The following is a 72,089-nucleotide window of genomic DNA, read 5'->3' as shown; positions in this document are numbered from 1 at the left end:
TATGGTGGCTAGCGGAAGTGAAAGCGCACGACGATAAGCTAGTTCTTTATTTTATGACGCCAACTTCGACGCTCGTTGAAATGGATGACCCTGACAACGACACATTAGCTCGCGATGCTGGGCTCGAGTTCAGCGATTTAAACACTGATGAACGTGACCTGCTGTTGAGGGCCCGCGGTGCCGGCGTCGCTGCGTACTACTACGACGACGGCCTGCTTTGAAAGGCACTTCACGCGACTTCAGTAAGTCGGCGTTGAACTCGTGATCCTCTAGACGAAAGTGCAGCGAGCACACTACGTGATTTTTCGGCTCTTTGCCAGCGCGCTGTGGAAGAGGTACGGCACTTAACCACTTTGAACGGAGAGGTTCACTCGTTGGCACACAGTGATAAGTAACGTTGGATTCGCCGCTGCAACTGCCCTTGGTCAAGTTCCGCGGACCGTTCGCGCATCCCGCGATATCACATGGACGTGGCATTCTCGCTGCTTGTTCCAAATGCAAGTTTCGCGAGCCAGCAGCACCACCGCAGCACGACGCGATAAAGAAACAACTGAAACTCCAAAGCGCGCGCGGCGCAAAGTCGAGCGCGCAGAGTCGAGCGAAAACTAAACCTTTCGATCACCCATACTACTCAAGGGTAACGTCAAAATGTTATTTTTTTCTTATAATCCAATAGAAGTAGACAAGTAGCATTTTCTTCCGTCTTATAATCTAATGAAATGATCTTTTTTAATACGAGTAGTTGAGTACTAGTGACATAAATTATGATGAGGAGTGCTTTCGTCATCGGGCTAGTACCGGAATGTCAGTGGGCGGTCTCAAATCGTGTCACGTATTTACCTCGATTTCTCGGTTACTAAAGCTCTGTTCGCGATTATACTGACGCCTTAGACGTTCTAGAGCATTGCTTTATCACTTTAACTTGACTTTCTGGTAACCTTTAGTGTCCCTTTAAGACATCAGCGCAAATTGGTTAAATTGCGAAACGTTACGGTGTTGCGTACGACAAACTAAACGGTCACTCGCTTGATTGTCAGCGCCTTCAATTCCGCCAACTGCTTCTTAGCGATGCACAATAGAGTGTTGAGCCCAGAGCAGCTGGCACCCGCAACGACAGAGCACTCCAGCCACTCAAGAAATAGTTAATCACAATGTCGACATTCAGCCCTGTAGCGCACCTTGCACACATAGAATACAGACAGCACAGCATGCAGCAGTGGCACTGAGAGCCACTAGTCGTTATTACGACAACGATTACTGCAGAAGCGCGAATTTTAACATAGCTTCCTGATCTGTCTCTAAAATATCGTGTCTAAGAATTATCGTCTAGTGCGCTTTTCGTCCTTTTCTCTTTCTTCATTTTAACACGACAGCAAAGGCATATAGATGTGTTGCCGAGTAAGACTGCCCCGTTCCTGGTCGATGAACCATGTCCATTTCTGTTCAATGGCGGATGCACCCCCTCCCCCCAGAAAAAAAAAAGATTTCTCCACAGCTCTCGCTTTATGAAGCTTTTGCTGCTCGGTGCAGAAATGAAAAACAGGCTCCTGGCTAGCGCGCTATGATTATGCATCCTTCTTGTCGCATATCTGCGCGTAAGTAAGACTTCCATCACTTTCTGACATGCTAAGCCTACACTACCCTCTCGAAAGAAATACAGGACATTTCCTAAATAACGGCAGGACCTTGGAACTCCCTTTCAAGTTATGGCGGACTAGATGGTACCGTGCAGTGGACGACAGCATGCAAGCGCTGTTTAGTTTCACGATTCTTTCCGCAGATATTTTAGAACGCTTCACGACAAGCGCCCATAGTTCAGACAGAAAACTATGAATAATTTCTTTTTTGCCTTCACAGCGATAAGGGCAGGTTATGGTTAAACGCTGCTTGGCAAGATGCCACAGCCCCCTCTATATAACGAAATCAGCAACACTAATTAGCGTAAAAGATAAAATACACCAGAATTGAAAGGAAATAATTTCAACATTCACGTTCTACCCAGAGGGAATCTTAATCGAGTAATTATGTTAAGCAAATACAGAGAATATCTCAAAAAGAAAGCCGACGAAAACCCAAAATTGTGGATATTATGTCGAATCAACGCAACTCAAAACATAAAATCTTCAATTATTGTAAGTGTACCGTTAAAGAGCAGAAAATTCGTGCTAATTTTCGCTTCATTGTTACCTTACGCCGGCTATATGCAGGACAATTCATCTTCCCAATAAATATCCTTTGTTTTCTGTGTGGTCTTTTTGTAACCCGTACCTTTAGCCATGCAGTGTTTTGCTGCAAACGAGAAGTATCATGCATTAAACGCCAACTTTTATTGCACACCGACTCCCACTTTGCTAATCAACTCGCTTTCGTGATTGCGGTTTTCCCAAAGACCAATTCCCTTGCGTATATTTTGCAACACCGCTCTCGCGTTTTTTTTTTTTTCTCTTCGTTTTTCATTTCTCCATTTTTCTCTTGCAGGCGTCGAGAACCTGGACAGCGGGGTGGGCGTGTACGCTCCGGACGCCGAGTCGTACACCGTGTTCGCCGACCTGTTCAACCCGGTGATCGACGACTACCACAAGGGCTTCCCTGCTGGCGCCAAGCACCCGCCCACGGACTTTGGGGACATAAACACGCTGGTGAACGTGGACCCCAAGAACGAGTTTGTCATCTCCACCAGGGTGCGCTGTGGACGCTCGCTGCAGGTCAGTGCTTCTGCCGCGCTCGGTTGCCAGACGAACAGGCTGGCAACCCCAAAACGCCAATGTCGCCAAGCATGCTGCCCAAGGACCACCAGCAGTCGGAGCAATTTCTATTTAATTCAAGACACCCTAAAGACCCATGCGAGCATTGCACGTCAAATACACCAATGACAAACAGAGTGCGCATTCAAAAAGATAATGCATGTTAGAATAAAACGAGAACACAAATCAAATAAATTCTGAGATCAGTACTTCGAACTCGGTGTCAACTGCTATGGGCACAAAAAAGAAGGGCACGGCACAAGAACTCCTCCAAAATCCTGAAAGCCCATACGGTCATAACAATAACCGGTGTTACAATAAATAAATTGTAGTTAGAACACATAATTCGGATAGATAATGCCGGCTACAATAATTACGCATTTAGACAAATACGGCACGGTGCAGTAAAGGGACGCAGCAATATAGAAACATATTAAAGCAGTGTGGAGCTCGGTCTTAATCTAAAACAAAGTCATCTGCGCAAGGAACATCAAAATATGGTGAAAAGAAAGATAAAACAAGGAGTAGAGCACGATAACACACTGACGCCTTAAAGAATGAGCAGAGGAAAGCTATGTATGTAAATTAAAAAGTGTTTTAGTTTCGCTAGGAATTCATTATGTAAGCCAATACGATTTCATTAATATATTCGAGCGACATATTGCGAGCAAGAGGGGCGACTCATTCAATAAGTTAATGCTTGTTAGAACAGGGTACACATTAAAGTTACGATCCAGGTGCCGGAAGATACGATGGGGGGTGGGGGCTTGCTGATGCGGCATGCGCTGGCAGACGTCCTGCAGTGATCAAGCTTGTTGAAATTGAAAACAAGTCCCCTTGCTCTTCGATTTTCTAGTGCGGGCAGATTTGCATATATTTTAATGTTACTGGTGGTGGATCTCCAAGAATAATTTTTCGTAACGAAGCGCGCAGTCCTTGTTTTAGACTCATTCGAGCTTGTTCATGAGGCACGAGAGATGCGAGTTGCGGGTGATGTGAGGATGCGAGGGATGCGGGTGAAAGACGCTTCCTCCATTTGTGAACGTAGCTGGATAGTAGAGGCTAATAATTTCGTAAACTTGTAAGACGAGCATAAGTTGCGCCTGATGTAACCAAGAGTTTTCCGAGTGCTGCTAGTAATCGCATGGATATTGTGATTTCAATGAAACGTTTGAACATTAATCAAAAATAGGGGTGCGTTTTAGCTGTTTGCGCAGATTCACATAGACAATGGAATATGTGCGGTACTGAATGGACGCATATAAGCGTAAATTTTAGCGCGTGGCCATCGGGAACTATGACCCGTAATGAAGAGACGAGTATTAATGCCACGGCAAGTCTTACCACTAGTCAAGTAACATAAATACCTAGTAGGACACATACACGAATAAAATACCTATCGATTATTCACAAAAATAATCTAAGGATGAAGGTGCTGAATACAGCCGTATAAAACGAATTACTTTGGGGCTACTACATATGAAAGGGTGCGACGAATTTGGGAAGAAGTAATTGTACCAGCGCTAACGCTCAGAAATACAATTACCTGCTGAAGAGATGTTGTCGAGGTTGGACGCTAACCAAAAGTAAGTGCGCCAATTGGCATTGGGGGCACATGGTAAAACTACCATTTAGGCAATGCAGAGGAACATCGGCTGTGCTTCTTTTGAAGGCAGAGAAGTGCAGAGGAAGATCAGTTTTATAGAAAGACTCAAGAACATGAAGGAAACCGAATGGGCGGCTAAAGCGCACAGACATCCGTACCTAAAAATCGGGACACAGAATGGAGGAAGAGGTCAAAAATGTTGGCAACTATGTACAGAGTAATTTAGCCTGAAAAGAGACAACGCGGAGTGATCCAACAGGAAGTAAAAGAAACAGAGACGGTAAACTAGATGCAATGGAGGGAAACAAAAGAAGTGTATTGAAATTAACAAATATGGCACGAAGGAAATCAGGAGAGACAATCTGTACGATAACACGAAGAGTAGTGCCTTGGTATTTGAGTCTCTAACCGGCTGCGTCAGGGGAAAACCAGTACTAAAGCAGCCGTATTCGCAACCGGATGAGGCATGTGACTCTAGCAGCAAAAGTCAGGAGATTAATCGGCACATTGTAAGGCAATGCCAGGATATTCACTCAGAAAGGATGGTAGGGACTAGAGAATGTCCACCCCGTTCCGAAGGGCACGCTATTTGAAACCATCAACTTCTGCCGTACTCATCTCCAATATCCCGATGCTCCGCACAAGGTAATACGTTCACGGGCAAGATCAAGCTCTCCCTTATTTTTCCTCCTCTTACACAGGGTTACCCGTTCAACCCGTGCTTGACCGAAGCCCATTACAAGGAAATGGAGAAGAAGGTCAGCTCTACACTCACCTCTCTTAGCGGCGAGCTCAAGGGCACCTACTACCCGCTAACGGGAATGAGCAAGAAGGTCCAGCAACAGCTCATCGACGACCACTTCCTCTTCAAGGAGGGAGACCGCTTCCTGCAGGCGGCCAATGCTTGCCGGTTCTGGCCAACAGGAAGAGGCATCTACCACAACGACAACAAGACCTTCCTCGTCTGGGTCAATGAGGAGGACCACCTCAGGATCATCTCCATGCAGAAGGGAGGGGACCTCAAGCAGGTAAGGGGCACTCTGTGCGTCGTGATGGCGCTGTGCATGAAGTCCATAGCAGTTGGTGTAGTTTTAAACTGCCTTTACGAGCAAAGTTGTCCTGCAGAACGAAGAAGTCTGTGTCGAACTCTCAATGGCACTTTCCACTGCCGCCAACACTTCCCTCTCACGAATCTTCTTGCATCCCTTTTCTGTGCAAGATGTTAAACGCCTTCAGCGACTTTTGACATTGCTAGACTGCCGTCGTCATATATTGATGATACCCCTCGGGAAAAACCACACACGATTCTGGTGTCTCGTACAGACCACACTCCATGCACGGCAGCGTAGTCTGCTCAACTTTAACTGGCGATTCGAACATGGCACTGGGATTTTTTGTAAACGTCCATAATCCGAGAAATCATCGATGGGGCAATGTTCTGTAGCCACAATACCCTCTTCGCATACTTGGGCATCAGGCCCGCCGCCAACGTATTTTTCCTCTGGGTTCCGTTCAGGTCTATGGTCGTCTGGTCAAAGCTGTCAAGGAGATAGAGAAGAAGCTGCCCTTTTCTCGAGATAACCGCTTCGGGTACCTGACCTTCTGCCCCACCAACCTGGGCACCACCATCCGTGCCAGTGTGCACATCAAGCTGCCTAAGCTGGCCGCCGATAAACAGAAGCTGGAGAAAATTGCGGCAAAGTACAACTTACAAGTGCGAGGTACGTATGCGTCTCTCTTCGGTACGACGCGATCAAGCGCATTTGGCCGAGCTTTGAAGCGCTCCTTTGATGTTTTACTGGTCTCCCGCAGCAGCAGCTTCTTAAGGAAAACCAGCAGAAGGTCGTACAAGCAGAGTAAACGCTATACTCAGTAGCAAGCTTAACAGCTAAGTCATAAATAGGAGATGAACACGCCTAACTTTTTACGCTCGGACGCACATGACCAGTGCATCTTCTAAAGCTTCGATATAGAAAATCAACAAACTAAACATAGAACTGCCACACAAAAGAACTTCGGCTCCCAATAGTTGTTCATGCCGTTAAACGGCACGTAAGGCCCCTTGCTTGTGAAATGCCTCCAATGGTTGGCATTAACGTGTGTGTTCGGCGTCACAATTGGGACAGTCTTGAAGAACACTGAAAGGGAACTTTCTATTGGTCCATTTTTTTTTTTACTTCTCGTGCGCAAACAAACAGAGACGAAGAAGAGGAGCAACACAGTCCCAGTCCCTGTTTGTTTGCGCACAAGAAGTTTTAAAAAAATGAATATGTTCCAACTAGGCCGACTCGCAGTTATGTTTCTATTGGTACAAACTTATGTACAAGTCACTATATGACCTTGTAACATACCGGCCTTTGTTGCCCGCACGTTTCTAACCATCGTTGCCTGAACAAAAAAAGGGAACCAAGGAGTAGTAGTACCCATTATTCATATTTTCTGTGGGTGCTACGTCAAGAGCTGATTATTGCGAAGGTTTCTTTGCCTCTTGAACTCATTTGACGATTACCGTCTGCTACTAGCGGCTGGCTTGCCAGCTGAACACAGACCGACTACTCCATGCAACACTGCACACTAGACTACTACCCACAAGACTTGCCTTTATGCTACACTGGGGCCTTACTAGCAGCGATTACATGAATGTGAAAAGTGGCGCGTCGAATTTCTAGCGCATCACATTCATATGAACGATGATAATGCGCTACGAACGTGTATCCCATTGATGCGATAGGAAGGGCAGTTCGAGATGGGGTAAGTCGTCTCGCATGGTCCAGGTTAACTCTGGCGTGTCGGATTGAAGGAGGGAGATCGCTGCCGTTGTGTGCTCTCCTCCGTTCACCGGTGAAACGCAAACCGCTGTAAACAAGTTCGAGTTTGTTTCAGATGAATGGAAATGCGCTAAATAAAACACCATCGCATAGTAATTGCCGCTGTGCGCTAAATAAATGTGACAAGCTACTGTCGCATTTGCGCAAACGCGACTAGTGAAGGCGCCACAGTGGTGATGGGACTTTAGCTTCTTGCGGTAGTGTGCACGTGCTGTGCGCTCGTGTCGGGGGCCGGCGAGAGAGAGAGTAGGCAGTGACCAAAAGTTGGATTTAAGCCCCTGTATTGGAGAGTCGCGACCGCTTTGACAGCTGTGAAATTTAGGTAGTTATGCTCAAATTGAGCTGCAGTTTGGCGAATATTGTAAGCACAATACTTGATCGCACCAGCAGCGACAGATGCCCGTATTTGCGCGATTCTAACGCGCATCTTTATTGTATAAAAAGTGCGTTAAAATTTGCCTGCACGCTACAATCGTAACTAAGTCTACTTAGAATCAAAAGCCAAACCGATTCTTATTTTTAGAACAATTTCAATGCAAAGTAGTTGCCGCACTGCCATTGAACAGACGTTTTTTTTTTTTTCTGCCTTGGTTTGCGGTCGCTCGGAGATATCGCAAGGTGGATTTGTGGTGCGTGGAATGCCCTCCCGCAGACTATGGTTGCGTGAGCCTTCAAGAAGTGTGGCCTGAACTGACGATGACGTTCTGTCGTCGGTATACAACGACGACGATCTGTCCTCGGACTCCGATAGGGACTAGCCGCAAAGATTTAGCTGTGTGCCTGTCTGTATGCCTTTGTATGTTCCATAAAATTGTTGCATCGCGGTCCGCGTCGACTCAGGTTTCGTTACTTTATGCACGCGGCAGAATCGTGCAAATAAGATTAGATAGATAGATAGATAGATAGATAGATAGATAGATAGATAGATAGATAGATAGATAGATAGATAGATAGATAGATAGATAGATAGATAGATAGATAGATAGATAGATAGATAGATAGATAGATGGATAGATAGATAGATAGATAGATAGATAGATAGATAGATAGATAGATAGATAGATAGATAGATAGATAGATAGGTAGATAGATAGATAGATAGATAGATAGATTACATACATACATACATACATACATACATACATACATACATACATACATACATACATACATACATACATACATACATACATACATGCATACACACACACACACATACATACACACATACATACATACATACATACATACATACATACATACATACATACATACATACATACATACATACATACATACATACATACATACATACATACATACATACATACATACATACATACTCCACCCCTTGCAGCTATCGCCTCACATGCAACAGAAAATTCGATGGATCAAAATTTTCTTTATGCCGTGACATCGTTCACACTTCTCAGTGATTCGTCCAATCAACGCCATTTTTTTTCTCGCGTAATTTCTTTTATCGTAAAACTGTTGTGCCCTACTCTTCTCACTGCAGGTACTCGAGGCGAGCACACGGAGAGCGAGGGCGGCGTCTACGACATCTCCAACAAGCGCCGTCTGGGCCTCACCGAGTACCAGGCTGTGAGAGAAATGCAGGACGGCATCCTCGAACTGATCAAACTAGAAAAAGAGGCCTAGGCCGGTCCCTGCAACCAAAGAGGAGCAGATAGTGTACCTCCTTTGTTGAAATTCGCGCAAGTCACAAATTCATTGTAAATAGAGACACAATATTAAAGCGACTTCGAAGTCTGTAGTCAGTGCTTTCTTTTGGTGTTCCAGGATAGGACAGTAGTTGCCTATGTGCAATAAGTGCGTTCACGTTGCGCCGGAATAATGCTACTTTGCCTGCCCTTAGCAAGTTCCAATAGTATGCTGCTAACGCTGTGGTGTTCGTAGACTTGACTGCCACTGATCTTTTATTAATTTTACATACGGAAAGATTACACAAAAAGGGCGACGGTGCTTTGCGAATTGGGTATGTCGCAAAATCTCCTCCACCACCTCGCCTTTTTGGAAATAAGTGGGACCATTCGCTTTAAGGAAGAGCGCCGCCATAAAGGAAAGGCGGTTGGAGCACCGCTGATTAGTTGGAGAAAAGGAATTTCAGGTCAGTGGAGTGACGCTATTTTGAACGCTGCGTTGCGCGCTAAATATTTATCTCCGAGGCACACGCTGCCGCAGGGTTGAAAGCGACGTGATGTATAGATGACTCGTCACACGTCACTCAACCTAAGAAGGCTGACCGACGCTCATGCCGTGGAAACGCGACGCCGTGCGACGGATGCTGCGAGGCCTCGTCCTGTGGCCGGGACTGCTGAGCTGTGGGCGGTGTGTCGGCCCTTAAATAGAAGAAATCCTAGGACACCGAAGCACTTCTTCGCATTCACTGTCCAATTCAATGTCACTGAGTGGTCCTTCGAAGCAGTCTGCGGCGGTGCCAACGCCGCATGCCACCGACGTCCTACGCGACGATAAACCGAGGACGCAGCAGCAATCACCAAGACCGGCAAGCGCTCGCAGCAGCTAAGTCCCGAATGGGTGAGGGGGAGAGAGAGAGAGAGAGACCGCGCGCCGGCTTCCAGCAGCCCGTTACCCCTACGCAGTACCTGGCGCGCTGTCGGGGCAGCAGGCGTTCCCTCGCCCACTCTGCAGTGTCGTGACGTGGCGTCGCAGCCAATAGGAATTTCCTGTCAGTTTCGCTCCTACAGACGACAGACGCCGGCTTTTTCGCCCAATGTGTCATTTCACGCTTTCTCGTCAGCCATATATACCTCCAAATACCACCCTTGTATTACCGATCCGAGCATCTCGGAATTGTGTCGTCGTTGGAGCGCGTCGTGCACAATGCGAGTGTTAAAATGACGAGCGGTACGCCTCACTCAGTGTAGCATGGAGGACCTCGGTTTCTTAAGCGTTTAGCCTTCTTAGGGAACTAAGCGCAATCATTTCTTTGTGTCTAACTGTTTTCGTGGGTTGATCCCGAAGATGGTATAGTCTACGACAGCGTCAAAAACCGCACCGTAGTAGCCGTGGTAAGGGGAGTAGACTCGAATTCTTTCCTTGTAACAGCTAGCGTGTTGAGTGTGACGCAGCTAAGAGCGCGGCTCTGAGCCCCGCATTCGCTTATGTTTTTTTTTTTGCCGCCCTCTCCTTTCCTCTCCATCTTTTTCTCCCGATACCCCTTTCCCCGTGCAGTGCTGTTAAGGTGTCCTCCTGTGAGAGACAGTTACGGCACTGCACTAATCTCTTCCATTCTCTTTAAAGTCACTTCACACACACACACACACACACACACACACACACACACACACACACAAACACACACACACACACACGCGCGCGCACGCACACGCACGCACGCACACACACACACACACACACACACACACAAACTATCATTTAAGGTCCCTAGACAAAAAAAGCAAATCTGGGGCCCTATAACGTACAACTATGCCACTATCTTTTTATTCCACTCTCCTGGCGTCAAATTTGGATAACCGCCGACGCAAGCATCGGACGCTGACCGGCAAGGTTGTCTGGAGACACCAATCGAACCCTCTTCTCATTTATAGGTCACTTTTATTTGCTTGAAAAAAAATAACATTGCCTGCACTGAGCGGCTTGTCTTATCTAATTGGCTCACAAGGGGCGAGGAGCATGCTCAAGTGGAGAGGGATTCGATGTGGCCAAGGCAGTGAGCTGAAAATCGATAACCGGATGAAGAGCGTGGTGCCGGCGTCTGCGATTGGTCCGCTTTCCCTTACTTAGCTTGCGGTGGCTGGTCGAAAATCGCGGCGGCATGCAACGGATTGTTAAGAATGCTGCTAAAACGGATCCTCAGCAAAGCAGAGTTGGCAGAGCGAGGTCGTAAACGTACCGAAAGAGCTAGAAAACGTTACAAGGCCACGCAAAAAGTTTTATTGTACGCAAATAAATCCATGCTCTTCGGCAGGTGTGAGTAGCCAGTGCCTGAACGATCGGCAGCAGCCATCTTTTATTGCTTTCTGAACGGGGCAGTCTGTGGCTGTTCAGAAGAAAATTCAGTTTTGTTCGGCATAATAATGCATCTTTAGCGCGTACACGTCACTTTGACGCGGTGAGTTTTTGCGGTTTTGTGACGTCGCGTGACATGCAGGTGAAGTGGGTGCAGCCCTAAAATTTTTGACCAATAGCTCAAAGCGAAAAGGCGTCGAATCAGGAATAACTATTTTTCTGTTGTTGAGGTCAAATCGTGCATAATCAGTGTGCGCACATCATATCAGATGAGGAGCTATCGCGTTTTTCATGACGTCGCGTGACAGACAGGCGAAGTGGAGGTGGTTCAAAAAAGTTTTTGACCAATCGCGGACGGCTTATTGCAGAATTGCAATAAAAAAGTTTGAAATAACTTTACGTTACAACGTCCCAGTTTTATCTAGGGACCTTACTGTCATTTACACTCTGCGCCCGCAGCCGAAGACGTAGGCGTGGCCGCTTGAGACAATTACGTCCATTGGTGATCTAGTTGGTACATGACTTCGAAAGCAGACAGCGCTAATAACGACACTGAGCAGAAAGACACGCGATGAGGCGCCATCTACCAAATGAAGGTTTATTATGCGCAAGCTGGATTTTTATACCTTAGAAAAGCACGAAAAGAGAGAGAAGAAACAAATTATAAACTAGGAACAAAACAAGTTGCCGTGGTGATTTAGCGGTAAATGCGAGAAAAATTGATCTCCATTCTGTCACACCTCTTTGAGGTGTCGAATCCATGATGGAAACCGTGATTTATATATATATATATATATATATATATATATATATATATATATATATATTATGCGGCGGCTTCCCACACATCAACCACATATACTTTTTTTCCACTTAGACGTGTAATGGCATCATTACTCTGGATCACATGCTTTGGCAGTGTCCTGCGACTTTCACAGACTGTGTCAAGGAGAGAGACTGGTGGTGGCGAGTCCTACACAGTGGAGTTCTTTCCGATCAAGTACAGGCCGTCCAGAAGGCCCATGATACAGCGGTAAGGTTAAACCTTACTGTCCCGACGTGGGAGCCGCCGGCGTCAACCTAAGGGTTGATCTTCAGGACACTAAATAAAGTTCATCATACCATACCATACCATACTTAGACGTGGATCAACTTTCGATTCGGATGCGAACGCACATCTGTTCGTGGCGCTACTACTCTGTTCGACTGTTTCGCGCGCTGTTCACGTTTTACTTTCTTTTGTCGATTAGCCTCTTCTTCGCATTCGCATCATCCGCGCGTCGAGACATGTCTCGAAAAGTCGCGTTGCTTATTAGGTGTCTTAGGGCCGCTTTTTCGTACCAGTGGGTGGCCTTGCTAAGCCTACTGCATGGCCCCGGCGACATCGACAGCCCAGCCCAGAGCACCAAAGCTACCGACACCTGTCGACCACATGAACAACATCCTGCGCGATCAACTGTGATGTCGCCAAACGATGACTGAATCTTTCTTGAACAGGAGCGAAGAAGCGGCTACGCAGCGTCCAGAGGGCGTTCCAGGAGCATCTACAACTGGACGCTCTGCTGAGACCCTTGAAGAACGCTTTGAGCAATCTGCCGGTGACCAACAACACAGACGCGAACGCCAAAGATGAAAGAACTAACGGTAGCCGAACGAACACAGCCGCAGCCGCCACCGTCGTGATGTAGACCGCTCTACATTGAGGAAGGAAAAAGATAGGAGGGAGCATATTGCAACGTGATTCAAGCCAAACCTGGTGGCCCAACACGTGATCACACGTCAAAGTACGCCGTTGGATTTAGTGTTCCCTCTCTGTAGGCACAGCCACGGGAGGTCAGCTGATTAAGCTCACACCGAATATTAACTACTGCCATAGCTACTTGAAACCAAACGCCTCAGCAAAGTTCAATGCTCCATCATCTCGACTCAGTAGGTCACGTGCTTCGCCACCACTGTGGCTTAACGGAGCATTCAATTGCTAAGGCTGGCTGCGTGATATAATCCGCCCTCCGCACTGCAAGCCTGTCAACGACGGCCGGCGCGGTATTGAGGCAAACGCGACACGGCTATTTCCCGTCATCGGTCTACGAAGACGTGTCCGCCCCTTGCAGCGACGCAGACGACACGCAAGCGCAAGCAGCACCGACATTCTCAAGCCAACAATCTGATGTGACCACGCCACGACAAATAGAGCAGTCTGTATTGGTCGTATTTGAGACTGCCCATGTCTGAACAACTGCTTTCCTATACATCCTCAGCTAAGAAGCTATACTCTATCTAACAAATCACTCGCAGCATGGCCGAAGGTATGAGTTGTACACAGGCAATATCTTTGTACAGAAGAATATAGTTCCGGGCTTCACTGTCATGATTATTGGCGGGATTAGAGGGCTTTGCTTTTGCGTGACACATGATACGCAACAGCGATACGTAATATGTTAGGCCCTTTGCTCATGCATGACGTATACACGCGAACTACCGTGGCGGTTACAACCCGCATGGCCGCTGGTTAAAACAAAGGTACAGCTTGCCGCGTGCATCGAAAATGGTGAGCTCCACCGCGGCGTCACCAGTCGGGGACTGTTTTCTGGGATCGGCATAGAAAATGCGTCACGAACGCGCTTGGCACACCGTAGCCTTTACTGCCCGGCGCTGCCTTTGTAGTCTGAGCAGCGTCAGAACGAACAGCTGATCTGAATAATAACGACAATAGATACCTAATGATTTGTCTTCAGCGAGAGATGAGAGTAAATGATGATGGATTTTACTATTTGTTTGTTGCTGTCAGGGCGGACAGTCAGCAATAAGAGCGAATTGGGATCGCAGGCCCAATTCTCCAGCGGCCGTGCCACCGGTAACATTAATAGCCACCCTAACCGTGATTCCACCGCAACACTGCAGCTCTCCATGCAGCCCAGACCGCCGGTTTCGATCCCAATAAGCACTTGTTATTGGCTGTCCACCCTGACAGCAACAAATAAACGGCAAAATCCATCATCGTTTACTCTCATCTCACGCTGAGAACAAAGCATTAAGCATGCATTTTCGTTATTATTGAATTCAGCTGTTCGTTTTCACACTGCTAGGACTACAGAGGCAGCACCGGGCAGTAAAGGTAGTTTGATTTCCATTGTGCAGGTGGCGCCACAGAATTAGCGCTGCTGATGCGTTGACGACGCGTAACCCTACGAAGGCCTAATTGTGCACTGCATCATTAATTTACTACTCCGCTCTAGTATGACACGTGATGACGGTGGCGCGCAAACGCCTAAGAGACGCCGAGCAGACGGTGCGGCGCGTATGAACATTTATCAGGGCGTTCTCTCTTACCAAAACTCACAATGGAGGCAGCATTGAAGTGATCAGAAAGCATACCGATGAAGCGAAGCCCCGCTGTAGGATTCATGGAAACGCAGCCTGTAGTTACAGCTCCAAGACGTTTGTTGCGTCACTCTACAAATAATGGAGGATGTATCGAAAGGATGGCAAGCAGACGCTGAGCAGACGACGCAGCGCTGATGAACACATCTTAAGGGACATTCAGCCTTTCTATTGGCTAAGCAGACCTGCAGCTTCTCCAGTGCTACAAGGAACTGCTGAGATGGAGTTTATGACATCTAGACGTCGGAGTCTTCTCATAGGACTCGTTCAACAATGACGGCGACGAAGGAGCATGGAAAGTTCAACAACGTAGGCGCAGCCAAACACGGCCTAAGAAGGAAGCACCGCCGGAAACTGTCGTGCTAATCGTGACACCCCCTGATAAATGTGGCGCTCACGACTGTACCAATCGAGGACCTCCACCGCAACTTCGTGACGGCTACATCCGCTGCCGTCAACACCATACCTTTGACGAACATGTCGCAACCAGCGCCTAACACCTTACAATTGCTCGTTTATGACAAGAGGCAGGCAAATGGGCTTCTTAAGCTCATCTAGACATGAGCAACGGACTGATACCAGTACAAGTCTATCAGGCACCGGGACGAGACATGCGCCGAGGCGTGATTTAGAAGATTGACTGCAGTGAAACGAAGGCTCAACTTCGGGCAGCCCAAGCCTGTGAGCACCAACGTACCCTTGACATGCGCCCAATGGGAAAGCGTGGGACCTGCCTGTTGATATTTGAAGGACGCTGACCCCTAACACTGTCGTTTATTACGGCCTCATCACCCGAGTTTTAATTTACGAACTTCAAAGCATCGTGTGTAATCGCTGTCATCGCTTTGGGGACAAATACACATGCATAAGATAGGAAAAGCAAGTAAGCAAAAGCAGAGTAACAGCCGAGACATAGAATGCTTACGCATTAGTAGACAATTCTCAGAATTTCTGTAGCACTTTCCCTTTCTTCATTTTATCTTTCTTTTTGGTTACGACCTTGACATGGTGACGGCGACGTCACCAGTCTTTTTAACGCCACCAATCATTTATTATTATTATTATTATTATTATTATTATTATTATTATTATTATTATTATTATTATTATTATTATTATTATTATTATTATTATTATTATTATTATTATTACATGTACCAATGACTTTTTATACCGAGCAGACCCACAGCAGGCTTCTCTGCAAATATATTCACAATGCGGGAAAGTAAGCTTTCAAAGCGGCTTCACGAGAATGGTTTTCTCAGTGATCAAGACGACGGACGATGCAGCGGTTGAAGACCCCCCTGCCACAGAAGAACACAATTACTAGAGCTCAATAAAGTTTTCACTAAATAACTCTCTTTGATAAATTTCGTTTTGGTTTGGTTTCAGTCGTTCCTTATTGCTTACAAAGCTACCAATAATCTACATTTGCAATATTATAACGATTAGTTGTCTTCGCAAATTACGCGTTTTTGTGCAGATACAAGGCATTACACTTTTCGCGTGAGGGAGATATTTCGCTGGGATACACGCCAAAGAATGCTCACCCGTTACAAGTATATATGTCCGAACGAAGCGCTGTGTCCTACATACAGCAAGGCACCAGTGCTAGTGATGAATGAAAACAGACAACGCCCATGTTCCACAACTGTGAAGAAGAAGTTCACACGGCGACCGACCCGAAGTGTCCAGCGAAACTGAAGCCTGACGCAAAAATCACTAAATAACTCCGTTCGCCGCCCAAAAGAAGCCATGAACGAGATGGTTTCAAATTGCACACAACTGACATTGGGAGGAAGCGGCTCCAACGTCATCTACGCTGGAGCGCCAAAGCAAATTCAACCAAGCGCTTACAAACCTGCGAACGCTTGGCCTCATGCCACATCGATGCCACTTTCACCATCGCAGCTAGTCGTTCCATTGAAAGACAATTTCGAAACTGAGGTCGCAGAACTCGCGCGACAGAACGCCGAACTGCGACATAAATTAGAAGATAACAAAAAATAGGCATGCAGCTCTGCTCGAACGGCTTTGTGCCAAGCAACAGCAGCAGCCATGTTCTCCGCGAGAGCTTCACTGAAAGGCAAGCAACAGCCTCTACTACCACACAGCAGACAGACTTGGCTGTGCGGACCTAACCTTGGTGTTCCGAATATTGTCCATGGTGGGGGAGCTCGCTGGACACTAGGCAGATGTCGAGGCTCGTACCACAGGCTTCTCAGGATAGCGCGACCGTGGGTAGGCGTTGCTAGTCGATAGTGTTGAAGTTTTTCGTGCGCATTATGTTTGTTTTTTTCTTCTTCTAGCATTTTGTGCGTCGCGGAGATTCTTCAGTCAGAGCTCTTGGCAGAGGGTGCAACTCTGCGCTCTACTCTGTGAAACCTGCGGATCATGGCTTCTAAATTATTTGGTTGCGATTTGGTGAGACGCAAGTTTCGGTACGCGTACATGATTCCTGAATGAGTAGTTACCTTTGTTATAGTAACTAGTTCATGTTCCTTAAGGCCGGGTTTGCGTTTAGTAATTCTGTTCGCCATGCGTAGGCATGTGTGCCCTGTCTGGTGACTGAGACACGACTCCTGAACATAAGAAAAATTATTCGCCCATTTGTGCCAATACTTGGAAGTCGCATATAGAGGACAAGAACGCTGTATAATATATACATAAAGGGTGTCGCAGCTAACTTTAGTCAGAGTTTTAAAATATGCGAATGCCACGTAGCTGGACAAAACCAAGGTAATGTTGCTTGCCTTTATTTTATTTACATTGAATAAAGTTTTACTCTCTCTCTCTCTCGCTCGGGGATACTCAGATTATTTTTTGCATTCCGCCTAATTAGATAATTAGGCTTAAATAATAATCACTTCTTAAGTATTATAAGTAGATTAAAAGTGTCATTGAGGAAATCGTAGAGCGACATGAAAAATCCCGATGCAGCTTTCTTTTGCCCAATACGTGCTACATGAAAGTGTTTTTTCCTAGCGTAGAAGAAACCCGTGAATACACGCAATGTGCCTCGAGCGGCCAGTCCCGCGGCAATTTCGCGTGTATTCGCGGGCTACTTTCATGCCTGGAAAAACACTTTCGTGTAGCACGTATTCAACAACAAAAACCTGAAGCGGGAGTTTTTCGTGTCGCTCTACACTTTACTCATTTACACTTTTCACTTAAGTAAAATATATGAGAAGTTCGTTGATTAATCAATTAGGACTAAGTATTTAATTAGGTGGAGTGAAAAAAAACTGTTTCAGTATCTCCAAGCGACGGCAAACAGCATTACTTTTGTTCTTTCCAGCTACGTGCATTTGCATATTTTTAAAATCTGGCTAAAGTTAGCTGGGACACCCTGTATATACAGGGCAGCTCTCACCCCCTGTGTAAGTGTGTTTTGGCGCTGCCTAAATCTATTTTCAGACGCTTCCCATATCCGAGCTCTGTACTTCTGAGTTATATATTCTCCTTTGTACCGAATGCATTCCCGAATCAAAGAGAAGCTCGCAACAACTGCAACAACGCCGTCCGCACCTACGCGGCCTCTCAGGGCAACCTTAGGGTGTGAGGCTCGCACCGGAACCATAGTCTGAATTATTAGAACAATACACGAAGCCAAAGCCATCTTGGAAACTCGAGCTCAGATATGCTATTGGGACACTTATTCGTTAGCTTTATAATTTAAAGAGGGACAAGGAGAGAAGGAGTGGCAGTACGGTGAACTACTATTGATGGCAAGGGTGCAATAAATGGAACGTCGATAATAGAACGATGCTATGAGACGTGCAGACGCTCCGACCTCTGGACATATCGGAGTGCACTCAGCAGGAAGTGTTCAGCCTCGCCATGGGAAGATACTTAGGAGACGCTGACATATTTCTTAATGCGAAGCATTTTTCTCCAAATGCAGCCACCTTTTTTTAGCACAAGCGGGCTGGCCGGCGACGCCATTTAAGAGGGCCAATTCTGTGGATTGCGCAATCTAAAATTATGTGCCACAGGGGCGACGGGGTAGGTGCCCGTGGGGCCACTGCAGCTATATGTCACTGTATGTGGGCCACTGGGTTTTAGTTTGCTTTCAATTTCATATCTTACCATTACGAACATTCTGTCTTATCGATTACAGATATGAATACTACAGCATATAACTGTTGCATAAACGTTGTCTACACAGCCATTTACATTATTCATAAAACCATTCTCTAGAAATAATGAATGATTGGCTCTGCGTTGACGCCGACTACAGTTGCGTAAGCCAATTTATTTTTCCTCCAGATGCGGCTATTCCATCAGATATGCTGAGGCCAGCGTCTCTTCAGGCGTTTCGCGCGATGCATAGTACGTTATGTTTATGTGCCAGCACTCGAGCACGATGTTCGACCGAGGAAGGCTCTGTTTGATGTGCGCGCAACGCAAGTTTCAGTTCTGCGTCCTCCTAAGTCGCCCACAGCGAGTTGCAGGGTGCCAAGTCTCCTACAAAAACTACGAGCGGGAACTCTAGGCTTCCGATAGAAATATAGTGTGCGCTTGCACCTACTTGTTAGCATGTAAACGGGCAATTTGATCGGCTCAGTTGGTTAGCTAGTGAGAAAATGAGTGACGACAAGAGAACAACGAAACACGAGACACGCTTTTGTCAATTTCACGCACACTGTCACCAAGCTAAAGAAAAATGTCGACATCGGGGAGCAATGGATGCGGTCGCCATGAATGGACACAATACCGTGGAAATCGCTAAAAGGTCATTTGCACTAATGGAAGCATTGGCAAAATAAACAAATTGCAGTGACTACGAAATGGGTGCACCCACAGGCATTAGCAGGTCCCCGAGAGCACGCGCATATATATATATATATATATATATATATATATATACATATATATATATATAGTTTCATGCTGGGAACACCAGCTCCACGATCGTTGAGCTGCATGGGGACTGATGGTCAGTTAACGGTTTCTCTAATATTCACGCTTGTGGCTTCCGACATTTTTTTACGTTATTAACAGGCTTTGTCTTTCTTAATTAGCAAGGAATCATATTTTGCTAAATAAAGCAAGGGGAATCGTTATCTATGCATTTGCGTAATCATTGCAAATTGTTTTAGCCGTAATGCGATATGTTGCTGACAACAATCAAGCTGGAATGCCATTTTAGCCCCGAGGAACTTCACGCAAAGTCATGTACTTCCCCTCACTCCCAGGCTGGTTGAAATGCCGTACTTCCACCCGTCGTAGACACTATTGCACCCCACTCTCATCTGGTAATAGTGGCACGAAAATCTATGGCTGGGATCGTGTACCGGAGGAAGAGGAAAAACTTTATTTGCTCTAATTGATTAGAAATTAGCGGTGGCAGATGTGCTCGGCCATCTTCACGGTCTTATTCCCCATCTGCGCAGGGTCGACGCCCCTATTCCAGGGCACCACTGAGGGTGGCTACTCGGTGAGCGTGCCTTACTAGTCCATGCTGGACTTTCGGGTCGCTGCTGGAGAGCATCCTCTCCCACTGCTCCGCACTCGGGTCTTTTATTTGATGGAATTGTTGGTTCTGAACGCATTCCCATGTAATGTGGTATAAGGTGGGCTTGGCGCCGCACCAGGGGCAAATGTCTCTATACTGGGTTGGAAACATCTTGCTTAGTGTGTTTAGATTTGGGTATGTTCCTGTTTGCAGACTCCTCCAAGAGGTTGCTTCATGCTGATTTAGGCTGTTGTGGGGTGGAGGGTATTTGATTCGGACCCCCTTATAGTAATTCAGAATGTCTGAGTAGCTTGGGTTGACTGGTATGGGTTCCTCAGGGTCGGTGCTTGTGGCCGCTCGGTTTGTGTGCTCTCGAGCGGCCTTGTCCGCCCTTAGGTTCCCTTCTACTCCAGCGTGTGCCGGTACTCAGAAAATTGTATGCCTGACTTTGTTGTTAGCCCTGCAGGAGCGGAGGATGCGAAGCGCTTTGCGTCCTATTCTGCCGTTCATGTAATTCCGACACGTAGCTTGCGAGTCGGTGAGTATCGTTAAAGACCTTTCGGATCGGTAGCCCTCCACTGCCGCTAGAGCTACGGCTATTTCCTCAGCTTCCGTTACCGAGCAGTCCTTCATTGACGCGCTGCTGATCTCTTTGTAGTCATGGCTTATTACTATCGCAGCTTTCTTTATTATGTTTGTGCCTCTTTGCTTGGCGTATGCTGCAGCATCTGTGTATACTGTTGTGTTTTTTGTGGCCAGGTACTTTTCGACGTATTTCGCCCTTGCGTCCCTTCGCGCCGTGTGGAGGTTTGGGTCCATGTTTTTGGGTAGGGGGCTAACAGTGTATGTTTTCCGATATTCATCAGGAATCCCCTCCGTTCTTTGGGTTTCTTTGATTGATTCCGCGAAGCCTAGCCTTAGTAGCAGTTCCCTTCCCGTTTTGGTCTGCTGGAGTCTCATGAGCTGTGCGATACTTTGGGCTTCTTTTAGTTCTTCGAAGGTGTTGCTTAAACCAAGTGCCATTAGTTTCTCTGTCGATGCATTGTTCGGCAGGTGAAGTGCTGTTTTGTACGCTTTGCGTAAAATTGTGTCCGCTTCTTGTATTTCCTGTTTGGTGCAGTTGAAGTGCGGGAGTGAGTATGCGACCCTGCTGACCACCAGGTTGCGAACCAGCTTAAGTGTGTCTCCTTCTTTCATCCCATATCTCTTGTGTGACACCCGCGTGATCATGCGTGCTATTTGGGTTGTTGACTGCTTGAGTGTTTTCAGCGTGTGGGTGCAGCGCTGGTTGGATTGCACCCACAATATAACGCGATGGCCGCGAGCGTGGCCGGAGCGTCCGCACGATTGATATTGCAATAAAAATAAAATGGGCGCCTGCTCTCATTTCAATTTTATTGATTACTTATTTTATTGATAAATTATTTTTGCTGATGACAATGATGATGACAAACCTTTGAAATATGTCGCGCACCAAGACTGGGGAATGAGCCGAAGAATCGGATGACCGGGCGCACTCAAAGTTGCAGGAACGAATGAAGAACCGGTAAAGGTAAAATTGGAAACAAATAACAATTGCGACATGATAATTCAGAGCAGATATCATATAAGCTGTCGCACACGTCCTTCACCTTTTGAGAAAGGAAGTGCTGAAGAAGAAGACGAAGACGCGCACCGCGGTGTGGCGGCAGCGGGCGTCAACGGCGAAGACCCGACGAAGACCCGACGAGGCCAGCTCGCTAGTCGGCGCCTGGCGAGACCAGGCTTGAGCGACCAGTGACACCTCGACAAGAACACTCCGCAGCATCAATCATGAGTAAATCGCGGTGAGTCCAAGTGCCCGAACTGCTTCCAATCTTGAAGCACGAATTTATACTGCGTGGCGGCCGCTTCAACGAGCGATCCGGTGCAAACAGCAGGGCTCGTTCGATTACGACGAACGTCGCCGCCTACGTTCTGCTCTGCAGAAGTAGTTCGCAGACATTCCTGGACTCGAGACTAGGCTTCGCGCAAAAGTGCGGACGAGAAAACGCACGCGGACAATAAGGACAGTGACGCAATAGTTGAAGATGTCTGAAAGCTGGAACTGTGTTATAGTTGAAACAGCAGTATACTCGCAACAGTTCTGGGCTTACGGCAAAGCGGGTTCTCGCAGGACTGCACTGAGCAAACACACGCTGATGGAACAAAACATAAACAGAGGAAACAAAGCACTAAATATCGCGCTTTGTTTCCTGTGTGTCTTGTGTCCCGTGTGGTAACTCGTGTGGTAATTGTGTCCCGTGTGGCAATGTCCCGTGTTTGCTGTGTGTCTTGCGTCCCGTGTGGTAACTGTTGCGCGTGTCGTGTGACATTTTTCAGCCATTCAACCAGCGTGCCTTGCCGTTACGTATCACTAGCTAGCCCCGTTTATACATTTGCGAACGTGTGTTTGGACTACGTTTTCCTGCCTTCGCGCAATTTTTTTCGCGCGGTGCTGTCCAGAGTCTAAGAATGGACCAGCTAGCCAGAACTGAAGTTTTCCTCTCGGCCTGTATTCTAATTTTGCCATCGCTATGGTACATGCGCTGGCAGCACTTGAAGCCCCACACGACACATGAACAGCTGTAAAACATTCACTGTTCTGTGCGGCGGCGTGGCCGTATTGAACAGTAATTGAAGACGGGTACCTTGATTGTAGTAGGCAATAATATGACGTTTATTTTGCTTCGACAAAACGTTCAACTATTACATTTATTCCTGCACTTTCAAGAAACTTTCAAGAAACCCAGCCCATATGGTGTTCGTAAGCATAAAAGTGCCGAATTCCTGGCATCCAAGTCATGTGCCTGAGCATTAATCATATTTATACTTGCCGAATTACCTTATTGAGAGGCCCTCCTATGTATAAGTGCTGAGTTTTCTTCAAGAGCAACATACCGAAAGATATTTCGCCCTTACTCGACGTAAGAGAAATTTTAGAACCTTTCGGTGACAATGGGCAAAAGCGGATGCTCAAAAACAGCTAAATACGCAATCGGTTAGCCAGCAAGTTTGTTTTAGAGTTAACACGAGGGCCAAGGGGAACGAGCGACCAGTAACTGAGCGCGCCCTTGTCTCGCGACCCTTAGTTTACGCTTCTCTCACCAACGCGAGAACATATACTATAAAGGAACCTCCTGTAGGCGCAGACGCTTCCTTTGATGAACTCGTTAAAACGGACGTTTGGGCGAGTTGGTAAGCCATATTTGAAGCAGAACAGCGCGTATTTTGACAGCACTCCTTCCTTGTCCCTGTCATAGTACGCGCTGCTCCGTTTCAACTTTGATGAACGTTACTGATGTGAAAATGCTTTTCTAAATTTGCACTCGTAGCGAATGTGTTGGATTTGCAGTGGAGAAATCTGGTAGATTTCAAACGAAGATCAAATTTTTTCTGATATGTTAGCTTATTATTTGACTAAGAAGTTGTGTATCTACCTTGCAAAATCAAGGTTTTGGTCATCGAAGGGTTTAACCCATAGTACACGCAGACGTATCAGGCACGGTTTGCAGGCAGGTGTTTATATAATCTGCCGGTTTAATAGTAACAGTACTGAGCAATAAATGCAGCCAGGGCCATCTGCATGCTTTGTCGTGGCACCTGTGTGTATGAAGTAAGAGCTGCGTAAGATGAGAAGTACTTTGTTTCTCAAGGCGGAAGCACTTAGCGGAGTCAGTCTGGTCATCACAGCGCCTTAATGTCACAACCGCATGGACTATGTGGATGTGAAAACGCATTGCATGGTTCTCAAGGGCACATAACAGTTATGCGAATAGCAAAATTGAAAAACTTTTTATGGGCTTACACCAATTACACCACTTATTCACAATATTAACACAGGAATGCCAATTCCAAGCGCCGCGCACGCACCATGCTTGGCCCGCAAGACAGCTGTCCACAAGGGAACGGGCGTGACATAAGATGAGAAATAAGAATGCCGGAACGCTCTGGACGTTCCTGTATTACTAGCAGCAACTGTACTCTCCTAGCCCGCACCACTCCAATGGTGCCTATGTCACTTCGATGCCGAGTGCTACAGACGAAAGTAGCGTATATATTCATTTGGACCATCCTCAGTTGTAGTCAGCCGCATCTCCCGAGAACTTCCAGCGATCTTGCAGGACCAAGGTTCGACAATGCTTATAGTGCAGAATAAACCTAAACACCAACTTTTTGTATTGGTATGATGAAAATATCACAATTCCTTCATACTGCGACTTTTTCTACATTCGCTTCGCAGGATCCACGTCGACATCAGCTCGCAGACGCGAGTGAATGTCACCAAAAGCAGGCAAGTGTCGAAGCCGGTTTTCTTTTTAGATGGTGTTAAATAGAGTGTTGAGTGGAACCCGCCGTTTAAGCGGAGCTCGTGCTGTGCGTCAAATTGGGCATAAGTTCTTGCATACGTACTTATCGCTTTGCAGAAAATCCCACGCATGTTAAGCAAGTCAACGCATACAATTATAGCACTCAACGTATACTACGCAGTCAACTTTCTAAAGCGGAAAAGGCGCTTTTTTTATATAGCCAAGCTCTAGATATCGCTTATGTGGAAGAAAACCTTCATGAAGTTAGCGGTTAATGACGCGCCCTGCAGAGTTTATAATGGCTACAATTTGTACGTTACAGTTGTGTCTGTGTTTTGTGTGATTGGGTCTAGAAATAAACGAGAAGAAAGGGGGTTAACCGAGGGGCGCGATCTTTCATTAGTCATATCATAAGAAGCCAACAAACACTGGCACCAAAGACTACAAAGGGGAAATTACTTGTACTTAATAAATGAAATAAGGAAACGATAAATTAATGGAAATGAATGTGCATGAGAAAACAACTTGCCGAAGGTGGGGAACGATGCCACAACCTTCGCATTTTGGGGGGATTTCACTCAAAAAGATCACGTTCTCGTGACGCCTGCGGCAAAAAGGATGTTCCCCATCCGCCCCCAAGGTCTATGAGTGGTGGCGCTGGCTAGCGCTCCCAGGTTTCTACTAGAAAACATAAATACCCAAGAAAGCGGCTGGGAAAACGGCGCCGCGGTAGCTCAATTGGTAGAGCATCGCACGCGAAATGTGAAGGTTGTGGGATCGTTCCCCACCTGCGGCAAGTTGTTTCTTCATCCACTTTCATTTCCATTACTTTATCATTACTTTGTTTTATCTATTAAAGGGGTGGATACATGAAAATTTTCGTTTATGCGTTCTTGAATTCAAGCGTTGAGTACTGCTGCAGGAAGCACGATACACACGGCGAGATTCATATATACCGGATAAATAATTTAATAATAGCCTTATTATACCGAGCGATTTCGGTTTCGCGGCTCCGGGTGATGATATGACGTCGTAGGAGAGGAAGTAACGTGGGTCACAAGAAATAGTGACGTAAAACTATGCCGCGTCGTCTGCTCACGCATACGCGTTCTCTGCCAGCAGATGTGAACAACTGGCGACTCGAAGTGCATGTCGCGTTTATTATAATTATTGCAACGAGCGACAACAACGGTAAGAAAATAATGCGGCTTGTGAGAGTCGGTGATTCATCCCGAAGCGACATCAGCTTTAGCATTGAAGTGAACCGGAAGAGGCCTAGCGACGATATTAGCGCCCCCGAACGATCAGCGGCGGGGAGGCTGCCGTCGGTGCCAGAGTAACCACTCCTCGGTCGCTGATTGGCCGCTTCGCCGTACGGCTGCCGCACAAATGTGTCCCGAACCCATCCTCCCTACGGCAAGCAAATCTGGCCGTTCGCGAGCAAAACCACTGTCGCACGGCGGTCCAAGAACGGCAAGCGGCGAGATGCCAGTTGCCATGCCGGTAACGTGGACGGGCCTTTACACGTTGAGAAACGCCAAGCGAACGAAAGACCGCTCCGAGCTGCCGAACTATACGACTCACAGATGCTGCGTCCATTGCTCTCCGCTACAGCGCTGTGCATGCCTCGGTTAGCCAGGGGCATGCACAGCGGTACGAAGTTCCAGAAGCCTGTAGCATACAGAAAGGATATTTAGAACGACAGAAAGCTGAGCTAGTTGGTAAGAATTCATAATGCAAGGAAGGGGTAAGGCGTTCAGATACGGACACAAGAAAAGTGGACAACACGAATGCCACATATCCTGGTCCCTTTCGGAGCCTCAACGTGTAAAGCCCCGTCCACGTTACCGGCACGGCAACTCGCCGCACGCCGTTTGCCGTTCGCGGGCCGCCGTGCGGCGTTGTCCAGTTCCCTCCTCCTGTGTCCGTGTCTGCACGCCTTACCCCTTCTTTGCATTAAGAAAGGATTTCTATATGTATGTAGCTCGGTCATAGTGGAGGCTATGCTCGGTCGCTGGGTTCAGCAGGCTTCGTAATCGGCATTTCATCGCTACTCATCATACGTCACGTTTTTGTGCTAGTGTGCTACGATCAACATTTTCGTTCCTCCGCTGTCACGTCATAACAGCCGCGCTAGCGATGGGTCTCTACCACGAGAAGGAGCTTTTAATGACTTTTTAGAGCTGAATTAAAATTATTTTGAAATGTTTGCAGCGCACAATACCTCGTTGTCGCTGTCCTCGCATACAGAAGCAGCCTACAACAGGCTTTTTATAGCCTCAACATTTGATGTCTCAACCCCTTTAAGCACAAGCAATTTCCCCTTTGTTGTCCTTGGTGTCAGTGTCCGTTGGCTTCTTATGATACAGATCTAGAAATGTGCTGCTCAGTACTGGTTCGCTTAAACACAGTGCTTTAGTTGCTGTAACCACTTTAAGGAAGTACCTAATTAAAACAAGCCTATATGGTGTCTAGTTTGGTTGCCCTTAATCTTAGCGTCATCTGCAAGTCAGCGAGAGCAAGCCAGCGAGTCAGTACAGTCCCCTTGATCCAGTCTGGCTCAGTCAGTATGTCAGTTTGCCCAGTCAGTTCAGTTATTCCAGTTCAATCAAATCCCTACATTCGGTTGGTCGGTCGATCGCTCGGTCGCTCCTTTGATCGACCAGCCTGGGGTGATGTGATCGATTGATTAATCGAATCACTCCAAGCCCCTAAGGCCAGTCCAGTCCAATCAGTCAATCGGTGCAATCCAATAAGCGAGTGTACAAGGGAGTGACGCTCACCTGTTTGAAGACGTTAGTTAAATACTGAAATGCAAGCACTTTGTCCACGGGAAAGATTTAATGTTAACGTGCGTAACTGGCACATATTGCTTTCCCGACCCCCTTCGAACGCTAAACGCTTATTCAAAGTTCAGTGCCAGTTACGTATTGTAACATTAAAATATTTCCCATGGACAAAGTACTCGTCTCGCTATTTACTCACTTTGACGCTGACAAATCTGTCCGGCGCTTTGCCCTCAGTGGAAGCCAGCACACTCCATCACCGCCACCGATGATGGTGCCCATGATGCCGCAGCAATTCATGCAGCAGCCACCACCCATGATGTACGGGCCAGCCGGGCCGATGTACGCCAGTACAAGGTGAACAGCCATCCGGCCCGCTCAAGAAAACGACAGCACATTTTCCTAGCTAGTAGTGCCTTGTTCCCTACCGCATATTTCTAGCTTTCTTTTCCCGTCTGCGAGACCTGTGCATGTAACGAAAGAGAGCACAAGAATAGAAAACACTCGGGGGAAGGGAGGGGGGAGTTGGCTTACGTTCTTGGTGCAGCAGCTCGAAAACCAGACACAAAACATTAAGCAATTTCGGACGCTATTGGAGCCGCACAATATCAGATCTCTCAGAATAGGTGGTTCCAGTCTTTATGGTACGCGGCAAGAAAGATAAAAAAATCACCGATGATTACGATACTCTATTACCTGAAAGTGATAGGCTGAACGGTGACATGTGACCTTGCTCCGCCCCTTTGCCGCCATGAAAGTTCCTGCGCGCCGGGCGAAGTGCGCGCGTTTCGCCTGTTGTGTTATGTACATCGCTGCGATAATTTCGTTCCGGGAGGGCCGAAATGCCCTGTTGCAGTGCGGTTGGGTACCGGAACCGGACGAAGGATGGCAAGAAGTTATTTTGCATCGCGCGCGGCAACCAGAACCCAACCAGACGAAAAGTACGGTTGCACAGAATTTAACGGAAGGACTTTAAACCGTCGCTAACTGCACGACCATGCGAGGCAAGTAACGTCGAGCGATACGAAGGTGCGATAGAAAGTATACACGTGCGTGTGTCGAGCTGTGATAGTATTTTACTCTCGTGCATGAATGTGGATGGCCGAAGTTTGTGGTGAACATTTATTTTAGTTCGTTATGAGCCCGCTGAATAGCTCAGTATGACCTAGGATGCGAAGGAGCGAAATGCCTTGTTGCTGTGCGGGTGGGTGCCGAGATCAAACGGAGGGACGGCAAGAAGTTATTTTGCATCCCGCGCGGCAAACAAAACCTAACCAGAAGATAAATGTGGTCGCATAGAATTGGACGGAAAGACTGAACCGTCGGTAACTGCACGACTATGCTAGGAAAGTAACGTAGAGCGATACGAAGGTGCGAGAGAAACTATACACATGTGTGTGCAAAGCTGCGATATTATTTCATTCGCGCGCATGAATGTTGACGGCCGAAGTTTGTGGAGGTTATTGATTTTAGTGCATTATGATCCCGCTGACTTAGCAAGTGCAGCATGACCTAGCATGCAAGTAAATAGTGTGGCAGAAGCCCATTAACTCGTTGACAAATATCCGCATTGCATTACTGCGAAATTTCAGCAAACTTGGGCAGCGAATTCTACTTTTTTATTTTCCTGTGTTTGCGCGCGCGTTATTGACTGCGCTTCACAATATGTCCAAAAAGTCATCCAACTCTGCATATCCTAATCGTATTTGGGGCATTGCATATGTAAATAAATATATTCCTAAGTGCCTGCATTACTCTGCTTTTGAAAACAAATTCTGCATAGCCACTGCTATCGGCCATCAAATAATACAGTGTAATACAACATATCAAAGTAGATTGCACACAGCTGCAAGCTCGTTCCTTCCAAGTTTCCCTTACACTCGAAGATGCTTCAATAATCGGCGAAGCCATTTTACTGATGAAAAACACACTACTGCAAATGAACATAAGAAAAACGCCAGAACTGATACACGGATTGCCAGCAAAGCACAGTGCAGTAATAGCTAAGCCAATCAACGTGCGTTTCCTATAAGGGCCCTCTAATTCTTACGGGGCTTTAGCGGTGCACGGAGGTGAAAAGGCATAAACACAACAATGCGCGTCATGATTCAAGTTTACGTGGCGACGTCGCACAGTTCACGAGAACAGTCAACCGCATTCACACACGCGCACACACTACGCTCAATGTTGGTGTGCCGCGAGATTATATCGCTCTGGCAGCCCGAACACGATCGAGGAGACTCGTTCACACGATACCACCGCTTCAGAATGTCACAGCAGTTGCACTGCCTCGTAGCATTGAACCGCAAGACACAACAGTCGTCGTGTAATCGCTACGCGACAGACACACTCAGCGTCAAGAAGTCTGTTGGCGCACTCGTTTCCACACCCACACACATACACAAGATGTTTAGTTACCGTGATGGTCGCACGTTTCAGCGACGCTATGTGGAAAGTATTTCGGTCCAAGCCACTGTCAGCCTTCTTTTTTTACCCGAATTCTTCGTTCAATGTAACCGCTATGTGTACGCAGCACACTTACAAGCAAAATAATTAACAGAGCAAACGGGATTAAGCGCAAGCAATCACCAAGGCTCGCGCGGTGATTGAGTGCAAACGAACGAAATGTAAACATGCGGAATCGAGGCGATCAAGCCCTCATTCCGCTCTTTTGAGCGCTTTTCTTTCAGCGCTCATTTGAAATTAAAGGACTAGATTTAGCAGTTCGGGCCCTTCTTTCGTTTTTCACCACAGTCAGGCACCAGTAGGTTTTATTTCCACAAGTGTGCAGACATTTTTTCGCCTCACGAATGCCGCGGCGCCGCAGTTTATCGTGGGCGCCGTCTGCTACAGGAACTTCCTAGGTGGCGCGCGCGGCAGATGTCGCTACCTTGAAAATTATAGAGGGACCTTAGGTGAAACGATATTGTAACGCCATCTGCATGCTGGCCACAACACTTCGGTCCCTCATTCAGGCATCAAATAATAAATCAGCGAAAGCGGGCTTCATAAGAACAAAATTTAAAATGCCTTTGTTATTAAATAATCCCGTTTCATGGAATGTCGTCCGTTACTGAAAGTGCACTCAGAGTTAAATGACAAATTATTTTCGAAGGTTATCTTTGAAAGGGTCTTCGTTTCTCCAACTTAAAAGTAATTGAATCGATTGAATTGTATTCTGAGAAGTGAGCTATTCGGTTATAATTTACTGATGGATCTGTTGTTATTTTAGCGATGACATTCGAACGTTCCACTTCACATTCTCCGTGACCGCGTAAAATATTCTCTGCGTTCGTCCTCATTTTTTTTCTCTCGTCTCATGCAAAGCCAAACGACGATGCCCGGGGATAGCGGCAGGCGCTACATTACCCTTATTCAAAAGTAAGTATTATTCTCCGGTGGTTTTCAATTTCCTAGTAGTCAAAATTTTACCTAGTGCCTCTCACGAAGTGCTTGCTTTTACAAACTGAAGTCACGATGAGAGTCAAACTTCAACACTCACTTTCTCTAAAGCGTTGCCTATGTTCGATCCTTTGTTGATCTAACTTGAATGTGCATCTGTTTCCTCATGATCGAGTATTTTCGTATTGTGCATATTCAGCACACGTAAATATTCAATACGTACTTTGTAGAAATTCCACTCCATGGACAAGCTTTAATTCGCTGTTTCTATTATACTTTATATCACAATATTTGGTCACCACTATCGCTATTCTTTCTCCTCTGTCGCCTGCCATTGGCTCCTTTGCCCCGTGAAACAGTTTGGTGTAGCTTTTTTTATGAAGGTGGCCTCGAAGATACGTTTATATAATGCCAAAATAAATTTTAGTTGATTTGACTGCAACAAACATTACAGCAACTGTTTCTGAAAACTGTTTCTGAAATTTCGGCTAGTAGGCTTCAGGCTGTTTCGTCCTCTATGGAATGCATAGTTATTTTGCTAGAAAAACGCTTTAACCTTTCCTGAATAAGTTTGTATTGTGTAAATAGCGAAATTCCCGATAAGGTATTGTCATTAGCGAGTATTATATTTGGAGGCGCAAGCAGTTTGCGTTCCCTAGTAGAACGTTATGTAATATTTGTCGTTCCCACTCGAGGAAGAACGTTTGCGGTCACTCACTCTTTCGTACTCAACTACCTTAAACTCCAGTCACAGGTCTGCATCTTAGATCCCGTAATCAACTCGGTATTGCAACTTTTACTTGGGCGACCACACGTGAACTTCAGTTGCTATGGTTTGGCACAGTCTTCAGCGATATTACTTCTACTTGCTTGCGCAGGTGCATTTGATGCAGGGATTGCGATTATACGTTCATGGTGGCGCTCACTGTTTCAAGGTGCTCCAGTAAGCTGATTAAGAAAGAATGTGAATTTTCAAGAGTTAGAATGAAAGTGTAGAATAATTGCACAGGTACCACAGCTGTTTAGAGCATGCATGATGCGACAATCTACGCTGAGTGCTTGAGCAAGTTCTATAAGCACTACAGCTTTCTTTTTTGAATAATGTGTAAGCATCAGGAATGTCAAAGTGAAAAAAAAAACTAGTGCGTGAAGTGTGGGAGGCCAGTCTCGTGAAAGAGGCGCATATATATATATATATATATATATATATATATATATATATATATATATATATATATATATATATATATATATATATATATATATATATACAGTGAACTCTCACTTGAGTGAACTTCAAGGGACCGCAGGAAATAGTTCACTTAACTGAAAGTTCACTAAACTGAATATTCACTAGACCAACCTAAGACATTGCATACAGAGTCAAAAGTTTCAAGTGAAATTCATGGAGCAAAAGAAATGGCATCCATAGTGTTAGAAATGTGTGAAATGGAATTTGTACATATCAACAAGTACAAGGTTCATAACAGCTATAATGCTGCCTTTCTCACTCAGAAATAAAAAACTGTAATCTTCTTCTGCACTTGTACTTTTAAAGCACAGGAAGTAACAAACTGTCCAAAGAGTCAATGTTCTTGTACACTTCTGGCACAGCTTGCTGTTGAGACACAAAGTATTTCAACTTTCGAATGTACCCTACAACCTCAGCTAGAGTTATAGGGCTTGAAACTGGCTCGGCAGTTGCCTCTTCTTCGTCGCACTCTTCTTCTTCTTCAGGACGAACACTGGAAAATATCTCCAGATCGGTCTGTCCAGCACAGGTAATCAGTGCACTGTCACACTGTGCATAGTCTTGAAACGAAGTATCTGATAGTAACTGATAAGTTACGATCAGATAACTGAGTAACTAACTGATCGTAAAAATAAGCCTTGGTCCTCTGAACGAGTTCGTTAAACTGAAATATTGACTTCCGAAATTCGTTCAAGTGAAACAATTTTGCATAGAATCTATAAGAAAACTGCCGGGTATTTTTCAAAAGTTTGTTATTCTGAAATATTCGATAAACCGACGTTCGTACAACTGAGAGTTTAGTGTATATATATATATATATATATATATATATATATATATATATATATATATATATATATATATATGACTGCGCAAAGAGCGATGGAACGCTAAATGATAGGCCTAACGTTAAGGTACAGAAAGGGAGCGGTGTGGCTTAGAGAGCAAACGAGGATATCCGATTTTCTAGTTGACGTAAAGAGAAACAAACTGAACCAGGACAGGCCACGCAATTCTTAGGAACAATAACCGGTGGACCATTATAGTTACAGAATGGGTGCCAAGAGAAGGGAAGTGCTGTCGATGACGGCAGAAAAGTAGGTGAAGTGATAAAACTAGAAATTTGCAGGCGCAGGTTGGAATCAACTAGCGCAACACAGGGGCAACTAGAGATCACTGGTAGATGCCTTTGTCCTTCAGTGTAATAAAATTTAGGCTAATGATGGTCTGCTACGGAGTACTGTCAGTTTCAGCTCCACGAAGATGCAGGACGTTTTTCGACTGAGCTCCTGAACAACCTCTTGTACGTGGTGAACGCAGTTTGAATCGTGGATCTGCGAACTCAAAGAGGTGCGACGGAATCGCAGCGCATTCCTCTCGCATTTATCGCTAAATCGCAAGTGATTTTTCCTATGCACAAGCTTACACGTCCCGTCTGTGAAACCGGCGAGATTATGTGTGTCGCCGCGAGGGAAAAAGCGCGCAGGAGGAAGGCGCCATGAGACGAAAAAGCTCGCGCCGCGGGGAAAATACGCAAAAATGCACTCAGCGCACGGCAAAGCAACGCCACCTAAAGGAAAGTCTAGGCGGCGTTGAGCGAATCGGGAAAGAAGAAAGGAGGCGTAGCGGAGGAGGGTAGGTGGAGGCGCGCTGGGTAGACCTCCTCTGGCAGTTGCTACGCGTTCCGTGTGCGCTATGGACGAACCGGGTCCGTCTCCTGATCAAGAGGCCAAGCGCCGACCGAGAAGGAAGGAGCAACGACGTAAGCGGCGGCGGGCCAAGCGCGAGTTGACCGACCCCGAAATCGTCGCGAAGCGCCGGGCACGACCTAAACAAGTCCGGCAAAAGGCGCGGACTTGGTGTGCCCAGAAGACCCCAGAAGAGGAATGAGGAGAAGAAGGGGAAAACGAGCAGGGTGTATAGTATTGCTAAATTGCTTGAAGTAATAAAGACTGTGCATTTTTTTGCAGTGCTTACCTTCTTTCCTAATGTTCCGTACATCTTACAAAAATCGAAAACTGGATGTAAGACAAACAAAATAAAAATGAGCCTTGAAAAAAAACGCCACACTTACACACAATCGAAGCATTTTTATTCTACGCGCAGTGAACAAAAGGGTATAGCGCCAATACGCTTGCGCACGTTCACGAAGTGAAACATCACTGTAACATTTCTACCTTATACCAACGCAGGGATCGTACTCATGTTTTGGCACCGTTAGTGACGTTACCTCGGGAACTATTGTGTTAACATTATTGATCACTTTGCCCCCTTTTATTGTCCAAGTTTCACTCTGTAACCTATTTCTCGCGAAAGCACTAATCTTTGCCCTTATCACATCCGGTGTCTTAGCTAGAGTACCTATGTCCGGTGATCTTTTCAACACGAGAAGAATGTAGACAGGGAAAACGCGGCAAACTTTCACATGAACAATCTTTCAGAATCCAAAAGTGTCTTCGTTGTGTTAAATTTAAGAAAACCTGGGTAAAAGTAAACCAATGAGCTTGTTAATAGTGCCCAAATTTTGACATTTCGTACTGGTTTAAATAGCTAGTTCTAGTTTCCCGAGTTGGTGCTTCATTGTACTGCTTTTCAGAGTGTCGTGTAATCACTCCTTAATTGCACCACATGCAAATACGCAACCGCAAGGAACAGGTTTCCAACGGATATTCTGTGTCGGCACTCGCCAGCGTCGTGAAGAAGAGAGCGACGCTGGGAGCGACGCTCGCTCGAGGCAGAAGTCGGCCAATTCAACACCTCCGGGATACATCTATCTAGGACGTGTTCGAACACGCCAAACAACTCCTAGATGATGTGACAAATCACAGCGCCGATGCTAGAAGTAGCTATCAAAGCTTGACGCCGCGTGAGGCCGACAGACACCGATGCTGTAATCCCGTCGAAACCTTGTTCCTTGTGGTTGGGCCTCAAAGCACCAAAAACAGTTGTGGAGCTTGGCGTTCCTAAACTACACAGGAGGTTATGAGGAACACCTTACTGGAGGACTTTGGATTTATTCTGACATCATTCGTCTCTTTGACTGGAACCTAAATATTAGGACACGAGCGTTCTCGCATTTCTTCCCCACCCAGACACGGCCGCTATCACCTTTAGCCTATGCCCTTATCGCCACCAGACCGCCTCAGCCACTGAGACTGAGCCCCTGTGGAGGGCCGAGCCAACTCATTAACGATGAGTTTGCGCGGCTGGCAATCTTCGCGTCCGCACTGGCGCATCCTGGTCAGGTCGTTGGCATCCCCGGAAGGGCAGTTTGTAAATGTGATTATTAATATTTATCCATCGCGGTAACATTCCTGTAGCGACAGCAATTGCGGCTGTCCGGCGATTGCAAGAAGGATGATGCTGAAGCATGAGAATGCATTCTACTCAGCCGGGCGCTTAGGGCTGTTGGTGTGAGAGGCATTTTAAGCGCATGTAAAGACACTCCCGCAGACGTAAAACTATAACGCAAGCACACTTCAACACCAGAGCTCATTTACAGGCTACAGTGAGCGCAACTGCTCGTGAACCACTCGTCCCTGCGTGCCTGTCACATCTACCGTGTATCTCCCGGAAGCGTCGCAGGTCGCAGGCGGAAACCAATACGCATAACTGCAGACACCACGGTGACCAACCTTGAATGCGCGGTTCCCGGAACACGCGAAACTCGCCTTGTCATATCCACCTCTAAGGCACAGCGGCACAAAGGCGCGTAACAGTCCGCAAAGAGATGCGTGTTTAAGGTTAGTTCGTGAAAATCAACTTAAGCTATTCCCACACCAGTTCACAAAACGTTGTGTACGTGTTGTTAACACGCAAAATACCTTAGTTACCTTGGGGTCTGCGCACACATCGACGAACGGAGATCGACACTTGACTATTACATGAGCCGTTCACGCATACATCGTCACTTGCCTACAGTTGTGAGGTTTTGTCGTTTCTCTGACTTTCATCTTTGCTTTGAGGTTTAAAAAGTTGTCTAGGTGGCAGCAAGAGCAGCAGGTGGCAGCATCGCAGCATGAGCAAGTAGCGCTAAGCCCTTGTTCGTTTTCATCATTCTAGCTGACCAATGACGGGACAACTTAGGGCTTATACAGGAGCCGGTGATTTATGGGAATTGGAACGGTTCACTGCTAAGTCGGAACAAAGATTAGAAGAAAAAGACGTTAACTTTGATGAAACCAGCGACCTTTACAAACTCCTTCGGTCCTAATTGCGTTACTAGTGCCTTTGTAAACTTTTTATCTGTATCTCTTGTCTGACAAGGGTGGCTATTTCCGGCGCCAATGCTGCGTGAAAAACTTGAGGGCCACCGAATCCGTTGTCTGGAGCTAGCACATAATCGACAGTTTTAGCAGAGCGTTGCTTACGCTCTGCTCCGCACACATTTCACGCGCACCGCTTGCTGCTTAGAGTGCATCGATTTCGCTTAACTAACAAGCGCGTCTCCCAGAGAACGCATCGACGTGCTCTCAGCTTGGCTGTAAAACGATTACGAAAGCAACTAGACGCAGTCTGACGCGCCACTAAATCGGGTTTCTAGCGTAACGTGGTTCCACGTTCCGCTGCCGCTATGTGCGCTGTGAGGACGCGCGTCAGTGTTCCCGGTAGCGTTCAGCTGAGCGGCTGCGTTCAAATTGTTATGATTCGCCGGTCTCAGCGGAGCGGACAACTCTGCTAAAGCTCTCTAATTTTAGTCGGCGTGGGAAAACTTATCAGGACGTTGCACAAAACGATAAGCTGCCTCTTTTGTCAGTGTAGTCGCCATCTTTCCTTCTTAAAGCACAACTGAATCACGTAGGTGACAAAGTAAACAACAAATCAAGTCTCCGCTAAGAAATAATTATGCCGGGCCGAGATAACTCTCTCAGGATATCAGAGCGAAAGAAAAGCATTCCTTATCACGAGGATGTGCAATACTTCTTGGGCGCCCTCAGTCCAATGTAAATGTAATGTTTAAAATCATGCTCAGTCAAATATTTGCCATAAATACTTCGTCAAGGTAGTTTCTTGCGATAGGTCACTCAGAAGCTGGGGTTAGGATTAGTTCGCAGTTGCGAGTACGTGGTAGGGGGTTAACGCGGAGCGTGTTGCTATATCAGTCGCAGTGAATCCAAAAACGGTAGTCTGTCTATCTTGATGTGCGACAGGACGCCACGAAGCAGAGAGAGTAAACACTTCTTGATGCCAGCAATCACGGGCGCGGACGCAGCCTCCCTCCGCCTAGCATACGACCGAGATCCCCTGGGTCTCAGCGGCTGCTCCGGCTAGCTGGGCAGCCGAGGCCTGGTCTCGCTGGTCTGAGCTAAGCAGCAGGGTCTCCCACTGCTGCCGGTTTTGAATTTTGCGGCCCTCGAAAGAAGCTGCCTTCGAGCATGCCCATATATAGTATGTAACACATCTGCCGTACCCGTACATAATTTAGATTGATCATTGTATTGCCCTGAATATAACCTGCTGCAGGCCACCCGGTTGGGATGCATGCTTGTTTGCAGGAGGCGCCAGGTTACCGCCCGTTTCATTGTTAGCTCGGGATGACCTTCCTAGCCGATAAGAATTGGTGGTTTCGTTGTAGCTGACCATGCCGTCTCCTGTCGTGCCCGGCTGGGCTGGCTCATTTGCTCGGCGAGTAGCTACTTTGTGAGCCGCCTCGCTGCCGGTGAGTGAGGAGCAGTGAAATTAGTAAATTATGGCACGACGTGCGATGAACATTTCTGCTACTCAATTTTAGTACTTCTCTGCTAACGAAGAAGAAGTTGCTTGCGATCCCTTGAGCCGAAGAAGAAGAAGTCTCATGTTTCCTTCGGTGTCCATCGACGGCTTCGGCGACTCTCACATGCAAACATCGCTGCCTCATGGCCCCCAAACCGAAGACATCGTCGGCAGTCCCACTTCCAGCGAGCTGACATCACTGATTTTCTTTGCGTGGCTTGCCCGAGAACATTACCATGGATTTCGTCCAGCGATGGGGGCTTTGCTGCAGTCCCTGCTTCGGGCATTGCTTCCGCTCGTCGGAGCCGGAAGCGATCACAAGGCACGTTTGTTCTTCATCTTAGACCTTTACGCGATGCATTGCTCGCGCTCTTATTTACGGTTTGCGACCCACACCGTCTGTTCTACCGACGTGACACGGTCGGCGACAGGGCTGCGCCATAACAGGTCTTGCTGAAGCTTCAAGTTATGTATTTCCAAATCTTATGGATCAAACATCTCTGTTTTATCTACTAGCTGTATGCTGAAGAAAAAAAAGCGAGATTATTGTTACATATATAATATTTGCCCCCGTCAGAGTTGCGCCTTCACTTTTTCCATGGTATGCGTTTATGTAAAGCGGGTTTATGGAAAGAAAAGGGTGGCGCGCTACGACTTCAGCAGTGTGCTGCAGGGCCAGACACCAAGGGTGCCGCTCCAATGCTTGGCGTTGGTGACCGGCTCCAGCACATGAAAGGCTTAGGTACCGCTAGTAAAGTCTACGATGAGTTGTAAATATTAGAATTTATGATAGTCTTGAACAGAAATTTTGTTTTAAGCTGTCTCAACGAGCTATTGCGGATTTTCAAGCCTTCTAAAGATGTGTTCGTACTCCGCACTGCGATTTTCGTAATCTAACGGTGACGTTGCACCTAGGTGAGCATTGATTACAACTTCACGTTTTGCACATTTGCAGCAGTTATTTCAAATAGTGTATTTCTACCCAAATTGGTCAGCAGTTTTCTCCCGGTCTAACTTTAGAGCGTGCTTATAAAGTCGAAGGCATTGACTGCGGTCTTAGTCAAACGCCAGCCCACATGCAAAGATTATCATAGGCGGTCATATTTCCTTGACTTTGACTGCTGTGGCATGTCACTGTTTATTTGGCTCAAATCGTAAAACGCTAACACAGAAACCGCAACTCGCACCCCGCTCGCATAGCCTACTAAACAGCGCCGTCATTACGCTTGTGTGTATTCTGTGGACAGGAAAGCCAGGTGGGGGCGTGATTTCACCGAGTGTTTAAAAGAATGTTGTGACGCACAGTATGTGGCTTTGTGCCCCGCTGCAACATCACTATAGCCGACCTATACAAACTGACAGGGGCCTATACCTAAGCTTCCCACCATTTCTACTAATATAAGCATGACTGACAGAGTTCACCGTTTCTGGAACTCACTGATTGGTTGGAACGCAGAGCATTATACTCGCCGCCTTTTAGGCGTTTCTACTAAAACGCCTCTACCTTATGGCCGTTTGTCTGAAATATTCGCCGTCGCTATAGTGAGAAGTCCTAGAAACCGACAGCGTTCATGCGCGCTTTTGACGACCCCTACACCACACTGAGGAAGCATTAGTGGTTAGGTGCGTATTAAAATGTATTGTTGATACGATAACTGCAAGATGTATTGCCTTTTACTTACAGTTACAGGGTGAAGAAGAATGGCCGCTGAAGTTACCCGTGTTACATTTTTCATAATTAATCGTTTCATTCATGCTATGCATGAGGTTACGGGTTCGTCATGTGACAAAGAGTACAAAGAATTCCCAACAACCTTCGTAAAACTGTCTTATAAAACATAGCAAAAGGCTTGAACGTATCCAGACTCAATAAAAGTTACAAACTTCCAGGGTAAACTTCCTGTCTCGTCTAAGGATAGCGCTTTCTTTCGTTGCGAAATAATTATCCCTCGCTGCAGTAACGGTTCTTGTAGCTTCATAGGATGACATTCACTGGAATCCTACAAAAGGATGTCAAACCTCCCCACAGGAATTTGTAAGCCTATCACATACAATATTCTGCGAGGACGCCAGCGTGTCCCGAAATAAGGCAGCCCCATTCAGTCCTTATAATAAAACTTTTTATTGGCTTCTTGTGGATGTTTCTGCATAAAGAAGTATCCTTATGCCAAGTCTTTGAATGTAGCTGAGGCACCTTATGAGACCAATGCAGGCCCGTAGTCCGCTACGGCAGCTCGCTTAGGCCAAAGCTGAGTATTGGGAAGTTAACAACGCTCAATCTAGCAGTCGATGGGTATAGTATGGCCGTTCTATTCAACCTAATCTTCGCTTCTTGGCACCTCATTTTCGCAGAGTGGTGTCTTCGGAAAATGCCAGAGGACGTGGAGGCGTAGACAAGGCTACGTTGTCCAAGCTGGAGGCAGGCTTCAAGAAGCTCCAAAATGCCAAGGACTGCAAGTCGCTTCTCAAGAAGTACCTCACCAAGGAGGTCTTCGACAAGCTCAAGCACCGTAAAACGGCCATGGGCGCGACACTACTTGACGTAATACAGTCCGGTGAGTGCCCCTAGACGAAAAAGGCTCACACTTTTCTTGTAAAGGGTAGCTACGTCGATCTTATTGACTACAGCAAACTGTACTCCCTCTTAAGAATTCTGTTCCGTGCCGAGTAGTCTAAGCGTGGCGCCACCGAACTGGAAGTAGAACTGGCTGCTATTGGCTACATATTTTTATTCCCTTACCTACTCCACCCGCCTATTAAGGGGCGTTATAAGGGTGTTAACAGCGGATGTAATTACAATACCATAAATAAACGCTTTTTTCGAGGCCATCATACGAGGGAGAGTACCACTTCCTTACTGAACGGAGAGTGTGTTGTAGGAAATGTCACATAGTACCCGCGGCTGATCTACTACTACGAATCCCATGCCTGAATTTTGCACCAACTCTCCTGGATGCCAGCTGCCGGATCTTCCATTTGATTGCTGATGGTGACACGCAGCTATCGTCGCGAAACACTGATTGAGGCTGTGGATTGATCCTGCGTAGAATGCGACGTAGAGAGGGCGAAACACGATAAGCGATCCGCAGCCATCAGATATTTGAACGCGTTGATGCTGCTGTCGGACAACAACAGTACGGCGCATCCAGTGTGCACTGTTCCTTTCTATGCAACTCATAACGTCTCATTTACGATGAAAAAAAGCTCGAAATCCGAATAATTAAGCAGACATGAAATCAGTGATTGCCCGCGTCCTTACCGTCTTTTCGCATTTCTTCTATGATGACCACTCACCAACTACATCACCTTCATATCCTACTGGAATGTAATCTACACTACGTTACACTAGGCCCACTAGCTCTCTTTGTCTTGTTGACGTCTTCCCGTAATTTGGTTTGTGGTTGCCGCAATTTGCCTCAGTTATGGTGGTCTTATGTGGCATGAACTTCAAAAGCAGAGCTTTTTCAGCTTCCCAGAAGAGACTAGCCATAACTTTTCTAGCAGATTTTCCGGTCTCGAATTTTTTGCTTGTGGGTGAGGGCTTGTGCTTCCACTGCATTGAGTTCATTCTGGACTACGATCTTTGTGATAGACCCATGTCCCGTCGCTATTCACAAAACCATGAAATAGAATTACCGGGTCACTGTGAAGCTGTTCTACCTTCTTGTGGCGCCATTGAAGCCGCCTAGCCTTCTGAAGTAATGTCAACATTCTCAGACCCCACTTTACACCAGCCTTACACATGCCAAAGTTTTCATGAGCAATTCTAGAAAGGGAACCTACGCAGACACACACTTTCTCGGCTATCTTATAAATGTTAATCCAACTTATCTAGCGAAAACTACTTGTCTTTCGTGCACATTTCTGCTGAAGCTCACCGAACAGGCCGTCCAGTATGACGGTCATCTTCAATGCAGGCTCTTCCCTACTTAATATGATTGTTCCCGAACATTCCTTTATTTAAAGGCGGGGAAGACTTATCATAAACTGTTGTCAGGTGTCTTTGGATCTCCTCTAGACTTATCTGTTCTTTAGTGCGAAATTTTATGACAGAGTCGTGGTCAAGATCGAGCATATGCTTACTTGCTTCGCCCGAGCTTTCTCCCAGCATCCTATTTATTCGAACAACAAGAACGTTCTCAAACTCTGCTGTGCATAAGTAACTTCGAGATGCGTCTTAACATTCCGAGACTTGTTTCGACGTGCTGACTTGTCTTCTTGACACATAGGTAGATTAGTTATTGAGCGCCTCTTGTACCTTTCCTCATTATCGCCAACCAACTGGGGCTAGAAACTCGATCCTCCGTTGACGCCTACTTGCACTAAAGTGTTAGACGGGCTCCTCAAGCTACTCATTTAGCGTTCTACCCGGTCCTTGTCGAGCGAGAATTGGAAATTCAACTCCACCGAGTCTACAATAGCACTGCGCTTCCGCGACTGAACGCAAGCTGCGCATCAATAATGCCCCTCGGCGAATCTCGCGCGTGCCCTTCAAGAAATATCACTACGATGCAGTGCGTTGCATTAGACGGTGAGAATGCCTGGCTACGAAAATTCAGCAATGGAATCGCCGAGGCTCACTTGTTCATCAATGTGATACTTCAGTTGAAGGCCTGTGCTGCCCTTTATACCTTTTGGAGGCGAAGTAGCGCTTGAAAACTCCCTAAAAATATGAGCATATTTTTTTTATTACCGCACACAAGCCTTTTACTAATAAATACTTATATCCATTTTTTTATTTTTTTTTGTGTATCTTAGCATTTTACTACAAGTTCAGACTCAATTTGTACCTAATGAATTAACAATTTGTGCATTGCTTTGGCTAACCATTTCACGGTTTTTCATTACCATGAGCTGCCGTTCAGGATCTTCTGAGAAGTATGCGCGCCGCTTTCAGGCTATGAGAGTTTTCGTGAGAAAAGTTTTATGACTGACAAGTTGTTGCTGTTCTTGTTGTTTCTTGTTTTTCGGGGGCAGCGGGGGTAGGCATTGCAGAATTTTAGGCTTTACATAATTCAAATGCAATGATTTCCTACGCGTTCTAAGTCATGTTTCTTCTTTTCAACAACCAGTTGCGAAGATAAGAATAGCAATCAGCCGGATATGCCGCAAGCAGTGTTTTTTCTTTAACAGTCCTAAACAGCTGAAAGGACAGGATGAGACGCAAACACAAGATAGGACAGTCTTGTGTCGTGTGTCGCCCCTTCATGATACTGTTTGCACTATAGCGCAAAAATTGCACCTCTCAGAAGGTTGTATTGGCAGCCTAGGAGACGCAGCGAATGCCTCTCGAGAACTAATTTTCAGAGGTTTCCCGCGCCGTGAAACAAGGTTCATTGAAACTGATAGTTTCTTCTGAAGGGCAAGCACGACGTGGAATAGTCAACTGCGTCGTCTCCAAGGAATACAACGTGGATGCGTGAATATTTATTACGATGCGTTCTCTCTTACTCTGTCTTGATTAATCTCTGAAACAGCACCAATGACGTTGGGAATATTGCGCGAATATTGACGTTGTTCTCTCACTGCTGCAGCAGAAGTGCGCTGGCGAAAAGCGAAAAAAAACGAAGTAATAAAACTTATAAACGTAAATATTCACCATTTGCTCGCCTCAAACGCTCAAGCGTGACCTTAAAGTTCCCACCTGCATTAAATGGGACCACACCAAGCATATTGGACATAGACGCCTCAATCAATGTATCCATTGTTCCCATCACGTGGGAACAGTTTATATAAAATCAGTTGGTGATGTTTCAATTTAGTTGAAGGACAGTTATCGAATCATACAGAGAGAGCAGGCCAAATTTATTCGTAATTTGTTTGTTTATTTTCAATTTTACACCCCAAGCACAGTGTCAGTACGTCAGTGTGAATTCGCAAATTTACCAGTATTGTCCTGTAGCTGTACCTTCAAGGGGGGGGGGGGGGGGGGGGGAGACAAAGATGTTCCCAGAGGCGTCTAAGTTGCGTTTTCTACTCCTTTAAAATGAAATCTGGTCCTTCTTTATCAATAAATGAATAACTATCATGTAATATATTTAACATTTCTCACGCGAGAAAAAGACATGGTAGAGCGGACAATATACAGGCTTTCTTCGCTCACTCGTCTCTGTGTACGCTAGAACAATGTTTGCCTTTAGCTCAGCTTTTTACTCTGGCGCTCGTTCAAGGCATGTCAGACGTTGTCAAACTTCCGGGTCAAAGTTCAAGTTCACCTGGTCTCCGATATTACTTCACGCGCCCGGTCTCGGAGGCGATGGTCACAGTGCACACGTGCGGAAACAACAACGCGGCGTCGCCCACCACCTGTATTTTGTTCTTTCTGACTTATCAATACGTGTAACCAAGAACCACAGTTAATAACACGGAGATTTTATTTGTACGTCCCTTCAGTTGGTCTACTCCATCGTTTCTAACTCTTCTTCCTCATTTCCTAAACCGTACCCCACTACTCGTTGATGTCTAAAACCAGAAACGCGCCAGAAGAAAAAGAAAAGTTTGTCCCAGATGGGCCCCCATGTGGACAAGTGGCCGCGGTCACTTGAAGACAGGGGTCGGACAGAGGGGCTGATAACGGGAGCCGGTTTGATTCTTGCGATAGCAACTGTGGCTTCACTCTGATCGCGCAGAACCTTTGATGACGGGGAAAGGGCCGTTGTAGCGGGGCTGAAGAGAACGACGAGGCGTGCCACCACGGAAAAACGTATGAGGATGTTTGCAAGTTTGAGGGCAGGAAAATGGCGTGCTTCTTCGTGTGAGCAGAGGTTGGCAATGGATGAAAGTTCTGCATGAAAATGCGTACACGCTGGACGAAAGAAGATGGATTCGAAACAATCGGCGTAGATACGGGGTGGACGAGGTCACCGGGCAAACGGAGGGTGCAGCCGTAAACCATCTCAGCTACAGAACAGGAAAGTTCTGGTCGGAGTGTTGAGCGAAGGCCGAGCAGCACGATTGGAGGGCGCGACGCCCAATCCTCCACGGGAGGATGAGAGGCGAGTCTAGCTTTCAAGTGTCGATATAGCCTCTCGACAATACCGTTGTATGCAGGATGGTAAGCAGTTGCGCGAATGCGCGCACAACCCAGAAGGAATGTTAGAAACATGAAAAATGCCGACTCAAACTGTCTGCCTCGATCAGTGGTCGCCGTTGATGGCACACCAAAACGGCTAATCCAGTTAAACAGAGAAGTAGGAGCAACGGTCTCCGCCGTTAAGTCTGGCATTGGAGTTGCTTCAGGCGATCGTGTGTTCCTATCAATACATAAAATCAAATATGTATTAACCACGGCATGGTGGCAAAGGGCTAGCGATGTCCAAGTGAATGATGTCGAAGCGTGCACCTTGAGACGTTGACAGGCTGTACAAGTGCCGACCCAGAGATATACACGTAACTTGCGTATATCAGCGCGTATGCGCGGCCAAATGTAACAATCGGTGATAAGATGTTGTGCGGCACGTATGCTTGGATGGGATTGAGTGCGGTGTATCAAAAAGAACACGACGAAGAAGAGCAGGAACATAAATGCGGGTACAGTCAGGTGAAGGTGAAACGTCGCACCAGTGTGTGACGTCTTGGTCGGGGAAGTTGACTTGCTCCAAGCGAAGGCAAGTAGGAGATCAGAGTGGTGGAAGTTCATTGTCGGATGCTTGAGCCACCGCGAGTGAAAATAAGGAAAGGTGGACAGAACTTGTGACGATGATGGTAATAAGGTTAAGAGAGTTCGCTACCCTGTAGAGCCTGCCACTGACTTAGCGTATGTCTGCCGTGAATTCGGCAATAAAAGCAAGATGCCGGAGCTCTCTAGGAGGATGAATGGTGATGCAGGAACGTGAAGCCGAAACAAGTGGTTTGTCGCCGGTAAGAATTATAAGTTGTCGCCCTTGCAGGAAGTACCTCAAATGCTTCACTGCGAAGTAGGCCGCGAGGAGCTCCCCTCCGGAAGTACTGTATTGGAGTTAAGTGTCGCATAACTTGCAGGAGAAGGAGATAGGGGTCCATGCACCATTAATCCACTGTTGAATAGCGGCTGCCGCAGCTTCAGAAGAAGCGACCACCATAAGGCCAGTGGGAGCGTTCTGTGAAGGGTGATGCAGGAGGGCGGCTTGTGATGTGCGGTCTTAACGGCGGTGAAAGCTTGATCAATGATCGTGTCCCAAGGAAGTGCGATAGACTCAGCTTTCGAAAAGGAAAGGAGTGCTTCAAGAGGCTCTATCAACCTAGAGCATGCAGGGATGAAACGCCGATAAAAACTGATGAGTCCGAGAAAACCTCGCAAGCTACGTGTGGACTTTGGTGGTGGGTAGTCGATGAGGGCCGGAATTTTTTCAGGCAGCGGAGTGATGTCATGATTGGTAATGTGGTGTCCGAGAAAATCGACCTCTGGAACCCCAAACTGACATTTGTCAACATTGATGACGAGATCGTAATCACGAAGTCGAGTGAAAAGTTGACGTAGATTTGCTTTGTGGGCTTCAGCATAACTGCTGGTGAGGAGATGATCAATGTAGGCAAAACAAAATGGTAAGCCTCTGGTGACTTCGTCTATAAACGCTGAAAGGTATGACCTACGTTGCGAAAACCGAAAGGCATGCGTAAATACTCAAAAAGGCCAAATTGGGAAGTTATAGCAGTCTTTGGGATGTCGACTGGCTGAACGGGGATCTAGTGATAGGCTTTCACAAGATCGATTATTGAATAGATTGTTGTGCCGGTTAAAAAGGTAGTGCAACCCGGAATATTGGGTAGCGGTTATCGGTCGGGAATAGTACCTGTCCTCAGGGCGCGATAAGCACCATAGGACCACCCGTCATTGTTCTTCTGAGGCACCATGTTGCTGACAACCACGAGCTAGACGATGGATGAATAATTTTTACTTAGAACACGTGCTCGAATTCATTGCGGGTAACTCGAAATTTATCAGGACCGTGTCGGCGGGGGTGGCAGTGAACGGGTGGGCCTGTAAAACAATTACAATGGATTATAGAGCATCATACCTTGCTGGTGAAGCAGCGCACTGACACGGACACAGTGAGGACACACAAGAAAAGACGACACTCGCTGCTTGTGTCCGTGTCAGTGCGCTGCTTCACCAGCAAGGTATTATGATCAATCACCAACTAGCCCAACTTTCCACTTTACCGGGTTACAGAGTGTACGATAGGTAGCGACGCACAGGAAGTGGTAAGGGAATACATCCACTTAGGGCTAGTAGTGACCGCGGATCCGGATCATGAGACTGAAATAATCAGTAGAATAAGAATGGGCTGCGGTGCGCTTGGCAGGCATTCTCAGATCATGAACAGCAGGTTGCCATTATCCCTCAAAAGAAAAGTGTAAAACAGATGCGTCTTGCCAGTACTCACCTACAGGGCCGAAAACTGGAGGCTTACGAAAAGGGTTCTATTTAAATTGAGGACAACGCAACGAGCTATGGAAAGGATAATGGGTGTGACGTTAAGGGATAAGAAAAGAGCAGATTGGGTGAGGGAACAAACGCGAGTTAATGACATCTTAGTTGAAATCAAGAACAAGAAATGGTCATGGGCAGGACACGTAATGAGGAGGGGAGAGAACCGATGGTCATTAAGGGTCGTGGACTGGATTCCAAGAGAAGGAAAGCGTCTCAGGTGGCGGCAGAAAGTTAGGTGGGCGTATGAGATTGTTTGCACGGACAACATGGCCACAATCAGCACAAGGCCAGAGTAGTTGGAGAAGTATGGGAGAGGCCTTTACCCTGCAGTGGGCGTAGCCAGACTGATGATGATGATGATTATGATGATGACAGAGTATTTAGGGGTTTTCTCCATCGGACACTGTGTAGTAATCTCCGGAAACTCTTGAGTAGAGCTGCATACGGTGAGACAGGCAGGTTGATGAAAGTAGGGTTCAGAGCAGTAGCGTGCAACAGAAAGCCGTTGACTGAAAGACCCGCCATGGTATCCACCAGGCGACAGCGGCTCATGTCCACGAGCAGATGAAAATAGCTCAAGAAATCATCCCTTAAGATGGCATAGCGGATGTCTGCTATCCGAAATAGCCATCGCAACCTTCTCTTAATGCCGAGACCGAGGGTAAGATACTTCTGCCCGTAAGATGCGATGACGCAAGAGTTGATAGCTTGTACGGAGCTTGATTGCGCAGAGATACCAGTCAGCTTTAAACGCAGGGATTATGCTGATCTTGGCACCACTGTCTACCAACAAACGCAGTACTGTGGTTCGGTTGGTTATATGGAAAAGGCTGCTTGACGTATGGCCGTGATCGCCCGCTACTGTTATTGACGGCCGGCCTGATCGTTTCCAGTGTGCCGCGAACAGGGTGACAAACATCGATGGGCCGCTGCATGAAAACGTCGGTGGTAGTAGCACAGGCCCTGTGATGAAAAACTGCGCTTAGGTTGTTGACACGACCGTTGCATAGAAGGCGGCGGGAGAGGCTGACGAGTTGCATAGGGCCGGTCATTGAAGTTTCATGTGTTGCGCAATTCCTTACGCAAGTCGACGACTTGAGATACAATCTCGTTTACTGTTTCCCGAAGGGAGTACACTTCAGGTAGTGGAGAGCTACAAACAGCATTTATGACTGTAGCAGTGACATCCATAATATTGTCAGCCCGTTCGGCGAGTTCCGACAAGAGCTTATAGTTAGCTGTGACGAGAGCTGGCTGTGACGAGAGACGTTGGCTGGAACACGTTGTAGAAACAACTCACGTAATACGGCCGTATCCAGGGAGTCTAGTTGGCCACCAGTGAGGTGTTGCAGGTGACGTAGAAACTGAGTTGGACGTCTGTCACCGAGCTCTTTGTTGTTCGGGAGCTGCTGAATACGCCGATGAGCAGGCGGGACGAGACGGCGAAGAGCCTCTTTGATTGTCGTATATGTCATTTCCGGATGTGGCTGGACGAGGATGCCGCGTATCTCGGCCATGGCTTGTAGCGTCAAAGCTTCAAGCTGGAGTCATATTTCCGAAACTTCGACATGACGCGATGACTGCGGAACTTGTTCTCAGCTTGTACGAACCATAACATGGGATCGGCGAGCCATAGCTGTGGTAGCGTAATTGTAGCTGCAGTTTCTATAACACCTGTACAAGGTACCTGACCGGTTGCAGAGGTAGTAGGAGCGCAGTTGAGGTCGGTTGGAGTTTGGATTTGATCCATTGAGAGTCACGTTCGTAGTCCGGGTTACCAGTAACTGTGGAACCAGCAAGCACAGTAAAAAGCACAGCAATTTTATTTGTACGTCCTTTCACTTGATTTACTCCATTGTTTCCTACTACTCTTTCTCATATCATAAGCCCTACCCCCCCCCCCACACACTACTGGCTAATTTCTAAAACCTGCGACGCTCCAGAACAACGAAAGTTTGCCACAGATCCATCGCTCGCAGCACAACCGACCTGTTTGGTTCTTAGTTTGCTCAGTCAGCCAGTCCGTAAGCCACAAGAAATTTATTTACCTATAATGTAGAATGGGGGGGGGGGGGGGGGGGTACAATGTACCACATAAGTACATTGGTGTATACGTGGCACTATAGAAGCCTCTTGACATTTCTTTGTAGTGTTCCATGAAATTGATGCAGTTTGTTCGACTCGTCGCAGGTGTGGAGAACCTCGACAGCGGCGTGGGCGTGTACGCACCAGACGCCGAGTCCTACCGCGTGTTCGCCGACCTGTTCGATCCGGTCATTGAGGACTACCACAAGTTCAGGCCCACCGACCGGCATCCGCCCACAAATTTCGGCGACCTGAGCACGCTCAGGAACGTCGACCCGACCAATGACTTCGTAGTGTCCACTCGCATTCGATGCGCCCGTTCTCTCGAAGTGGGTGACACCCATCTCTTCGTGTTTCGGCTCTGACATACGCAGATTTCACGCACAAAGTTTGTAATTTAAATGATTATAAGCTTGCTTAAGTTTGCAAGGTATATCAGCTGGTGGGTGACATGAGTGCAGCCTTGTGGCCTGTAGATGCCTGCGTCACGAGGACAGAGGCGATGTAACGCGCTTGTACGGCGAAGACTGCTGAGAGTTGAATGCAGAGAGAAGCAAAACCGATCTAAATGCATTGAAGGTATCTGTACCCGTTGTGCATCAAAGAGACAGGTAACAATGCTAGTTCATTGGGAAATGATGGGCACACAGTCACTCGCATACACGCAATGCACATACAAGGTGGCTCAAGTAGTTATCTATTCGGGCACGTAGAGAGCGGCGCATACCCAGTGGCCAAAGTTGTGATCTGTTCGGGTACATCCTCCGAAGCCCAGGTTGTCTGTTCCATGGGACAGTACCCGTAACGTGGGGGAACAGGGAAAGCTTCGCTATGGAATCACGCAGGTCTATTCAGATCGCGTTTTGCCATTCAAGTGAAAGTTTATTTGCACTCTGCTCTCGAGCGGGATCAGGTGGGGTTTGAATACAGGGGAATCAGAGTTATGTGTTAGGGCGAAAGCCTTCGACGGCACATGGGACGCAACTTTGACCGTCCGGCGTTGCGCCATCCGGTTTTGTGGCACCAAAATTCAATGGCTCAAAAATTTCGGGTCGAACCCTAGACCTTTGGTGGGAGTCGAACTCACGACCTTTGGTGTTAGTTATGGCGAAGCGAATTAAGGTCAACTTCATTAAGATGTAGCTGAGGCACTCGTAACCCACGACCTTTAGTGCAAATTAAAGCAATGTTATTTAAGGGACAGTTAAGATACAGCTAATTAAGGACTTCTAGCCCCCGACCTTTGGTTTGAGTCCAACACACGATCTGGGGTGTTAAGGCAAAGGTAATTAAGTTAAAGTTAAGATATAACTCCTTAAAGCACTCGTACCCACGACTTTTGGTGGTAGTTGAACCCACTTGGACAGATGGGCGAACAGCCCATATTTCCATGTTGCATTGCAAGTGACATCATGAAGGTCGACAGTCGAAACCACCTTCGGTGTTATAAAGGCGAAGTGAATTAGAGACAAATAATTAAGATCGAGTTAAGGCACTCGAAACTACGACCTTTGGTGGGAGTCGAAACCGCGAACTTTGGTGTTAATGAGAGCGAAGTGAATTTCCGTCCAGTTAATTAAGGTATACGTAATTAAGGCACTCGAGCCCGCGACCTTTGGTGGGAGAAAATAAGAATAAGAATAAATAATAAAAGAAAACATAGAACAATGCATTAGAATAAAAATATGAAGTAACATAATGAATGCCTCGTTAGCAGGCAGGCTTTTGGCGTCATCCTCTTTAGCAGATGCTAAAGTGAGTGTCACATTTTGACTTAACCAGCGGTGGACTCCCTGCAGCGGCGCCTACTGGTCACGGCGATTTCGAGGGCGAAATATTTCCGAAAAACTTGCGGCACCGCCTCCCGTATTTAGCTGTTAAAACCGTGCGTACTGCGTCGTAAAGGGCTATCAAATTATTGGCGCTCTAGCAGCAAGGGCGAGCTGAAGCTATGACAATGCGCTTCATAGGAATGCAGATAGTAGGTGCCAGCTCTAACAACCACGTGCCATCTGCTAACAAGAACGGATGATTGCACGCTCCCCAAAGGCAAAAGCCGGCAACCACTCTAGACTCACATATCCCCTTTGAAACTTGCGCGTTTGCGGCAGTCTGATCGCAACTCTGTGCATGTAGTTCGCGAAAAATTTTGTCAGAACGAACCTTCTCTTTTCTCAGAAACGCGATTACAAATCGCCGTAACGCAGCCCCGAGCGCACAGATCACTGTCATTATAGCTGGGACTGCTGCGACAGTGTCTAAGGCGCTTTGTTCCAATATGAATAGCGATAATGTTATACATTGCGTAAACACTACGGCGCTGATTTTGCTTGTGTACTATTACAGGCGGAAAGAACAGTGACCACGAAAGGTCCCTTGCACCAGCATTAAAGTTCGAAGGAAACGTTATTCCCCTGTATAGTATCATCCGACATTGCGGAAACGCGATCACCTGCCCTTGTTTGGCAGATGGGCGTGTTAATGCACTTTTCTTTCATGTGGACCTTTCGCAGGGCTATCCGTTCAACCCTTGCCTGACCGAGTCTCAGTACAGAGAAATGGAGAAGAGGGTAGTGTCGACACTCAGGTCCCTGGAGGGCGAGCTGAGCGGCACGTACTACCCTCTCACAGGCATGGACAAGAAGGTTCAGCAGCAGCTCATCGACGACCACTTTCTCTTCAAGGAGGGCGACCGCTTCCTGCAGGCGGCCAACTCGTGCCGCTTCTGGCCCACCGGTCGAGGCATCTTCCACAACGACGCCAAGACCTTCCTGGTGTGGTGCAACGAGGAGGACCACCTGCGCATCATCTCCATGCAGAAGGGCGGCAACATCAGGGATGTATGTTGTGCCTTGTGTTCTTTTTTGCCTTGCTGCACTTCTCGCTCGAGTGCAGTCAGCATGAAGCAAGCTCAGCCAAATCTTCCACTGATTTGCGCGCACCGATGCGACACAGATAACGAAGCAATCCCGCGTGTGCTGATTTCCGTCCGTTTATGAAATCTGGATGAAACAGACCGGCCGTGTAATTTGATCGAATTCGCACTACAATTTCACATTCAAGCATCGCCTAACGTCTAAAGCCTAAAGATGCACAAACCTACAATCGCTTGCTTTGAAGACGCAAGCTGAGAACTGGATGCCTCCAACCAGCGACTGTGAATAGGCAGCACAAACACGCATCTTCCGCGTTGAAGACGAGAGCGAGCCACGCCTGACCGAATCCTGTGTTTGCTATTTGTCCAATTTTGTCACGCCATCTAATCCTCTACCACTCTGATTGTGTCTTCCCTCCCGCATAGCTTTCTTTTCGAACATATAGGCAATTGAAAATGAATCCCGAGGTAGAAGCCTGCTTCCAAGCTACCTGTAAAGCTTTAGAGGACGTGCTCAATATATCGATAAATATGATTAATACTCCTAATAAGGAGAGGATATTTACTCATTTCTACGTTTAGTGCCTTCGCTATCAAAACTCAGCAAGATATTTCCAATTTAACTGGAATTCAGATGCCAGATGGAGGACAAAATAGGGCTACATGGCTAAAATTCACGGAGCTTTGAAAATGAATGAAATAGAGAACCTCGGGCTCACTCGAAAACAACTCATCTCAGTAAAGGACGTGTGTATTCATTTTTAAAATAAATCCACAACATTTTTTAGCTATTTACAGTCGTATCAGGACAAACGTTCCTAAACTTTTCTCAATCCGTGTCTTGAACCTGTACAAACTAATAAGTTTTGTTAAACGTGCTGTTGACAACTTTTCCGTGATATTGAAATACAATGGCTAGTGATACTGCATTTTGGCCACTCCTTGGTGACAAGCGCCGAAAAAATGCGTTGTCTTTCGCCAACCTGCACAGTGACAGAACTTCTTGGTTACAGCACTGATTTCTTCAAAGCGTTTATATTAAACTCCGTTGGGCTCTCCGCGACAGTTCAGTAGCTATTGCGTTGCACTGCTGAGCTATCCCGCCCGTGGCAGCCGCATTCCAATGGCGGCGGAACGCAAAAATAGCCGCGTACCCAGCATCGGGTGCACCTTCAAACATAATTGGCAGCCCCCCTACGTCATGCCTCATAATCAGATCGTTGTTTTCGCGCGTAAAAAAATCAAAATTCGTAAAAACCTTGTGCAAATCATTTTACGAGGTCTTAGCCCCTTTTAAAAAGTGCTACACCTAGAGGAGTCCTGTCTTCACACCGTTCAATAGCGTTGGAGCGATAGAATATGCTTTATTTGCTCCATAGCGCCTGCGGATACAGGACTCACACGGACTTAGCTGCCCGTCTGGCGCGTTCCACCAGCCAAATCTAGTCTTCCGGTTCCCAGCTAGACAAGGCAGCCTCCCATTGCTCCGGCGTGGCGTTATGCATGATGGGCAGCACCTTCATATCCTTGCATCCCCCACGTTGTGTGTTATAAAGTTGGTTTCTGACAGCACCAGGGACAAGTGTGTTTGTGTATGGTTGGATGTATCTTATTGTAAGTAAGTAGACATGGACATCGACATATTTGTAGCTTTACTTCCACCACCGTCTTTACTACTTCTTTACTTTCGCCACCGTCCTCTAAGACACAGGCTGCCTTCCTGCCTACCTTACGGTTGGGGAATCACCAGCAGGCGTCGGAGATTCTGCGATAATTACTGGCGAACTCCCAGACCTGTTGCCTTGGGGAACCGCTAGAGCAACGGTGGCCTCCTCGGCGTCAGACACGGCGCCATTCTCCAGCGATGCGCTCACCTTCTCCATGCTCCGTTCACATCGGAAAATTTGCGGTCGGCGACAACATCGGTGACCGGAAAATCGACGTCACGCGACGTCGTGCGACAGAAAAAAGAGGCATCGTCGCGCCCATTGGTCCGAGATCAATTTTCATCGCCAGAAAAAAAACATAGCTTGTCGCAAGCCAATCAGAATGCGGGACTACGCGAGAACAGAGGGGACAGGGGCGGATACGGTCATCTTGTAAGAAGGAGAGGTGCTCGAATGAGCGCGGGCGGCGTGTCTAACAAATGTTCGATTACGTCGAACCCCGCCGCAAGTGCCAACACATGTGTTGGTGGCCTGTCGCTCCGCCATTTTGCTGGGGACCCCAGTGGAACCAACGAAGCGTCAGGCCACCAAGACAGGTGCCGGTCCTTAGCGGCGCCGAACATTTGTTTGACGTAATCTTACGGTTGCGGCGGCACGCAGACGGAGAACCTTTTGTCGTACAGCATGTATCTGGTTAGCTATATTGCAAAGACGCAGCCATGGCCTGTCACGTCGTTGTTTGCTAGTGGTTTGTACAATTGTGCCGTGCTTCTTGTGAAGAGAAGCCTCCAGGATAAGTGTACTGAGTAATACGTGGACGTTATGTGCATTAAAAAGGACTGCAGAAACTCTGCTGGAGTTGTCTAACTGTGCATAAGCATAACCCCAAATTTAAGGTACATTTGGAAAGATTGGTTGCACTTTGTAGACGGTCACAAGTAAGAAGACAGGACAGGCTTCTTACTTGTTACCGTCTACAAAGCGCAACCAATCTTTCCAAATACAATGAACCAACTTGCCCAACAACGCACTCTGCCAAATTGTTGACTCACCCCCGAATTTGAGGTCGAACCACCCCTGAATTTAGGTTGGCCCACCCCCAAATTTCAAGTTGGCCCAACGCCCAGTTTTAGTTAGCCCTACCTTATTATAAGCGTCCCTATCCATCTTCTATAGAGGCATATGTATCCCTATAGGTATTGCCTTAATCTTTTGTATTTATATTTTTGTTCAAGTTGTTCCTTATCGCTTGTAAAGCTATACCAATCATCTACAGTCACACAATTATAACGATTAAATGTCTTGCCTTCGCACATTAAACATTATTGGGCAGCTACAAGGCATCACACTTTTCGCGTGACAGGCACTCGCCAAAGAATGCATTAATAACTGTAGATTTAGCGTGCGTGTGTGTTTGCTATGTTGGTACGAGCCGAACAGTGCTTTCACCGCGAGTCGGTTGAATTTTTTAGCGCGACACCGTTAAGGGCTTCCTGTCGCACAAAATCCGGTGTCGGCGTCCGGCGCCGGCGTTGGCGCCCCGTGAGCGAAGATTGCCTTGTATGTTTAGGTACACGTATATGCCACGCCTTGCTATTATAACATGCGGTATATGCGGGTTATATTGCACTTGAAACATGGGGGGTACTAGCGAGGCACAAAGGACGCTTACACAAGGCTAAAGGCGTCAGACGTGGACGGACGCTGGACTTTAATTGTACTTTATTGGAATTCACATTGCCCCATTTAACCACATCATTAAGACGTTAGATGCGGACGGATGCTGGACTTCCAATTGTACTTTATTGGAATTCACATTGCCTCACATAACCACATTATTGCCACACCATTCTATCACTAAGGTTGCTCATACCTTGTCTTACATGCTTGACGTAGTTATTCCTGGGAATCTTGAGATTGGCAGCCCAAAAATAAACATCTTGAAACAAACCACCCACAGCGCATGCCTTTTATGTTAAACCTTCTCAGACTGAAATATTAAATGTGCGAAACAATAACAGAAACCTCAAAATGGGGTAATCTTTTCACGCCCCTGTGCACGATCTCCGGTATCGACGCACGCAAGAGGCCGCGTATCTACCAGAATGTGTGTGTGTGTGTGTGTGTAGTTACTTTTGAAGGAGATGAAGAGAGAAGGGCAGTGCCGTAACTGTCTCTCAGAGGAGGACACCTCAACAGCACTGCACAGGGAAAGGGGAGTGGGGAGAAAAAGATCAGGGAGAGAAGGAAAAGAAGGCGGGAAAAGAACGCGGAAAAAATAAGAAGGGTGAAGGAGCAATGCGGGGCTTACAGCCGCGCTCTCAGCTGCGTGTCACAGCAAAAGTCAAGTAGGGCAGGAAGCACTTTCTTGACAATGGAAGGGTGGGCTGCCGGAAAGAGAAGTGGTCCCTCCGAGTCACAGGGCAGTCCCACACGACGGTATGATGCAAATAGCGCAGTGCGCTCAACATCGAAGGCCGGGCAGCGGAGCAGAAGGTGCTCAAGCGTCTCCTCCTCGCCGCAATCCAAGCACGCGGGGCTGCCTCTTCCGTTCAGTCTGTGCATTCTGGCGGCCGTGTTGTAGCAGCCGACGCGCAGCCAAAGGAGAAACGAGCGGTCCCAGCAGGAGAGACCCGCACGGGGGAGGAGGCGAGGGGGTGTACCTGCAGCAACGCGCGGATCCGGGTGCTGCGCGCGGAGGATGCGCAGTATCGCCGTCCTGGCCACGTCGAAACGGGTGACGGAGCTGGCGAGGGGGAAGCGAGTCGAGAGAGCTTGCTTCGCGAGGGCGTCGGCCGCTTCGTTCCCGGGCAGGCCGACCCACTACCAGAATGCTCGCCTTCATGAATAGCGTCAATCACCGGCGTTTCCCATGGTTTCCCGGTAAACAATACTGGTCATAAGCAGCAGTTGCCAGGAAGCGTAAAAAGCAGTCCGGGAGCTGTGAATGCTATAGCGTGCCGCTCTTAAATCCGAAGCGTCCACCAAATTTTAACGCGTTAGCCCTAAGTAGCCCTTGTCAAATAAAATCCGGTGTCGGCGTCTAGCGTCGGACGTCGCCTCGACAAAAAGAATTTCGAACCAAATTTTGAACCACGCACACCCAACCACTTCTCTACCGCCAAAGTTGCTCAAACCTTGTCTTTCATTCATTAAAGGTTATTCCTCGGGATTTCGGGAATGGCAGCCCACAAACGAATGTAATGGAAAAGAAACACCGACAGCGCATGTCCTTTATGTTAGCTCTTCTAAGACCGAAAGATTAAAAGTGCGCAACAATAACAGGAGACCGACTGAGACAAGAGGCTACGTTTCTACCAGAAAGCTCGCCTTTGTGCTTAGCGTTCGCAGCCAGTATTTCTCGGTAAACTTTACGGTTACATAAGCTACAGTTGCGGGGAAGCATGAAACGCAGTAAGAGGTCTTTGAACGTTATCGCGTTCCACTGCCTCCTCAATTTTTTTTCTCTGAACCGTTGCGTTGGAGGGAATTAACGAAATCATTTCGGCCCATTGCAAAATTTATTCACCCTTTTTTTTTATCCAGTGACCATGTCCCTAGCGTCGTCTAGGTAGACGGTGTTCTTTAACTTCTCGTAGAACCGGGTTCTGGCTTTCATCCTGGCTCTGCACCTGTCCTTGTTACCGACGGGGTGAACATGACTAGGGATGGAAGCCATGCTGAGCATACGACTGATTTCGTCCGGTGTGTCTAACGTGCGTTCGTAGAAGTTCGATGCTCCGCGAACGGGAACTGGGTCGGGCACGCCGCTGCATGCTTGAACGTATTCAGTTAAGTTCGAAGTAGCATGACACACAATGTGGAACCGAGCTTTAGGTCCACTTCACCTGCTGCAGTGATTACTGAGGTGTGGTCCTCGTTGATGATTAGTGGCAGCCCCTCAACGTTTCATCAAGCTTGAACATGTCTACACCGGTCCCACTCGGATAAGTTGTCCATAGTCCTTGGCGTCTGCACATTAGCATCCAGCGAATACGATGGGACAGGAGGCGCTCGGTGATGAGACTGGAATCCGCGGGAAAATGAAGCAGTTACCGAGAGAGAAGCGAGGTATTTTCGATTTCCCAAGTAAATCATGACATTTCATAGCAGTCGTCAACTCTGTTATGTTTTCAAACAATAATTTCGCATTGACGACGGGGGAATAAATTTCAGACGACACCGATACCCTCTTGGTGAAACCGCAGCCAGACGCACAAATTTTCACTGGCGTTTTAAGCCGTTTTGCCGGACCCATTGTTCAGGCTGTGCGTACCATGTCAATCTTGCTATCCGTAATCTGTGTCACAGGTTTTCCGTCAATAACTGAAAATTTCGGCGTCTTTAACCAGGGATTCCCCATGTCGACCAACGCAGCTTTTCTGTGAACCCACTGTTTCCATTTCTTATACACAAGTATTTGCTCTGTGTCAGCACAACTAGTAAGCTTGGCACCAATTCTAAGAGGCAAGCAAGCTTGAACGCGCATGCGGCTGCTGCAGAATTCGTACCAAAACTTATTCCAACCTGTAAGGAAAAAAATGCAAGAAAGTGCAGAAGAATAACAAGCAACTGCAGAGCTAATGCCTTATGGTTGAATCGATATAGCGACGCAACGTATTACCACTGTCGAAATGAGTTAAGGCGCGTACTGCATCGTGATTCCTCTTTCGCGCCTCCCTAGGAACGCTCGGCGCCATCTAGCGCCACCGCCACCGAAAAGCCTGCGGGGAGCGTCCAAAATGCATGGCGCGCCGGCGCGCGCGATCGCTGAGAAACGCGCCGTGATGCAACGGGATTCCTCCCTCGCACGTCTTTCTGGACGCGGTGCTCCATCTAGTGGCCCTGTCGAGAAGTTCACGCGAGGCCTCCGAGACCAGCGGCGTGGCGCGCCGGTAGCCTGCGGACGCTGAGAATCGACGCCTCGCTCGCCACCCACCCAGTGGAATATGCTCAGTGGCCCAAGTTGGCGAGAGGTTCATCGAAAGGCGGCACATGCCCAGTGCATTCATGAAGCCGCTCGCAAAAGCGTTGGCGTAAAAGGCATTCATTGAAAAGCGACACACACGCAGTGCAATTGTGGCGCAGCCTGCTCATTCGCCGGGTTGCTGTCCTTGAGGAACCCTTGTGACGTGGGTCTGTTTCCCTTCAGTGTGGAAACTTAAGAGACATTTCTCGTCCTTGTAGAGCGACTCACATTCCATACATACCTGCACACATACCTACATTTTTATTATTATTTATTAACATTAATGTTTTAATAATATTATTATGGTGTTCCACGGGACAGAACCATAGCTGGTTACCCACGTTGACGTCAAAGGCGTTCATTGAAGAGCGGCACGCACCTATTGGCACATATCCAGTGAAAAGTTGCTATCAAGGAGTCCCATTGGAGACCAGCACAGACCGAGTAGCACATACGCAGTACTTGCCGTCACATCAATGCATATCCAGTCGGCGTCAAAGAGTCTCTTCGAACTGCAGTACCTACGCAGTCCCGCGTCCACAGTGACCCATGTCAGGGTGAAACAGGTTCGTTGAGGAGCGGCACCTATGTTCACGTTGCCACATACTCCATGACCCAAGTTGGTCCGATGGTTGGGTTCGAACCCTGTTATCTCAGCAAAGCAGTCTGATGCGGTAACCATTTGATCACTGACGACCAATGACCCCGGTAGATGGGAAAATGGCTAGACAGAAGCAAACAAACAGATTGATAGTTCCGGAAAAGTGCGTGAAGTACCCAAAGATGGCTAACGCATTAAAATATGCAAAAAATCCCAGAACAAAAAGAACTTTACAGGTAGAGTGCCTTTCTCTGGTCTTTTTGCTGGCTTTTTTTTTACGTGCTTGAAGATGTCCTTGTCTAAATTCCAACTAGCCAAACTTTCTACCTTAAACGGTGCAATTTTTTTCATATATCGCCATTGGCCACTGTGGCCATTGATGGCGAAATCTCGCTAGGCTTTCCACCGTTGGGGCTGCAGTAAGTTCGCCTTGCCCGTTAACAAGGTCTTTTCCTCTGCTGATGAGTCACGATAAGGCACTGACGCTCTGGAACCTCGCAGGTATTCACTCGTCTTGTGAAGGCCGTCCGGGCCATTGAGAAGAAGCTGCCCTTCTCTCGAGATGACCGCTTCGGGTACCTGACCTTCTGCCCGACTAATCTAGGCACCACCATTCGGGCCAGCGTGCACATCAAGATACCCAAGCTGTCATCCAACATGTCCAAGCTCGAAGAGATCGCGTCCAAATACGAATTGCAAATTCGAGGCAAGTTACTTGAGCATACCATTTATAAAATGAGCCGCGCCATTAATTTTGATGACTTCAATATGGTGCTCCGCTCTAATAAATATCGAATAATGTCCATATACACGTTTAAATAAACAAGAAAACTATGATATTTGTGTAGTACAACCTGTGTAGTACAACCTGTTTCGAACACGTACACCAGGCTACGAATTCAACAACTTCGCGCCGCCACTGCTAAATCAATGTATATGGGAAACGCCGGCTACCTAGTGTTGGTTGCATTTAATGAAATAATCTTGCTGCTCAAGTAAAACAGGAACGAAGCCCTTTTTGTCATGTTCAAGCACTATTACAAGGGGCCGCACAAAACACTGACAATTAGCGTTGTCACGTTTTAGTGAAAGGGAGAGAAAGATGCATGCTCAGATCTGCGGGTGACATAAACGAACTCATAATTGAGCGAACTTACGCCCAGGAAAGCAAGCAACACTTAAGCGCATCGAAGGCCACGAGCACAGTCGTTGATCGTCGAAATTTCATCTGCGGGTCAGACGCGTCGGCTACGTATACATAGCGCAATGAAGCTTCCAGCGTAATCGTTTGCGCTCGCGTAAATTCCGGAATGTGCAACACTATTCTCGTCGCGCACACAAACTGATTACACAAGGCTCAGCAACAACATAAACAGCAGATAGAACCACAATAACATTCGAGAAACTTCAGACGCAGCAAGCCGTGTATTGCGCTGGGCGATTACGTTTAACATTTGTCAGCCGGTGATGGAGGGTCACCGGAAAACATAACTACACGCGGCAGTATGTTTTATGGTGAAACGTAATGTAGCATACAAGAGATATTCTGCCAGCATCAAGAAGAGTTGCCGTACATATTTTTTTTTTTCAATGCCTGTTTGTATCTTTTCTAGCGGTGCTCGAATATTGGGAACTTTCGTATAACGAATCAAATAGTGTCCGACTTGATTCGGTCTTCCAATTTTCTCAATACATTTCAACTATAGCGAAACCTCAGCTGCGTCCAAATGAACACAGAATTGGGGAAAAGAACGGAACATTTTCACCCCCGCGGGCATGGTATAGACACAAAACATCAGGACTTTCGCAGAGGAGCACACTACGCCACTTAGGTAGCCATAATTCACAGGCTGTACAGCTAACATGCACACTCTCTGAAGAGCGCTGTGCATGCGAAGAGAGAGAGAGAGACAGAGACAGAGAAAATGGTAGGAAAGACAGGGAGGTTAGCCAGTATAAGTACCGGCTGGCTACACTGTGCTGGGGAAAGATGTAAAGGGAATAAAAGGAGAAAGAAGAAGAAAAAAAGGAAACCGGAAAATTCACATAGTAACGCGATACTACGCGGTACAACGTTCAAAGACGGTCGCACAATTCGCATGTCCCTTAAAACTTCAGCAAAGCCCTTAAGGCCTTGAGTGCCGAAGCCTGTCTGGACCAGTGTCCCAGAAATGCGAATAAATAGCCTGTGTGCTTTACTGCTCCGTTTGTGCTTCTCATAAACAACGCGTCATATAGCGTACTATGTAATGACTGAAACTTCCTAACCTTAAGAATACTGGTATGTTAACATCGTTTTACATTATTCGTGACAACCGCTATTCATTATTCGAAAACTATTCGATATTGGATTCAATTCGATTCACTTCTGCCTCTGTTCGATTAGTGTTCGATTCGGTCTCAAAAAATCGCTATTCGCACATCCTTAATCGTTTCCATATGAATGCATGCAAGCCTGATGCTACAGATCCGGATGACCATTGTGTATATGCTGTTAATTTGACTCGGCTAATAAATGTCAAATCATTTTTTCAGTCATACCACCTGCTGGTGGGCGTTTTTAGCACACTGAGCGAAGCTTCAGAGTCTGCAGAGTCTTAAATGAACATACGCCTAAGTTACAAGCATTGTTTGGCAACCCGTCTTAACGCGCAGCTGCCTTCAACCTCACTAAGCAAATCCATTCTGCGGAAACTCGCAACATAGGCGAAGTTTAAAAAAGGCAAAAAGTGGCACCTATTTAGGGAAAGCACAATGCTATAGAGGGAACCAATGCGAGTTGCTCAGGAAGAAGGCTTCGCAGGTGAAGTGAAATTTGTCCTGGCCACGGTGAACCAACACCTTTCCGGCGCCATCGCCGTTCCATATCTATGAGATTACCAGAAGGCCAGCAGGTAGCGGTGAGAGAACTAAACAATCGACTACTCTAAGCTCAAGGACAGCAAATTAGTAAATTAGTTTCGGAGAAATTCGCAAGGTGTACGAAGTTTCTGAAATAAAAGAGTTTTCACCGACACAGGAGTAGCACTACTGACGCACGTGACTCAAATGGCATAGCATAAACGAAAATGGCAGTAACAGAAGGTATAGAAACATCTTAAACCCTACACTTGCGTTCTTTTACAGCTTCCACACTTGAAATACACACAATGTTATCGGGGATATATGTGACGCTACGGGAATGTGATGCAAAGTAATTACCGGTGAAGTACATAAAATGACTATATCTTTAAAACAAATTTCAAGTGACTAGAACTGTTGCGAATGAATAAGTCCGTTTAGGTTTTGCGTATCTGGGGAATCTTGAAAAAAATGCGACGAGAGCGGAAATAAAGGACTCGAAAAACAAAAAAAAATATCGTTTCAGCGATGCCAGTTGCTGCGCACTCATTGAAGTAACCACAGTTACATTTTCCCCTCCTTCCTTCCTTATGAATTCGCGCCAACAGCCTGAATATTCTGCTTAGATCCCGAAATCGTGTGCAAACATCGGGTTCTAGGGCTTTAGTTTCATAAAAGGCCCGTTGCACTTTGTTCACGAAATGGAATAAGATGCCTTATGAGCTTGGCCTCAGACCTCTTCACGCCTGATCTCGAAGGCTGTGACATTTGAGCCAAACCACATCTGCGGCCCATGCTAAAGTTTGACGAGATGTATAAAGAGGTAAATCGATATGCTGCTGCATGCTTAAGCATCGTTGCTTGCCACAGGCACCCGCGGAGAGCACACGGCGAGCGAAGGCGGCGTCTACGACGTCTCCAACAAGCGCCGGCTGGGCCTCACCGAGTACGAAGCCGTCAGGACCATGCAGGAAGGAATCCTCGAGCTCATCAAGCTCGAGAAGGATGCCTAGACCCCCACATCAGTGCTGCGCTAAATTTCGGGCGACGAATGTGCGTGGAGCGCATCAGGCTGAAATTCCTCACTTCCTAAAGCGAGCCATCCGAGAAAAAAAATGAGTTCACTGGACACTGCCGAAGCCTGCCCTTGAGTCAGTAATGACAAAGGCAAAAATTAAATCTTCATTCCAAGTTTATCAACTGTCTTGCGTTGACTGGCGAGTTAATGCATTATCTCTCCCTCCCCGCACCTGTTGGCGCTGTCAGCGAAAGATAGATAAACCCCTCGGCAACGTAATTTTCGTTCTTTATTTATTCATTTATCTATTCACATATCTGTTTACTTATTAATGCCTCAAATGCCTCATCAGACAGTGACCCTCAAAACGCGGTGTGCGGTGCAGAGACTCGCTCTTGTCACTCCTCGCGCGTTCATGCTCTTCTACTTCCACAGCTGGCTCTGATGCCGCTCATCATGCCAGCATTCCCATACTGGCCCTCGAGCTCGTGCCACCGCTCTCGCGTTCGTCCTCGTCTTCTTCGACAGCTGGCTCCGGTGCTGCTCATCATTCCAAAGAAGGCATAGTTAATTAAGATCGAGTTAATAATTCAGGCAATCAAACCCACGACCTTTAGTGGGAGTGGAACCCTTGAGCTTATGTGTGAGTCCAACACGACATTTCGTCTCAAGGCGAGGTTAATTAAGGCACAGTTAAGCCACTCGTACCCACCACATTTGGTGAGAGTCGCGCCCTCGACCTTTGGTGTTAATTTGGGCAAAGTTAAGGCACATTTAATTAAGGTAACTTCAATTAAAGCACTTAACCCACGACCTTTGGTGGGAAAAAATAAGTAGTAAGTAACAAGACATTAGAATGAGAATGTCAAGTAACTTAATAAATATCTGTTGAGCTCGCAGGCTTTCGTCTTTACCCTGATTGGCGTACGCTAAAGTGACTGATAGTCAATTTTTTATTTGTTACACGAAACCTGCAGTGCCATACAGCAATTATTGCAGGGGAGAAATACGAAGAAATAGAGGAGCATGAGATTTGCCCCTAAAGGTAGTATACTATGTTGAGGCCAGTGTGTCTAATGAAAGTGACTCTGACTCGAAACAATCATGACACAGATTATGAGACTTGAGAAATATACAAGGCGAGAACAATATTCTTGCATTTAACGCAATACAACGCTGATCCAAGCGTCGCAAACTCGCAGATAGACGTGAACGTGCTACATATGTAAGCGTGCAGCATTGGTGAAAAGCAATAGCGTGTTGAAATGAGAACGTTTGTGTTGTGACAAATTCTGCCCGCAAAAGTCGTCATCTGAATAGGTTGGTGGAAAACAATCAAACCTCTAACATTTCATCCTGCCAATCACTCAAGCCCCGACACAACGCTCCCAAGCCTTACACACTCGTTCTAAATGCAATCGGGAAAGGGCGTGCGTTGACGCAGCAGAGTTCCCGGATCACCTAGCGTTCGCAGTGGCCGTCGTCAGTTACGAAGGTCAACTTACGTCGGGAATATCGTTTAAAGGCTTCTAACGCAGAAGAGGTGAAGGAAGCGGCTATTGCTATAGCCGTAGATACTGTAGCGTCGCCCCCGAAGCCGGCCAACTGAGCGGTCTACGACACCAGAGGACAGCACGACACAACAGACACCGCTACCAATACTTACATCACAAGCGATTCCAAACCGCCGTTCGAAATTTCGCGCGGGGACGCATTTCCCCAGTCGTCAATTCAATCCTCAATCATAACTGTTACCGCCGCACCGTCGACATTCTCTCGGCGCCGGCCCACTACTTGTTCCCCTGCAACGACGCCACCCACGAGCATGCTCGAGCAAAGTTCCTTTCTCGATGCTCGAGCTTTCCCCTCCCGAGCCCAGGGCCCACTACCAACCAGAGTTAGGCATGGGGAGACAGAGATGGCGGGGTCGGCGATCCGGGACCGCATGGTAAGGTATCAGGAAATCGCTCAACATTGTTGATTGGCTAGCCTCGTATATCTCGCCGCAGATAAAACACCAACTAAAAAAACTGGAAATTGTCTAGAGGCAACTCCAAACGAATACCTTCCCATTTCCCTTAATTTACTCATGCACAAACCACTCCTCTGGCTATTTTGTGCTCTCCCTAGTAGAACTAGCAGACCTCCATCGCATTCTATGAGGTTGCTCTCGTGTCTATGCTCCCAACTTCGCTCTTCGGCAGCTCTGCGCCAAGGATGATATTTACAATGAACACACGCCATCTGAATAAAGGCTGAAGCAACACAGGAGCTCTAAATCATCTCTAGGCCTTCACGTACTGCGGCTGTGTTAGAATACTCGCCGTAGACGGCAGAGTAGACGCTTAAGCGGTCAGCAGCCATCTTAGGTCTCGTTCCACTTCTCATAAAGACGTTAAAGTAGACAGCTTTGCGAAGACAGTATCGATGCAGGCTACTTATCTATCCAAACAAGATGGCGGCGGAGCGGGACGCTTGGAAAGCCGACAGAAAGGTTGCCTTCGCACAAGAAACCGTAGACACGCTGTCCTGCGGCCTTACGAGCAAGTTTTAGCTCGGTCCGAACTCCGATGCGGCCTATTCAAATACACGTAAAACGCAAAAACGCTTTTCAGAAGTAACCCCTGAACCGATTTTAAAGAAATTTGTTGCAGTTGGGAGAAATATTCAAGTTCTAGTGACTGTTGGAAGCTTCGATTACGGGCCTGAATATCGTTAGAAAGATCTTGCAAAATGCAAAACTTTGGAAAATATAAAAGCACAAGGTTTACAAATTAATAGTTCTGCATCAAGAGCAGATATCGCGGTTCTGTAGCGGTACCCAGTAGATCATCGAGAGCGGACAAATTCAATATGTCATTTTATATCTTACGTGAATGTTTACGTTGTGTGCAAGGGTTCTGCAAAAAGTGTATTTCCATATTGCAAAATTTTTTTAGATTAATGTGTAACATATCGATTTCAGACCTTTCAGATGTACAAATAGAAGCAATTTACAGAATTGTGATATTATTATCATTACTGAGTTACAGAGTTGCAAACTTGTTAGGTTCGTTTTGTGAAAATTTGCAATTTTCGCGAATTTTTAATAAGTATTTCACAATGTAAATCAGAAATTCAAAACCAACAGTCACTGCAGTTTAAGTTTTCTTTTAAGTGCAACAAACCTCGTCAAATTTGGCGCAGTGGTTGCTGAGAAAAACGAATTCTCCTTTTACATGTATTTAGATAGGAGCGCCCGGGCTAAAGCTTCCTCTTATGTAAGCTACATCGTGTTTTTCATAGGTTTTCAAGCGCAACGACTTTAAAAACAGAAATAATGTGTGCTTTTCACAAGTTTTTCTTGTCGTCGCGAGGTGGCGCCACGTTGCAGAAGCGTGTTCCCGTATGTCTTCCGAACGGCTCACTTCGAACTGCCATTGCATGCGTTGAAGCTGTAGCGGCATTTTCCTAACCTAATATCTTTTGATTTTCGTAAAGAGGGCTGGCGCGTACGCCTAGCCCCACTACCAAAAATTGCATGCTCCAGCTGCCCCGCCTTGGGGAAGATGGCGTGCTTCAGCCAACCGCAGTGCAATGGTGAGGCCTCTGCACGAGGCCGCGGCCTCGGTGATCACCGCCGACCCAGCACCAGGTAAGTATGAAGGGATCCGCGTCGGAAAACAGCGCCATGCCTGAAACGATGGGATGTGGTGCAGGTAGACAAGTCAATCGCAAGTTAATCTGGGAAGGCGGCAAAGTAGCGACAGCCACTTAGGGTCATTTTTCTCGATAGAAATGGTCCGTGTTCACGAACCTCTAAGTTAAATTTAATTGACTTTCTGCAGCTTTAAGTGCAGGTGAGAAAATACGCTAGCAAACGTCAGAAAGTGAGCGTGGGAGATTTGTCTGCCATGCTACGCGCTTAGTGGATATGGCGATGGGCTGCTGGGCTCGCGGTCACGGCAGTTATTTGTACGCGTAGAGCACCGCCTGCACAAGTTCCACAGATAACCACCTATCGGGCGCTTTCGAAGGTACGCTCGGGATGCAGTAGCAGACACTTTACAGCAGGGTCATTCCACGCGAAATCAATCAGCATTCTTTCTTTTTTTGAACACCACAGATATAGCAGAAAAAATTCCACATGTTTGTTGAAGGTCAAAACTAATTCTCCGCATTTATTTTAGTTCCCCAAACGCTGCTCAGCACGCATCCAGAAGTGCAAGTCTGGGTAACGCAGCGGGAAGAGGCAGCCGCCACGGTCCAAGTACTTTTGGTCACCGCAAGTGGCTCCCGGTCAACTGACAGTTTAGCCCCATTTTAATGTAGTTCTGAGTTTTTCCTCCTCCTTCTCCTATCAATGCAAGGCATATGAAGAAATGGACTGGTATACTTTATCGATTGTCTTTCCTTAAGCAATTACCAAAAAAAGCAGACCTTCAATACAACGAACAATCAGTACAGTTGTCAACTCTGTCTCGCAAGTTTCACACTTGTTTTAGTCCCGCCATGGTGGAGGCGTTTGCAATTACTTGCTGCTCGGTGTTAGCCAACTTCGAGTTAGGTGGTTCTTCTCTTGATAGCCTAACTAACAGATGTCCAGCGAAAGTTATCAAGTTAGACCTCTTTCACCTAGTCGGGGACAGGCGCAAAAAGGCAGGGCGCGAGGAAAAGAAAGACGCGGTCGTCGTTGACGATGTGTGCGCATCAGGCCCATTCGAGCCACCAGTCAAAAAGAGACCGAGAAGCATGTTCTGCGCGGATGCGGACCAAGGACACGGGGCAGTTACGTTCCTCGTCGCTCCGTCGTTATTTTCGGGGTGTAGCATGTAGTGTCAGGATTGGGGGCTCAATCCCACCGTTCGTAACCAGTTGTCAAGAGTGGAGTCGGGCATGAATTAGATGGTAGCTGGCCCATGCCTTCGTCCAACTTATCCACGCTGAGGGCGTTGATGAAGGGAATGACAGCTTCTCATCGAGAACGAGGAATATGGGTTTATTTACAGTATCTACATAAGGACGTTGCAGTTCATCAGTCTAGCATGACTGCGAGAGAAAGTACGCACGAGCAGCCGCACAACAGCGCTTTATAAACACTCGGTCCTCCCTCGATCCCAAGGAACGGGAAACGTTCGACGAGTCATCGAAAACGAGTCGCCTCTCTGCACGAGGGATTACACACACACACTTCAGCGCAGTTTCACGATCCTCAACCGAGGTCAGGTGGTCTTCGCCGAACTCGGGGCTTACGTCAGGAAAGGTGCCTTTTATTCCCCGAGCTGACCCCCGCAGCGCGCCGCCAGGTGCCCATTGTCATGCGTCTTGAACAGCGCGTGGGAAAGGGCATCCAACCCCGTTCCCTCGGGCACTCCCCCGCTCGCGGCAGACCAGGTCGGCGGTGGCGTGTTTAGTCATAAAGCCTGCTTCGTCGAACTCATCTCGGCAATCCCGCGACGCAGAGTGGCGGACGCGCGTATTGTTCCCCGCACACAGTCGACTTAGTGACGCCGTGGCTAGAGTGTTGCGGTGGCGTTCCAGGAAAAGTTTGACGCCGCTGTCGCAACTGGCTGGCAAAACTTGCACTTCAGCGAGCCGTTCTTAACAGTAGTGCTAAGGAGTGCAAGGTGGCAAGACGAGACGAGGTGGTAGGGAGTCGCGACGCGGTCAGTCGAGTTCGTGATGAAAGCGGGGCGCCAGGACGTAAATTGACAGGAGACTGTAACGTCTTGAAGGAGTTGATAGTGTGTCAGTCCTTTTGTTGATCCTGGATAGCCAGAATAGCTTTCGAACCTCGACCACCTCGAGTACGGCTCAAAAGTATGAGTCAGTCGAAAACGTTTGGAACGGGAAGCCAAGAGAGCTTCCGTAGAAGTAAAGCGTGTTGTCTTGTTTTATTTTTGAGCATTTTGGAAATTTTCGCGATTTGAGGCTAGAATTTCTTTGACTAAGTAAGGTGTGAGCTTTGTTTTGTTTGAGAAGCTCCGAGATTTGAAAGATTCGTTTTATGTAAAACTTTACTTTCTCGAGGTGTTAACTAATGAGTAGATAGGCTTTCTTTTTCTTGTGAGTAACCCGAAGGTCAAGGTAGTCCGTGAGAGGCCTATGGTAACGCGTGTGTGTATTAGTTAACCTTCTTTTTTTATATAAGTGATTTTAAATTTTCTAATGTTAAGCGCGTAGGTTTTCAGTAAGTGCGTAATTTGCACTGAAAAGCATTCTTAGTTCCATTAGCGCGTGCCCTGTGCGGACGGAAGGAAGCAGAAGGTTTATGACTGGGTTGCTCGTGTGTGTTTAGGGCGGCCGTATTCTGACTTCTCTAGTGAGCGTGCGTGGAACTAGTTGTTAGAAGGCGCATTTTTAAGGGTTCTGCGGAATGCGTAAGTTACGCAAGTTTAGTTGTTCGTCTAAGGTACGTGTCCTGTATGGACTAAAGGAACAAATGTGAGTAAGCGTGATGAAATGCTTACGTACGACGCAAGTACGCGTTCTGAATAGAGACCACAAAGCTAGCGCGATCGTGATTACGTTCCTGTGGAGTTGGCCAGACTGTTCAGTGGCAACAGTACGTGAGATAAGTACGCCACTGCGATACGGTAAGAACAGGCTGTTCGTGAAGTTAGGCTACTTAAGTTATGTTCGGGTATTGGTGGTTGAGAGCATTCGGTTTAGTTCTGTTAAACCTTTGCTCTTGTGCAGCACGACAGTCAGATCTGGTTAAGCTCAGGGGGAACGTAAACGCTCGCTTTGGCGGCACAAAATTTTGGGGTCAGAATTTGGGGTTCCCAGTTGAGCGGCTTGCATGGAAATTTTGATAGGAACCCTGGTGGGTAAACAGCTGATTCCGGGCGTTTGCACGCTGACTGGCATTGTGTTGCCGGGATCGACTCTTCCATGCCGGTTGTTGTAATATGGTTTAAGCCATTCCAAGTACGCAGGGATTGCAGAGAGCAAAGCCATTTTCTTGCTCGCCAGCCGTTCTCTTCCTGCCCCGCGGTTGTCAACACTGGCCAGTCGAGATTTTCCGTGCCATGGAGGAGCTGTTAGGAACGTTCTGCAGAGGTGCCGACATGCAACGTTTTCTCAGCCAGCTGCGAGCGTTGCGAGCTTCCCCGAAGAGACCGTGGAAGCCTTCAACACCCGCTGCAGTGACTCGTTTCGTAGGGACCTCGAGGTGCCACGTCTACACCCCCTCGGCGCCGCTATGGCTAAAGGCGATCGGCGGACCATCTACTCTTAGTGAACTCGCCACCACCGACCCGGTCTTTCGGAAGCGAGGGAGTTCCCGAGGGAATGTATCCGGCGGCAACGTCCCACGCGCCTTTCAAGACGCAAGACAATGGAGAACCACGGCGGCTACGCTGAGGGGGTCAGCTCGGGAAATAAGAGGCGCCTCCTTTGGGCAAGGCACAGTTCTGCGAAGACCGTTTCACCTCGATGGGGGCCGTGAAACCAGTGCGTACGTGTGTGTGTGTGAGCCCTCCTCCTCCAAAACGGCAGGTCCTCCAAAAAGGACGGAGTGTTTATAAGCACCTGTTCGTCGGCTGCTAGGGTGCTCTCGTGAGCAGTGTACTCGTGCTCGAGAAGCAGTGTGTTTGGAGCTTCGTGCTCGTATGCTGTATGCTTCGTCTTTCGGGCTCCATTTGGGAGCCACGCTAGACTGTCAAATGTATTTCTTGTTCTAATGTAAATATCTGTAAATAAACCCTGTACGCCTAGTTCCTCCCAAGTTCCTCCCTACGACCTACAGCTCTTACAACATACATATTGTGGCTGCAAGCGCACGTGCATGTGACTTGGCGAAACAAGTGAAAACGAACATGCTGCTGATGGTGCTAGCGTCTTTTGTATGACGCTGCATTCGTTTGTCAATGCAGTTGTCGATTTGACTGCCTATTTCCACAGCTGCATGTTAGTGGCCAAATTTAGAAAACAAAAGCTGACGTTCGGCTATTTCCTCAATCAACTCTGCACGATGGCGCACGTTTATTATTCTGTATGAGATCGCGATTGACACCAAGTAATGACCAAACGTGGTACTATGACGAAATTTCATATTGAGCAACTTTAGTACGATGCCTCTAGAAGCGTTCGCTCATTTGCGGTCATAATAATTTATCAGAATGCTCTGTCAGGCTTGGTTATTTTATCAATGTCCACTGTCGTCAGAACACAATACATATCACATTTATCATCTTCCATGTGCTTACATAGTCACCGTCAGTGGAAATATAACGTTGAAGTCAACAACGTGTAGAACAGAAAACTTGAATTACCGAGTTACGTAACTTACTCATTTAGAGACCTGCTAAAAACATGGCTGGCTAATTTTCGCTGAAGTGGAATGTACAAAAACAGTGAAAATGTATCCTACAGAGATAAAATTACAGTAATGCTTGTGAAAATTTTTGTAAAGCACTAATACAGACAATGCAAAAATCGGAGTGAAGCGTAAACATTAATATCTTCGAACGACTCAAAGACTGGCCCCGCCAGAAACGCCCCATCGATTAACGTAGGTAGAGCTATCGACTGCCCTCTACAGGATAGCGAAGCAGACAAAACGAAGAAGCGGTGTCTGCACAACGGCACGACCTTGCGACGTCAAGATGTCACGCGGTGTCCCGAAGCAGACGACACGACCGGCGGTGCTTTCCGTCGTCGTCTGCTCAATGGGCGGCGGGATGGTGACGCCCACGAGCGTGCTATATAAGCGCGACCTCGACGAATCGAAGAAGCGCATGCGCTCTCGGAGCCCGAACCCTGCGCGCTCTAGACCCAGAGAAGTTAAAAAACACAGACGCAAGAAAATATAAAAGGGCGTCGAGAGAGAACGAGAGCACGGGAGTAGTTGGCGGGTAGCGAGGGCGCAGCGGTTGAGGAGACTGAGACAAGCGGTCCGGCTCGGGGAACAACCCCTTCGGGCTTGGCAGCTATCGCACCGTGGCGTGATCTGTGCAGCGACGCAGAGTTTTTGGTCACCATCGACGGGTACCACGCGGCCAAAGATACTTTTTTTGAGCAGTGGTTTTCTTTTCTTGGTCGAGAAGAACGCCGCATTCACTCGTCTCTGTGCACCGGCACTGACTTCCTCCACGGCGCCGCTCTTGGACCCTGGTGGTACATCAGGA

The 72,089-nt window shown here is 47.2% G+C and overlaps 2 protein-coding genes and 1 non-coding gene across 3 annotated transcripts in view; 2 read left to right on the top strand and 1 right to left on the bottom strand.

Moving 5' to 3' along the window:
- LOC126530683 (arginine kinase Lit v 2.0101-like) overlaps nt 1–8,952 on the top strand; it is a 15,906-nt gene extending 6,954 nt beyond the window's left edge. Inside the window, exons 4-7 of the mRNA XM_050177952.3 lie at nt 2,479–2,705; nt 5,052–5,378; nt 5,867–6,071; nt 8,695–8,952. Of these exons, the coding sequence (XP_050033909.1) occupies nt 2,479–2,705; nt 5,052–5,378; nt 5,867–6,071; nt 8,695–8,837 (902 nt within the window). The 3' untranslated portion in view covers nt 8,838–8,952. The remainder of the gene's footprint in view (nt 1–2,478; nt 2,706–5,051; nt 5,379–5,866; nt 6,072–8,694) is intronic.
- Nucleotides 8,953–21,737: 12,785 nt separating this feature from the next.
- On the top strand, nt 21,738–63,161 carry LOC126531945 (arginine kinase-like). The gene is made up of 9 exons (XM_055070717.2): nt 21,738–21,857; nt 24,293–24,343; nt 27,383–27,502; nt 30,473–30,526; nt 39,864–40,066; nt 49,114–49,337; nt 51,522–51,848; nt 59,622–59,826; nt 62,832–63,161. Exons 1-9 carry the CDS (start codon nt 21,844–21,846, stop codon nt 62,972–62,974), a joined length of 1,341 nt encoding a protein of 446 aa, XP_054926692.1. The 5' UTR covers nt 21,738–21,843; the 3' UTR covers nt 62,975–63,161.
- Nucleotides 63,162–66,458: 3,297 nt separating this feature from the next.
- On the bottom strand, nt 66,459–66,621 carry LOC126532563 (U1 spliceosomal RNA). The gene has a single exon (XR_007599823.2). It is a non-coding gene; the product is annotated as a U1 spliceosomal RNA (small nuclear RNA).
- Nucleotides 66,622–72,089: the final 5,468 nt, after the last annotated feature.

This window comes from Dermacentor andersoni, chromosome 4 (assembly GCF_023375885.2).
Source record: "Dermacentor andersoni chromosome 4, qqDerAnde1_hic_scaffold, whole genome shotgun sequence".
Lineage (NCBI taxonomy): Eukaryota > Metazoa > Arthropoda > Arachnida > Ixodida > Ixodidae > Dermacentor > Dermacentor andersoni.
The sequence above is the reverse complement of the archived record's forward strand: the minus strand, read 5'-3'. Positions and strand labels throughout refer to the sequence as shown.

Coding starts and splice junctions, on each gene's coding strand:
- LOC126531945 (XM_055070717.2), top strand. Junction 27,503..30,472: donor CCGATGTACGCCAGTACAAG/GTGAACAGCCAT, acceptor TCTCATGCAAAG/CCAAACGACGATGCCCGGGG. Junction 49,338..51,521: donor GATGCGCCCGTTCTCTCGAA/GTGGGTGACACC, acceptor GACCTTTCGCAG/GGCTATCCGTTCAACCCTTG.